Source organism: Pocillopora verrucosa, chromosome 8, assembly GCF_036669915.1.
Source record: "Pocillopora verrucosa isolate sample1 chromosome 8, ASM3666991v2, whole genome shotgun sequence".
NCBI lineage: Eukaryota > Metazoa > Cnidaria > Anthozoa > Scleractinia > Pocilloporidae > Pocillopora > Pocillopora verrucosa.
The window spans coordinates 13,634,892-13,705,100 of NC_089319.1; the positions used below are offsets into that span (position 1 = coordinate 13,634,892).

At 37.2% G+C, this 70,209-nt stretch overlaps 6 protein-coding genes and 1 non-coding gene across 12 annotated transcripts; 4 read left to right on the forward strand and 3 right to left on the reverse strand.

The window, feature by feature from the left end:
- Positions 1-7,938: 7,938 nt before the first annotated feature.
- Trnal-cag (transfer RNA leucine (anticodon CAG)) lies at positions 7,939-8,022 on the reverse strand. Its single transcript has one exon. It is a non-coding gene; the product is annotated as a tRNA-Leu (tRNA).
- A 95-nt stretch (positions 8,023-8,117) lies between these two features.
- Positions 8,118-12,195, forward strand: LOC131798607 (FGFR1 oncogene partner 2 homolog). The gene is made up of 4 exons (XM_059116300.2): positions 8,118-8,293; positions 8,821-9,006; positions 11,323-11,385; positions 11,823-12,195. The coding sequence occupies exons 1-4, from the start codon at positions 8,171-8,173 to the stop codon at positions 12,060-12,062; spliced, it is 612 nt and encodes a 203-aa protein (XP_058972283.1). The 5' UTR covers positions 8,118-8,170; the 3' UTR covers positions 12,063-12,195.
- Positions 12,196-12,340: 145 nt separating this feature from the next.
- On the forward strand, positions 12,341-17,646 carry LOC131798606 (glutathione hydrolase-like YwrD proenzyme). Of its 2 annotated transcripts, XM_059116298.2 has the most exons (4): positions 12,341-13,259; positions 14,044-14,330; positions 14,853-15,209; positions 15,809-17,646. In XM_059116298.2, the coding sequence occupies exons 2-4, from the start codon at positions 14,054-14,056 to the stop codon at positions 16,990-16,992; spliced, it is 1,818 nt and encodes a 605-aa protein (XP_058972281.2). In that variant the 5' UTR covers positions 12,341-13,259; positions 14,044-14,053; the 3' UTR covers positions 16,993-17,646. The 2 variants fall into 2 exon arrangements, with proteins under 2 accessions (XP_058972281.2, XP_066027066.1); XM_066170969.1 differs by lacking the exon at positions 12,341-13,259 and having other exon boundaries at positions 13,501-14,330.
- A 22-nt stretch (positions 17,647-17,668) lies between these two features.
- On the reverse strand, positions 17,669-22,421 carry LOC131798621 (skeletal aspartic acid-rich protein 2). The gene is made up of 4 exons (XM_059116317.2): positions 22,309-22,421; positions 19,912-20,591; positions 19,184-19,462; positions 17,669-18,366 (listed from the first exon to the last, which is right to left on the reverse strand). Exons 1-4 carry the CDS (start codon positions 22,379-22,381, stop codon positions 18,118-18,120), a joined length of 1,281 nt encoding a protein of 426 aa, XP_058972300.2. The 5' UTR covers positions 22,382-22,421; the 3' UTR covers positions 17,669-18,117.
- A 3,101-nt stretch (positions 22,422-25,522) lies between these two features.
- On the forward strand, positions 25,523-26,956 carry LOC131798616 (DNA-directed RNA polymerase I subunit RPA43). The gene is made up of 2 exons (XM_059116311.2): positions 25,523-26,071; positions 26,714-26,956. Exons 1-2 carry the CDS (start codon positions 25,524-25,526, stop codon positions 26,910-26,912), a joined length of 747 nt encoding a protein of 248 aa, XP_058972294.2. The 5' UTR covers position 25,523; the 3' UTR covers positions 26,913-26,956.
- Positions 26,957-28,837: 1,881 nt separating this feature from the next.
- LOC131798540 (twinkle mtDNA helicase) lies at positions 28,838-41,121 on the forward strand. Its single transcript, XM_059116193.2, has 17 exons — positions 28,838-29,485; positions 30,670-30,837; positions 31,759-31,812; positions 31,982-32,124; positions 32,522-32,576; positions 32,769-32,870; positions 33,298-33,419; positions 33,976-34,024; positions 34,281-34,352; positions 34,577-34,633; positions 34,730-34,864; positions 37,545-37,618; positions 37,904-38,018; positions 38,116-38,195; positions 38,732-38,837; positions 39,402-39,521; positions 40,352-41,121. Exons 1-17 carry the CDS (start codon positions 29,033-29,035, stop codon positions 40,889-40,891), a joined length of 2,445 nt encoding a protein of 814 aa, XP_058972176.2. The 5' UTR covers positions 28,838-29,032; the 3' UTR covers positions 40,892-41,121.
- A 342-nt stretch (positions 41,122-41,463) lies between these two features.
- LOC131798539 (glutamine-rich protein 2) lies at positions 41,464-56,528 on the reverse strand. Of its 5 annotated transcripts, XM_059116189.2 has the most exons (24): positions 56,455-56,528; positions 55,679-56,268; positions 54,109-54,201; positions 53,248-53,302; positions 53,049-53,095; positions 51,685-51,972; positions 50,580-50,637; positions 49,029-49,105; positions 48,415-48,495; positions 47,945-48,016; positions 47,481-47,573; positions 47,057-47,164; positions 46,608-46,661; positions 45,837-45,959; positions 45,563-45,637; positions 45,201-45,311; positions 44,885-44,978; positions 44,726-44,801; positions 44,533-44,592; positions 44,213-44,314; positions 43,232-43,330; positions 42,988-43,038; positions 42,779-42,866; positions 41,464-42,328 (listed from the first exon to the last, which is right to left on the reverse strand). In XM_059116189.2, exons 2-24 carry the CDS (start codon positions 56,168-56,170, stop codon positions 42,161-42,163), a joined length of 2,565 nt encoding a protein of 854 aa, XP_058972172.2. In that variant the 5' UTR covers positions 56,171-56,268; positions 56,455-56,528; the 3' UTR covers positions 41,464-42,160. The 5 variants fall into 5 exon arrangements, with proteins under 5 accessions (XP_058972172.2, XP_058972171.2, XP_058972173.2 ...); XM_059116188.2 differs by lacking the exon at positions 56,455-56,528 and having other exon boundaries at positions 55,679-56,389; XM_059116190.2 differs by lacking the exon at positions 56,455-56,528 and having other exon boundaries at positions 41,464-42,325; positions 55,679-56,387.
- Between the last annotated feature and the right edge of the window lie 13,681 nt (positions 56,529-70,209).

A 70,209-nucleotide genomic window follows, 5' to 3' on the forward strand; every position in this document is an offset into this window, starting at 1 on the left:
TCGTGATCTTTCTTCACTGCTCGAGATTGATCGCTATATGCAACAGGAAAGTAATTTCATCAGTCGATTGACATCATTCAACAATAACACATTCAACAATAACATAACTGTGATCTCTCAAGCAAAGAACACAACCTGTTTAATTGATGACACATTTAATTTGTTTTAGGCTGTTTTAATTTGAGATTAAAACCTTTTGAAGCAGTAAATTGTTCTTTACCATTTCCAGTGTTATGAAAAATAACGAGAAGAAATTTTAACCCAGCCATATGAATTTTCGTGCCTAACGAGACTGGTGAGGTCATCAATTTATATTACCCCCAACCAATTTCGGCAAGAGTGAGAGAGAAATCAAATGCATTCCCTACAACGAGGAAAAATATATCAGCTTCAGCAAAAAAAATGTAGTTCTCACATTTACGGACAAAGAAGGAAAAGAAATAGAAGTCAAGAATAACATTCGTTTCATCCATAGCATGAAGTTCATGGCCTCTCCACCCTGTAAATTGGTCTCTTACTTTAGTCGTAATAAATTGAAGGAAACCATGAATGTCTTTGATATGAGGAATTGCGTAAGTGTGAAATTGGTCAACAACCGCAAAAAAGAACGGAAACTTGCAGCCGAACTAAACTTTGAGCATTTTACAATATTCGATGACAACCTTGTTGAAATCCAGATGAAGATGACACCACTTGTATTCGATAAAGCTGTCTATTGTGGAATGAGCATCCTCAATATCAGCAAGACTCAAGAAGCTAGAATTGCTCTCGGCTACGCCTCGAGCGACTCTTAACGCATCTTTCATGCTCTCCAAACCTCCTGCGTGCTTCATATCTCGATGAACGCACGCTGATGTATGAACCAATTGTTAATGAGAGTCTCAGTAAAGAGAGTCAAATGGTGATAAATGAAGAAGCATTTTTTTTATTTACAACCTGACTTATATATTTAAAAAAATTCCATTCGAACTAATCCCTCTAATATTCGTAAGCAACATTTTACTAGATGCATATAAAATGTATGAGAGATGTGAAAATCCATATATCGAAAAAAGTAATCTATGCAAATCTACGTTACGATAGAAGACTCGCGGAAGTTAACCTTCATATCGTCGCCATTTTTAACGGAGATATGGATTAGCCAGAATTTTGCATATCGTGCGGTTGAGTAAGTACTCGACAGTTTGTCTTATTTACTTCTCGCTAAAAATAAAATAGAAATCCTGAAAATATCCCATTCAATGAATTGATAGTTGACCAAACAATTCAGGAAAAACGAGATACTTGGTTAATCTCTTGAGCGGCTCCTTCGTAGGGAAATTCGTCCTTCCTCCTATGTCCAGCATTCATTCACGACAAGACATATGATGACTTCGGAGAGAAGATGATAAAGACATCTCTTTGCTGACTCCACTTCAAGATCAGATCGATGATTGGCTTAATATCATCAGTAAAGTATTCGGGGGAACTAATACACTGATCATTTTCGATGTTTGCGCTGCTTCATGAGATCTGAAACAGACTGCAAATAAATCTCTTGACTTGGCATTTAGTGGCAAGAAATTGCCATCGTTGTTTGGGTTCTCGCACAGCAGATAGCAAGAATCGCAAAACCATTCAGAGAGAACATCGCTGCATTAACTTTATTCTACACACCGTCAGCCAAAGGCATGAACATTATAGTCGAGAGTTAGACAGGTAAGTTGACGAATGCTAACCATAAAAAAATTAACATCCGAGCTAAAGAGTGCTTGGTATTCACATCTTATCTTCTCTCTTCGTTATCCTTATAGCATTGATCTGAAAATTCCATGAAAAATAATTCCATCTCTTTAATAAAATGAAAATAACTGGAAGACTCTGTGATGAATAAAAAATCATCAACGATATAAAGAACATTCTCGAGGTTGAACCTTCAAGTGATTCAGGTCATCGAGAGCAGCTTGCAGTTCTCGTTGCAAATCGTAAAGCGAAGGAAATGATTGGAAAAGATCTTACTCAAGCTCAGGTCAAGAGACTTTTTGAAATCGATGTTAAGAAGAACTGCAAGAGATGTGAAGCTTCGCTGTCTTCAAAGACTTGTAATGCTTTGGTTGATACATTTTTTCAGCTTTCATGCGAAGCATTCACTCATTTTCTTCATTAAAGTAAACTTCCAAAGGATTTAAATGAAAACTTCGTGGCCAGGTGAAAACTCGGAATGATTGCCGGCAGATTTAGTTTAAACTATGAAACATTCTCCTGAAGAGAAAGAATAGCTTGATTAAGAACTTGATAAATAATTTGTGTAAGAACTTAAGCAAGAACTTGATGAGAACTTATGTAAGAACTGGATAAGAACATGAAACTTATATATTCAACCTTAAAAAGGATGGTGAAGAGCTAAAAACTTAAGTACAAGTAGCTCAGTAGGTGACTTCAACTGAAAAAATAAACCGAAAGCATAGACAGACCCTGCAGCAGGCAAAAAAACTTGCCAAAAATAACAGAGGAATGGGAGAGGTGAAAAGAGAAAGCTCGAGCGGAAACTCATGTGGAAACCCAAATGACATTGTTGTGTCTGATCATTGTAGGAAGGATAGTGAAAAGAAGTTTGAAACATCATCATCATTCACACTCAATCAGATACTTTTAGTGGCAAGTACAGTTTTTCCACTGGCTGGATTCTAATGAAAATCTTTGCTCTGAGTCTCCGCCTGAACAGGTGAAAGGTATAATTCGTATTCCTGTCAGTCAGAGACCGACCGTGGGAATAAGACCAGTTGATTTAAAATTCTTATCTTAAATAAAATAACAATTTAGCTAAATACTACACGTGTAAAATCACAAAATGAATGCACATTTAAACTACTTGCCAGATAGACGTGTATTTAGGTATAAAGATGTGCAGATGTGCAGATGTGATTCGACTGAAAATAAATTATTAATACAAATATCTAAGTACAAATATAATCGCCTCCGTTGGGAAGATGTTTGTTTACTAAACAAAAAAGAATTATCAGCCTTAGCTAGCTGTTTTATGGAAAATACTTTCCGGAGGGCAGATATGTTCGTGAACCTACAGAAGCCAGCCACTGTGGAATGATGTTTTCATTAAGATAGAAAATAAATCTGTGTTCTAAAGATCGTGGTACGCGAAAAAATTAACGCTACATTAATGATCTGCTGGATGAATCTGACTTTTTTATGTCACCAGCCGAGTAGGTTAATAAATTTAATCTGATGTGTACCTTCTTCTTTCTAGTTTCATAGAAAGTTCCGTAAACGGTTACCTGCGGTCAAATCTCAAAGTATAGAGAGATTATTTGAAACAGTAAGGGGTGGCTAGTTTCACCCATGACACCCTACGAAAATCATACCACTTCCTTTCATAAAACAATTGGAAAATTGAGACCTTATTCTACAGGTTAAGGAATTCAGATACACTGTAATATGTAAGCATTAATTAATTCAGATTACATATAATTTTCTACCAGGTTTAAAGCCTCAACTCAACTATACTGTCTGTGTATTTTCGGTGGCATCTATGTATTCCAATCCATAATTTTCTTACATTGATGTATTGATTCATTCATCTTCTAAGAAACTAAAAGGACCAAAAAATAGAAAAAAAAATTACTTAGATTTCTTTGATTAACTGGGCAATGGCAATATAGAAAAATGAAAAACCTAGAAAATCCGGCCTGTAAGGATCAAATACTTTGGAATAAATGAAATCATCTGCAATATGTTTTTTCTTTTGCATACATGTATAACACCTTCACAACTGTCTCCAGATTATCCCTCAAGCCCTAGTGATATTTAATTTCAAATTGATTAAAACTGGATTGGCGTTACCGTTTTTTCCTAGGCACAGTTAGCCTAATATCTATTGTAATCAGCTGTAAGTGAATACCATAATTGAATCCAATCGCCTTCAGCCTCCTTGTAAAGGTCTTTCCTTCATACATAACAGGAAAACACAGCAAAAGCCCTGTCGATCACCGATCAAATAATAAACAACTATTCACCAAACCGGAGATGGCTAATGACCGCCTCAATGACCGAGCATGAGGGCCGTACTAAGGAATATTGTGCTAGAATTGATTCCTCTAACACTCGTTTGTGGTTTGGTTGATTCTTCTTTATTTACTTTCCTTCTCAAGTTGTTACAATGGGGACTAGCTTCAATAAATCAGGGAAAACTAGAGTCTCCGCTTATAAAGGTGTCACTGCGGATGACATTTCTAAGCCGTCAATCTTCTTGTGTCGTCATCGTGCCATCTCAACTAGCGAATCACGCTTGACTACGCATTATAGTTCCCACATACTGAGTAAGCACCTTAGGGTTGTCTACGCAGTTACAAAATCAATTTCTTCCCTAATTTTCATATCTTTACGGTTGAGATCGGCCAGAACAGAAACGAGATCGACAATATAAAAATTACAAATAACCTTGGTGTAGAGTATTATTTATACCTGAAGGTGTATCTTAAGAGAAAATCACCTTTAAAGATTGTTACATAACAACATCTTGGTCACAAGAGTTAAAGAAGAAAGGCGCTCACAAGTACCGCCCCCAAATTGCTTCTTGTTGCGAAACAGGAGGGGCATCACCTGTTTACCTCTGGGAACCCGAAGGTGTCGAACGCGACCTATTACCAGGGAGATTTACTCTTCCTGGACTAACAAATTAACTTATTTAAGAACATGGCTTATCACGAGTTCTATATCAACCTCACGATCACAACGAAGAAAACGTGATTAAACTCACTAGGAGAGCGTGGCCAACTCACAAGAAGAACGTGATCAAACTCGACCTTTAAGATAAGACCACCAAGAAGGAGTACGAAGTAATCAACCTGCCCTTTTTATAATTTACTTTAAGTGACTTAGAATAAGATAACATTTCCATTCCTTTTCTTTCCAACACCAATACAGGAAACCCTTACGATATTGTAGATTAACTATAATTGTAATTTTATCGTTTAACAATTGGCCGAAGTAGCAGTACGGACCGAGCGCAACGAAGTCCTTACAGAAACGACCGAGGACCAATATACCCCCGTACAGCTCGAGAAAGCAAGGTTGAAACGTATACCACAATTCAAACTACCTCACATTGATCAGGAGTTTTTCCTCTACCAGATTCAAGTGTCAAACCTTTTCTATGGCAATGGTTGAACGAAGCTCAATTTTTTTTTCGATATCTGCTCCGACTAGTCCTGATAGTCGTGGCTTTGCGAAAAATAAAATAAAAATAGACTTTAATGGCTATCACAATTACATCTGGACCTAGTTGTTTATGTTTTGGGCTAAAAGGAGGGAAAAAAGACTATTATAATTGATTATACAATGTAAAAAATATCATGAGCAGTCAAGTTGGTGAAAAGTTAAAAATAGCTAGTTGGAAAAAAATTACGCCAAAAAGTTATCTTAAAACGTCCTTGTAAAGTGTTCGCAACTTTAATTAATGTTTAGGAATCTCTTGATTAAATGTTTCTTAAACTTCCTTTCATTTGTTATGTTCTTAAGATTGTCACACCCGCATGAAATGTTCGGAGACCCGCCTTTCACCGGCATTTCGCTACAGCCAAAGTATTATTTAAAGAAGATCGTGCATTATAACTTTAGGTATTTTTTGCAAAAATTCTATAATTTGTGAAATAGTCCAGACAATCCCCGATTTTAGGTGGTCGTTAGGGGGTTACCCCAAACCGAGCAGCTGTATTCAAAGATAGGCTTCACGAGTGTACTGAATATTCCGCATTGGAGGTTGAGGTAACCCTTGGCTCTTTTAAGTAAATAAATTCTGGAGTTCAGCTTCCCAATTAAGTATTCTATGTACTTATGCCAGCCGAGGTGATTGTCGATCTTGACACCAAGAGTGTTTCATCGGATTGGCTTCTTCTACGTGGTTGCTATTTAAGAAAAGAATGAAGGTTGGCTGATTCATATGTTTCAGTTTCTGTGGTGTGGCGATGAGTAAGTGGTTTGTTTTGTTTGTGTTAAGAACCATTTGATTTGATGAAAAACAAGTGCCAGCTTTGTTTAGACTGTTTTTCAAATTGTGTTGGATAACGTTGCATCATTGGCATGTACTTCGACGTCCGAAGCTGATAAGCACACAGGCAGATCATTAATGTAAAGTGAAAATAGTACGGGGAGCCAAAATTGATCCTTGTGGGACGCCTTGTGCTAACATAAGTGAGTCAGATAATACTGCAGAAATGGCGCAAGTCTGAGTACGATCGCGCAAGCAAGACTTGAACCACCTCAAGGTTCGTTGGCTGGCATGTTATTTAACAACCTTAGATACCAAAATGGGTGAAAAGCTTTGCTAAGTTCCAAAAGTACCCCGCCCATCGAACTTGCTGTTGTCCTTAGCTTTTAGCCAGTTGTCTGTGAGGCTCAACAGAGCTGCCAGTTTCATAGGAGTGCTTTGGACGATAGGCGGACTGCTTGCTATATAGGCCTTTGTTTGTCAGGTTTTAGGTAGGATGAAGCGACATGTCTTTCAAGAGGTTCAGGGATTATTGGTAGGACCGAGATAGGCTTATGGTTACTCTTATCGTTAGGCGAGTCTTTCTTGTAAACAGATGTTAACCTGGCTTTTTTTTAATTATTCGGAAATGCAGCTATGTTGATACTGGTGTTGTAGATATTGGCTAAGCTTTGGGATATCACTGGTAGTGCCAGTTTTATAATGTTAATTCCAAAACCATCTAGGCCTGTAGCTTTGTTTCCCCCTATACGCTTTATATTCTCTTCTACTTGTCTAGTGGTCGTGAGAGGGATATTAAATTTCGTAGGATCATCAATGCCGGCTTTGATAAAGTCTGAAAGTCTCGCATCTATGTCTGCTTGAATCTTTTCGTCCACTGGAGCAGCAGAATTTACAGAAAGCTGTGCGTTGGTGAAATGATTGTTGAAGGCATTTACTGAGGAAAGTGGTCTGTTATTTGTTGGCCATCCATTTCGATGTAGGAAGGTGACCAAGGAATCAGCTGTGTTGGTGCTGCTTTTTTTTTTAGTGTTTTCTAAAGTTTTTTGGGTTGTTCATGTTTTTCATAATTACGTTTCTCATGTGACTTAGCATTAGCGATCATTTTAACAGCTCGGACTGCTTATACGTAACGCTCGCAAGGATATTTGTTCTGCCAGTTTATCTCTGGCTCGAAGGCTCCATGATAGTGCCATTCACCCAAGGTGGCAACTTTTTCCTTTTCACTCTTTTCTCAACAATAGGTGTGTGTTGGGTCAATTCCCATATGTCCAGCTTGTCATCAACATTTTCGAATATATCGAGCAGCGACCAAGGAGCATTGTTTAGATCGTAAACAGATCTATCTTTGTCAAGATTCTTGAAGCTCTGGTATTTAACGGTGTCATTATGCGATTTGGGTGACTTGGGGACGCGAGCCTTATGTACGAAGCAGATCGGATAATGGTCACTTAGTCCATCTATCGGGACAAGGGTTTCGATGATTCGTTCAGGATGCGTAACAAAGACATGATCTAGCAGCGCAGCCGAACACCGAGTAACCCTTGTGGGAGTCCCGGAATATTTTAGATAGCCCACAGGACCCATTTTTGTTTGACGTTGGGTTGTAGGATGACTCGTCTAGTATTCTTTCGGTATGTGTCCGTCTTATATAAACTATAGTCTGTAGTGAGTTGCCATCACGGCTAATCAGGCAGTCCAGAAAAGGTAGTTTCCTTTTTTCTTCGACTTCTCTGGCTAACTGGATATGGGTGTTTTGTTCGTTCAGTCGGAGTTGGTGTATGCGTCGTTTGTATGTAACCTTTTAAATGGATACGCCTTCAATTTTAAATTTAGTTGGCAAAAGAGACAACACTTTTCACAAGAAGCCAAAATATCTTAGGGAAGGTTCAAGCCTAAATAGAAGAAAATAAAATTTTTACTTTATTCTTGCTAAGAGCAAAATAAAAAATTGCTGTCAGAAGTGGGATTCGAACCCACGCCTACAAGAGTAGACTGCGACCTGAACGCAGCGCCTTAGACCGCTCGGCCATCCTGACCGCCATGCCTTTAACTCGGCAATTAAAAATATTTAAATCTTTTAAAATAAATTACTGCACTGCAATTCAAACTGTCAGCGGTTGTTTTACAGGATTCAAAATGGAGAATCGGCTCTGAAACGATTAGTTTTGTAAGTATTATAGCGAGATGGACCAGTTATTACTGGACGCAAAACGCTTAGCATGTCGTCTTCGTGAGCATAATGGCTCAGCGGATGCACTCATTAGTCAAGCAAATGGTCTTCACTGTAAATTGGATGCAATGAAGCAGGTAGAATTGTCAAATTGAACTTTCCATATCATTATCTAGCAAAACAAATTAAGAACTTGTAGTCATCAAGCTGCAATGTAAATTAGCCCTAACAGTTATATACGTTGTGGTTACTTTTAGTTAGTCTTGCAGAAGGTAAACAGTAACTAAGCTATGACAAATTTCGCCTTAAAATTCGAGACCTTCGCTACGATTCACCACAAACTATAGCATTAGTTATTGAGGGGGTTAAGGAGCAGTTCGGTTACAATGAGTTAGTTTTCACAACCGCCAAATTTGGTGGACATTCACCCAGAACATTTTAAAAAATATTTTGGTCGTAATAAGTAAGCATTGCTACATGTATATTCTAGTCGGTGATCATCTCAGTGAGAAACACCACAAAAGAAGTCATCGAAAATAAGTCCTGAATATCAATTCAGGTTTAAATTCTTTTTAAATCTAGGATCTTACCTTGTTCATAGCTGGTTTACCTTAGTTTGGTTGCTCATTGTGTAGGCTGATGAGTGTTCCATTTTGTGTTTCAGTACCATGACTTGGTCAGTGATCTAAATGAAGTGGCAAATCGCAGGCCACGCAGCACACTTATCTTGGGCAGTCAAGAAGAAAATGCCCGTATAAGGGAATTGCAACAAGAAAATATCGAGCTTCAGACATCAGTAGCAGAATATCAGTCAGCTTTGGAGCTTATCATGGCAAAGTACAGGGATCAGGTTAGTGTCTTAAACAGCATTTCCTTTTGTAGATTGGGGGACCTCAGATGGTTTTCCCAAAGCCTCTAATTACACTTTTTGAAGCCTAGGTGAGTGATGTGAAAGGTAGACAGTACTCTTGGAGTACAGTGTATCGATAAAGACACTATTGGCTATTGTATCCCAAACATATGTCATTTCATATGTGCAAACTCTACAAGATTATACCCGAGTCTCTCAGTCTCAGGAGCAGAGTGACTGTGCCAAGTTCTAATACAATCAGCCAAGTCCCTTTGTTAAAATCAACTTTGAATATCCTTCCTTTGAAAAAAGGAGAAATCATTGAACCTTGTTGTATACCCCCTTTAGGCATTTGAACTATTGAGTAATGGTTAAATCAAATTCCTGGCTCCCAGGCCAAAATTTGCTTTCAAATGCATGCTTCATGCCAGGTTTCATTACTTGTTGAGTTGGCTATCTTCGAGTTCGCTATATGTTTGCTACTAACATGCCAAATTTGCAGCCTCTGATAATTCAGTTTTAATTTCTCTTTAACCATAAACCACAAGCAATATCTGTAATTTATACTCCCAACAACCATTTTTTTAGTAGCCAGGTCAGTTAAACTGATCATATGCAAATTGCCTTTTAGTTTGCTCTCAACCATCTTGTTAATATTCAGGAATGTTGTAAGGTTGCATTTTGCAAGTAAACCTCATTGTAGGGTGGAATATGTATTGGCAAAGTCAACAAAACTGTCAGCTCTTTTATCAGAAATGTCCCACAGTAAAAAGACGTCATCAAGAAATCTATTCCAGACCAAAGGTTAGAGGGGCTAGCAATTAACGGTCATTTTTCTAGGTCTACCATAAAATGGCAGAGAAGGCAACTGGTGTCTTATTTCCCACAGCAACACCAAGTGTTTGTATGAAGAATCTTTCATTGAACTTGAAAGAATTTGCTTTGAGTATGAGCAGCAAAAGTTCCCATAAATCATTTGTGGGAATTGGTAAATTATGCTTATAGTGATCTTCGTATTATGGCAAATATAGTCAATCCCTTCTGTCTGAGGGATGTTTGTGTAGAGGGAGCTCACATCCAGAGTGGCGTGTTTCCAATAAAGGGGATGAAATCGGTAGTGCCTTTTAGATATGGCTCCTGTTTTTGTATGATTGGTTGTAATAGAGAGTCAATGAGGTTTCATTATTTCTTTAAGTTAAGAAGGATTTAGGATTTTATATGATAATAATTGTAATCAAAGTAAGATTTTAGGTGATAATCAATGTTGCATAACAAGCTTTTCAAGTGCTGTGTGTAGTAGCCTAGATTTGGTACCCCTAGATTCAATTTGTTTACATTACTCTGAGTAGAAATCTTTTAAGTGTGCATATAGACTCTGAAATATATAGTTTAATAAAATAAAGAAAGTACTGTAAAATTAATAATTTTGACTATTCTTTACTGGTTTTGTGCTTTCTCTCTCTTGTTAATGCTACTGTTCCATCGTGAGCAATGCTTGGGCCTGATGATAACCATGATAATATGCTTTATCAATAAAGGGCAAAATTACTGAGCGCTGATTGGTTGAGAGAGAGGGCATTTTTTCTTAATCGAGGGCATTTTTAGTAATCAAGAGAGGGCATGATTACCTGTTAATGATTGGCTAATCCGTTGCATAATTTTGCCCTTTATTGATAAACAAGTAATCCCATGAGACCTCGTACTATTAAGGATTAATTGCACTTGAGTTTTCAAAATTTTCCAAATTGCCCTCGTCGCTTTGCAACTCGGGCAATTTTGGAAAATTTTGAAAACTCTCGTGCAATTAATCCTTAATAGTACTTGGCCTCATGTGATTACCTATACAAAACGTGGCACCCATTTCAGCTTGAGTAAGGCAGATTTCTTTAAATCGAGATGTTGATTCTAAAAGATCATGGAAGTAGAATGATAGAATGGTAGGATGAACTAAGTAGCGAATTTGGCATGTAAGTAGTGAACATGTAGCAAACTCGAACATAGCGTACTTGACAAGTAGCAAAACTGGCTGTTACCAAATGCCCCACTAATTTTATAGAACTTAGCTAAGTCAAAGCAGGCAATCTGAAGTAGGCAAGATGGGCCCATTTTGCCGGCTCAGGTAGCCTATCAGAACACTGGATGGATTTCATATTGCCTACAAGCACTACCAGCAATGTAAGAAACAAAGATATGTTGATGTTGAAGTTTATTTTATCATTTATTATATCTCCATTTTCCTCAATTTTCATTATAATTGTGCATTAATATTTATGATGAAAGAAAACCACATGAAGTTTTTGTTTATTTTGCCCAAAGGTTTCTCAACTTATCAAAGCAAATAGACTTGATGCCAGTTGCATGAAACTGAACAATTACAAGGTAGTGTACAATATACCTTTCCATTTAAGGGGTGTAAAAGGGTCAAATATTAACTTTTTGAAGGGTGGATGACAAGTGATGAACAAAGGCTTTTTTTCAGCTTCAAGATGGAACAGTTTGGTTCACCGGAGTTTTTCTTAACTATTCAGGGAAGGTGGAAAAAGTGAGATTTCACATATTTCTCTGAGCTTCAAATATGTTCCAGTCATGAACAATTATTAGAACAAGTATTAGCATTTCATCCAATCCCAAGATACTTAGTCATCTCATTCTTCAATTTGCTTCTAGCCTCAACTCTAGACCATACACTATTTAGCTTGACAATTGGGCACAACAAGTTAGTGATCCAGCACTTTTTGCTAGCATTCCTGGATGATCTATTTTCATAGTTGTATTTTACTGTTATTTGAGCATATGTATTTGTCTTTCTCTTTCAGGAATTACAGGCCAAGACAGAGCAAATATGTGAAATGGCTGCTGTTATGGCACAAGCAATCTACATAGATGATGAAGCTATTCAACAGGAGCAAGAAAAAATGGCTTCTATTGAGTCAGAAAACAGAGGCCTGAGAGAATTGTTAAAGATTAGTGGAATACCATATCCTGAAACAACGGGAAATGAAGAGAAAGCTTTGCCTGATGGCCAGCCAGACGGTCAGGAAACTTCTGCAGATTGATTTATTTTTTATTGTATTGTTGGCTGTGATCTAGGCTTTCAGGTGTTGTAAAAACATATTTAGATTTCCCTTGATTGAAAATACAGATGCACATGTAATATGCAGACTGTGAAAATACAATGAAAGAAATTCAGTAATGGAGTGAAATCTTAGTCTCATGGAGAAGGTAATCATGGAAAAAACTTATTTTTTTCATTTTCTTATGTGATATTATTCCAAAGGTTGAATAATTATTCCCACAATTTATCTCATATACAGGAATATTCCACATAATTTGAGTATATTAAAGAAGACTTTAAAGAACAGAATTAGTGTATTTTAGTCCCATCCCAGGTCAGTGTCTTGGTTCTGACCTCTTCATAGGCCATGGTAACTAGAAAAGTACTGTTTTTTGAGCTGGGGTTAAACTTTGCACCAGGGTTTTAGCGCAGACATTTCCAGAGGAGACAGGCTTTGCACCAAACGTTATGTTGAGCCGGGCAGATTGTTTCACGTACCCGAAGTGAACTAAACTAAAGCGGATCGAATGAGAGAAGTTTTTAGAACATGTTAAATTCGAATGCTGTTATCCAGGATGACATACGGTCCCGAACCGAGCAAGCAGCAACCCGATTAAATCAATTGTGAGTAACGAAAGAAGTCGATAAGAACAGTAAGTCGTCCAAATTAGCATAATTCAGCTCGGCTTACCCCCGACAAACGACCGGTATATGCAATCACCAAGCACCTGATGACAAATTAAGGGATGTATGGCTAGCTTTAGGTCTGCCTACTTACCATTGCCTGTCTTAGGATGATGTCTGGCGTCAATCACTTAAAGAAACTGGATGAAAAGTGGTCGAGATCACTTCAGTGATCCATCATGGACCACGAGAACTAATCATGTCGATGGCGCTCGTTGATCAAAAATTACCTGATCGTCTGTAAGGTGCCTCTTCCATCAAATCATGAATTCGCGTTCATCAAAGTAAAGACGATGTTTTGACGTAGTTTTTATTTCATGGATTAGGTGTAAATGAAAAGAGATGTAAGAAATTTAAAACCATGGTAATTATTTCCTCTCTCGGCGGCCAAAACACTAATTTGAAACGAAAATGGATATAAGATATAATTACAAGCCAAATAATAATTTTCTCTACGACTGGCCTTTAGGTGATTGTGGAACAGTTTAACTTTAACTAACAGCCAGACCAAGTGGTTTGTTAAGTTCATTGTGTTCTAATGAGAACTACTTAACTGTGAACTGTGATTTACTATTCCTTTAAATTCAATCATTCTTTAAAATTGACTCGTGTCTTTACTCCGAATCGCGCCCCCTCCATCCCCCTCCACCTCAATCAGCGACGATAGCATTCAGTCTAGTTTGCCTCAAAACTCATGTACGAATGAGATGAGGTGGTTGAAGTCCAGGGCGCTCCATTAAAGAATCAGTGTAACCGGCTGACATGTAAGCTGGGTAAAAGAATGATCTCGTCGCCATGCAGAAAACTAGTTTTTCCGGTCTCAACAACATTACTGAGACAGTTACATCAGCGTGAGTCATTATCAAATGGCAGGCTAATAGCTAATAGCTCCTAAACAACACGATCTCATGAAGTTATTGCTTCATTTCTGGCACAGTTTTCGAAGTTCCGTCACAGAGTCTTAATTATTTTCCAAATCTATTCTCGAAATTTTCTTGTATTGGAGAGTGAACGAAGCCACGAAAATCATGCAAGCCATTCAATATTGGCTGAGTCGCCCTTTTCGTTGTTTAGTTGATGGCTCAAGTTAAAGAATGAATCAGTAATCGTGTCAATCTCACTCACCAAGATCAATTAGGGAAAGTGTGACCTTAGCATTCATAAATACCCGCCCACTTTATTTGAACATCTGAACAGCGATATACAGTGACACTTCATACTAAATAAACTAAAGCCTTTTAGCTGCGTTCGTAGGTAAATCAGTCAGTAAAAAGGTCTAACCATTCTGTTGTTCTTAGCCGGCTGAAGATGTATCGCATTTTCCTAATTTCTATCGCACTGCTGATGCCTTGGTGGACTCCAGCCTGGGGCATATCACTTTCCCCTGCAAACTGGACACAAGAAGAGTATGATCGCCTGGAAAGAATGTCGCTCAACCGCTATGAGCGACCGAAGCCATTGGCAGTTAGTGAGGGTAGAGGGATTGTGGCTGGGACAACTGAACCTTTCGCCGTGCACTCGGGAATGGACGCGCTCAGGAAGGGTGGGAATGCTATGGATGCTTGTTTGGCAACTGCCCTTGCAGGTATAATAAACGCTTCATGAAAATCCTGGTGGACTTGGTGGGGCATCTTAGGCGAAGAGCCCTCGGGTGAGGAGCTCAATTCAGCCCTCACGTGATTGAGGTTTGACGGAAAAAATCACTTCATTGGCATGAATAACCTTTTCCACAGCATTGCAGGCTTTTTTCATTTAGTGCAGAATTGCGGCAGCTGATAAAATAACTTAGTAGTTAAAGAATTAGCATAAATTATGAAAAACACTCATCACGCTTGTTAAGTTATGACCGTGACATCAACAGCTTCATCGCAAATTTCTTATTACTCTTTGTGTTTTGACTCTGTTTATCTGCGCACTGACCTAATACGCAATTAGACCAAATTATTTCAAGGCAATGTTAGGACACTGCTGTAGTCGCCCATGTTGTTAATCAAAAAAAATAAAATAAGGAAGAACGAATGACTTTACGATTGATGGAAATACTCAGGTCACAGTTCGGGACGTTTATGAGATATCCTTACTTATAAACTACGTTTTGCTTTCCCAGAGGTCACGCTGGCGACTGGTTCGTATGTTTCATATGCTGGTGTCACGCAAATTCTCTATTACGAGAAGTCATCTAATAAGGTGTACAGTATCAATGGCGGCTGGAATACCCCACTGAAAGGAGACCCGTCCCAGATCCCCAAAGTTCACACTTCAGAAGCCAATGGTGCGTCTGTTCTCGTCCCAGGTTTCATTGCGGGTGTAGCTGACGCTGCAGCCAAATTTGCAAAGTTCCCTCTCAGTACTTTGTTCGAGCCCGCGTTGTATTTCGCTGAAAACGGATTTAAGCTGTCCACTGGGATGGCTTCCGCCATCAAAATATACTACAACGACATTACATTGTTGCGAACAAGTGAAGGTATGAAGTGGTATCTGTAAGCTCTACTTAGGATATCGAAAGGCGCGGAGATTAATATACCTCTCAGCTCTAAATGCTTGAGAGCGAGGAGGTCTTTGTAAAGACATTTGTGCAAGTTTAAAGTAATGGAAGTGAGAAACTGAGTGAGTGTAAATAGTCTTAGTTTGAATGAATAAAGCTGCGTGGTATGGAGTTTTGGAAATCTAAAAATGTGGAAGTATGTAATGAGGAAGTGCGAAAGTTTAGAGGGTTTGAAGTTTGGAAGGGAGTCTGGAAAGTGGGTAATATTAACGGTGAGGTTTCGGAAATGTGGGAGTAAAAGTGTGGAGGTCTGGAAGAATGGGTCCATCCAACTCATGTATTAAACTTTCTTAGAGATAACGTTGAATTTATCAGGTAGAAAATACCGTAAAAAATACTGATGCAAACGATCGACTGAAAAATGCGCAGCTGACATAGAGATGAAATACTGTTAGAAAGGTAAAACAGAACTCAACAAAAATTAACAGAAAGATAGATAGATTTAACAGAAGGGCACAATAAAACCTACGACAAAGATGAAAAAGAAGTAAACATCCTCAATAATTGAATTCCTTTAGGTGAAAAGATTTTTACCAATCCTGAGACTGGGAAGCCATACGCCTCTAACGAACTTTTCAAACAACCAGAAGTAGCCGAATTTATACGAAGTGTGTCTGAGAATCCAAAGGAGTTCTTCTACAATGGAACGTGGGCCGAGCAGATGACGTCTCTGATTAAAGAGGCTAAGGGATTTATTGCCCTAAATGATATGCACCGCTATCAAACGCAATGGGAAGAGCCCTTCAATACGTCGTATCACGAATACAATGTGTGTACGTCTGGAAATGACTGGGGCGGAATTGAACTAATTGAAAAGCTGAATCTAATGGAAATGGCAGAAATCGGCCAGAAACCTGGGTCCAGTTACATTACAAATGCGACCGAATTTTTCCGACTCGCCTCGATCTCTCGCTTTAGTTTCTTTGTTTCTGCTTTCTTGCATTCAAACCCTTCTGGCTTATCGATCTTGAAAAAGAACTTTGACCTTGATTTCTCCAATCGCCTCTCGAAAGGGTCTGCGGAAGCCATTTGGGAGAGGATCGGTTCTCCTGAAAAGATGAGAGACGTCAATACCATAATTAAAAGACTGCTTGGTGGAGAGGAGAACATAAGAGACTTTATACATGGCTCAGATTCTATAGTCGCAGCCGACAAGGATGGCAATGTTTGTTCCATGATTCACACTATCAACAGTGAAATGTGGGGAACAGGTCTTTTTGTGCAGGGAATTGCTTTACCGCATTCAGCTGCGATATTTAAGTCCTTCGTCAAGCAGACAACTCCCGGGGGAAGGCTTCCAGCGGGCCTTCAACCTGCTATAGCATTCAAGGGTGGCGAGGCAACCGGAAGCCAGCGGCCAGTCATGGCACTGTCGGTTGTGGGAGAATCGTATCCCGTTGTGGTTCCACAGTACTTTACCAACCTCTTGGATAGCGGTATGAATCCTAAAGAAGCCATGGAGTCCCCTACTTTTCTTTTGCCGAGCTTCTCAGATTTTTTCCAGGCGGTTCCTATAGAAGAGTTCTCAGTTGCTAACAACGTGTTACAGGAAGTACGTAAGATGGGACAAAACGTGACCGAGCTGGAATATATGAAGGCGTTTGGACCAATAGGATTAGGAGTGGCGCTCACGATAGATGACAATGGGGTCATGTTTGGGTGCACTCACCCCCTGAGGAGAGGATTGTCAGAGGGCGTTTAAACTCGAATAAAGTCTTTTTCTCCTATAGACTAACACTGCAGTTAAGAAACATTTTGTGTGTGACTTTACGCCGAGATAAAACGAGGAGTCTAGACAAGAAGGGTGAACTAATTTGAGTTGAAAGGGTATCAGAGTGGCTCTTAAGTACTAATTCAAGCTGAAACACGATGAAAGAGTCCGTGGCAGTCTGTTTCAGCGCATTACTTTGCCGCGACCGGCAACAGTTATTAGTTTTTGCCTCCCTACCCATCGACTGTTTTTCTCGTTTATTCAGGAATGTAGGTGATAATTTCAAAAAATAAAAATTTCAGGATAACACATATGATTAAAAAGAGATAAAATATGACACGACTGAGATCATCTCCGCAAGAATGATATCGCAATTTTTGTATGGTCTCAAAATAAAAGTATATCCGACAGTCAACGGTTAAAAATAAGCTTTTGGGGGGTAGACAGTTAAATTTCTCTGACCATCATTGTCTGAAAAAAAAATCACCTTAAGAGGTCGCTCAAGAAGGTCCCAGAACTGCGACACAGATCGCCGACAACGTCGTGGACTCTGAGCTGATATCATCGACAACAATCACGTTCATGTTTGTGGGCCTTCTCTAAGACTAGTACACTTTTTCTTTGAGATAAACTTTATTGTTATAATAACATCTAGTTTGTCAGGAAAGCTCGACTAGATAAATCAGAAAAAAACATGTTTCTTTTGAAAATCGAGATCCTCTCGTCGTAATGGCAAAGAACATCTGACAAAGAGATTTCATGCTGCCATTTCAGTCAGATATCAAAAAGGAAAAAATGGATTTGCTTTGAATCTTGCATTGTAAAATTGCCAGCCGCACGCTCAATGTTTCGATTTCAGCCGTAAGTTTTCGGCACTTTACGGAATGCGAGTCTTGCGAGGAGAAACAGCACAGCTATTATCCTCTTATAAAATTCAACATCAGTCTCTGTTTTGAAGACGATGAAAATCTTTACAGCTCGAGATTAGCCCTAAAAAGAATGCTATGCGCAACTATTTTCGATACAGATCCATGTATCAACTTTTCAATTTAGATATACACTTAAAAACACAACGTTTAATTGGCCTTAATCAGGTGAGTTGTTCTGTTCCATATTCTAGAACTGAGCTGTAAAAATAGCTACAAATAGAAGCAAAACAGTAACAGCAATATTGAATTGTGACCAAGAAGCAGCACTCTCGACAATGACTTCCTTTAGCACCTTGCCAACGTTCACACTTGGATCAATCAGCACGTGTCTCTTAAACTTCGGGATGCGAAACACGAATTTCTTCTCATTGTCATCTGACTCAAATTTGGGAAATCCTTGTGGCATAGCAGTGTACTCATCATCGTCAATTATGACCTTAGAAAAGGGAAGACAGATTAGAAATCGATTTAAAAGAAATTAATAACTGAGTAATTGTTATTCTTATCTAAGCTTATATAAGCTTATAATATGAAGACGCCTAAGACTTACTACAAGGAAATTGTTAATAATTACTCTTATATCACTTTTTTTTTTGGCTTAACATTCCGAAAATGGTGAGCGCTCATAAAACATTAGAGTATAAGTCCTGTCGGATGCAAGAAAGAAGTATATTCAGTTGATCGTTTTATTATCCGGAATATCTACGCCTCCAATGACATCACATCGAATTAGGCATAGAAGGAAATGTTTTCTCACTGAGGCAATAAATTGACTGGGGTGTGAATTTCTTTACCAACTTAAGTTAAACTTAAGTTAATTTGAAATAAATCGATTCGTGATTTATATTGTTCTTAGTCGTCGAGGGGAAAAGAAAGCTTGCAATTAACGGCAAAGTTGAAACGTAAATCGCTTGGTGAAGCCTACACTTCGAGGCGAAATGTGATCACTTGAGTCGGTCTCACCCGTCAACTAAGATCATATGTTGATACTAACTTAGCCCCCTTCCCCAAACCAATGTTATATTATCACAGGAATCAAAGCTCGTCGGCATAGGGGGAAAGGGAGTAAAAAAGAGGGTATTAGCGATAAAATTGGTTGGCTATCTCAGAATATTGCCATTTCGTTGATTAGGTGTCAACAATTTTGCTACTAATTGTAGTTCAAAATTTCTCATGTCAGAAAAAATCAGCCAAGATGCATGAGTCGTTTTAATCTCTTGAAATACATTTATGTCTAAGTTCGCTTGACCTACCCCTTTATTTAGCAGCATTTCCGAGTCTCCACCAACGTCGTATATGATAGGGCAGTCATCATCGTCATCGTCATCTTCATCTTCATCCTTATCATCGTCATCGTCATCATCATCGTCATCTTTAGAGTTGCAGATTTTTTTTTTGCGGTCATCCTCGTCCACCTCTTTCGGAGATCCCTTGCTCTTTATTTTAAGGCTAACATCGAGATATTTTCCTACTTTGCCCTCACTGCAGTCTCCAAGTGAATCGTCTTTATCACAGAAATCCCAGTTACTGATCTGTTTATATTAGACACATATGAGCAATTTATCATAACCACTTCATTTTTTTATCATTTTCTTTTTCACTGATACTCGTTGAAGGAATACATATCTCTCTAGGAAGTTATTATAGCTAAACGGATACACGCACATACACACACCCTAACACAACGACTGAAATCACAAGCTGGGGATGATATGTAAAAGCAATAGATCCACTTGAAGCTGGAAATAATTACGATAGAGGTTTAAACTTCCATTGCTTATCAAATTTGTTTCAGATCTTAGTCTTACCATCTCTAGCTCTATGGTTTCTCCTGCACTGATAAATTACAGATTTTCCTACCGTAAAACAATAGTTCAGAAAATTTAAATTATAGAAATGGTAAAAAATGGCCACGTTGATAGAACCATAAGTTTTATTATAACAGAAATCATACGCAGCTCTGTTGGCTGCATTTACTCACCTTAATATTGAACTTGACAGTTCCACTTTGTACGGCAAAAGTCTCATTACCAAATTTGACACTCCCAGGTTCATGAAACAAGTACACTATGATTTCAAGTGAAGCCTTTTGATCATCAAAATAAGTTGACAAGTTCACAGTAGTGACGCGGATTCCATTGAGCGTAGACTTCTTATTTACTTTCCCAAAAGTGAACTTCACATCATCAAAGGAATCCACGGAATGTTTGTCATCGACATCATTGTCATCTGCATCTTTTTCTTCGATTTCATCGAGTTCAAAAGTTAACAAGCTTTCGTTGTTGTCGTTAAAATCCTCGTCATCGTCATCATCATCATCATCGTCATCATCTTCATCATCTTTATCATCGTCTGTGTCATCTTTACCGTCGGACCCGTCCTTATCATCTCGACTATCTTTGCCGTCTCTATTATCTTTGTCGTCCTTGCTGTCCGAGTCATCCTTGTCGTCTTTGTCTGTGCCATCTCTGTCGTCTTTGTCATCATTATCCTTGTCATCTTTATCATCATCGTCGTCTTTTTCATTTCGTACAACCATTATTTTTCCTGACCGACCAAGTATTCTGGCCGACACGTTACTGCCACGAATTGTTATCTTTTCATCATTATCGTCATGTTTGTTCCCTCCTTCGTCAGCAAAACACACGATCAGGAACAAAGCTGTGGAGAATGAAAGGTTTCCACCGCCAAAAATATTTTAGAAGACAATGATAAGCAAAGTAATTATTACAGTTGGAGGTACACTGAACAGCAACCCTCCATCAGACATATCTGAAGTTTAATTAAACCTTGAAAAAAAAAGGTTCCTTGAAATAAGGCTATATGCAAATGAAACACCTACCTAGTTTTGCAAACTTAACCCATTAAGTCTCATTTGTATGACGTGTGTAATGTGAACAAAGCTTGCTGTCGTATGCAAATTAGTATTTGATCTTGTCCGAAAGGCGAAACTGAAATACGCGCAGTACGTCATCCGCGTGCGATGACATTCCTAAGAATCTTTTCAAAACTCAGAATATGTTAGCGACTATGCACGCGTTAAGTTCCTGTCTATTTTCCATCCTCTGGCCTTGCATCACCTGATAATGTATCGACTGAAGACTCATATGAATTGCTATCCTTCTAAGTCTGTCAATATTTTCTATTTCTCTGAGTCTTTGATTGCCGCAAATTATACGAAGCCGAGAGGAAAATACGACTTAATGACGGAAATATGATATTCTAATTCATAAAAGTCGACCATATTTCGACTGGCGAAATGTTAAAGTCCTTCAAAGGTTACCACGGGAACTCTTATGATCAGAGCCCAGTAACTCATGTAATCCTGGGAAAAGTAATTGTTGTCACGAAACGAACAGTAAATACATGTACCCCTTAAAACTGTGTTGACGTTGAGACCTCAGAAATGGATACCAAGACAGACGATGTCATCACTGTCTGTGAAGTAAGGCATATTTTAAGCAGATGATGATATCGTTTCAGTCCTCCTAGCCTTAGATTAAGATATTACTAAATCTGTTTATAATAAAATGTTGGCCACAAGAGGTAAGTCAAATGACTCCTAATATTGATCATTAAGGACTTAAAACGTCAGCGTTGATAAAGGCCACAACAGGAGCAAAATATGTTCAGTGTTTTCTTCGAGGATAAAGCCTGAATGCCTGATTTATTCAAAATATCATTTAATGTCATTAAAGAAATCAGCAATAGATACCAATTAGCGACGGGTGTAACTGCGAAAAACTTAGAAGTATATATACAGATCATTAAAGCTAAAAGACATTAGGAATTGAAATCACTTTAAATAAGTGAGAAAAAAAAACCAACTGTTTGAAACAGCAGGACATTTGCCACGAAGCAGCAACTTTACAATCATTGAGGTAGACCTGAGCCAACAACAACAAAATTAAAGAGAAAAAATTACTAAATTGGGAAAATCAAACCGTGATTGAAAAGTGTTGTTACTGAATTACAATTATCTTCTATTTCTGGACCGAATCACTTTATCCGCGTCACATTGATGACTTTGAAATAGCAGGGAGGTCTAGCACGATCTTTACAGCAAACGGCAAACATGAACTTCTCACCGTCTACTTTCAGCCGTGTGTAAACTTAAGTGAGACAATTTCAATCAATTATGTGACAGTTGGTATCTCGAGTCCAGTTTTACTGTTTAAGTAAACGTCGTCAGTTGTTAACTTCGCTAAACAAGTGGCGATTTGACGTTGAAATGTAATCATTGTCCTTGAATACAAGAGTTCTCTACCCCAGCTACTGAAGTAGTTTATAAAACAAAAAGGATACCCTTCGAAAAAGACTCTTAGATCAGTGTGCGTATGTGTACTGCATGGTCCTGAGACTGTCATAGTTCACTTACCAAAGGAGAGAAGAAGAAACCCGCTGCGAAAACGCTGAGTGAAGATCATTATTGTCCTACGATGTGAGTTCATGAAGTGACGGAGCTACTGGTACACACCTTATATAGCACCAGATAGAAATAATTAATTACGTTTGATAATACACAATTAGAACCGATATTAGACTATATGTGATCTTTTTTAGGCTTAACAGTATTAATTTGTTCGATGTATTTATGAATCGAAGTTTGTTGTTTGCGTCGCTAAGCAATTTCAAGAGAAAAACTTCCTCCCTATTGTGGTTATTTCGACCCCCAATTTAAAAATTCATTCCATGCAACATATTCTCTCGAATATTACCTTTACTCTCAATGACTTTTGTTGAGATAAAAACTGACTTTCCAGAAATAAGCTTAAACATGACTTGATCGGTTGTGTAAAGAATGCAATTCATTATAACTTGAGCAAAAAAGTATTTCTGTGTATGGTTAATTCATTGTAGTTTACTGCTGTTGTTTTTTTTAGGTATTTTTTGCCCATTTTGTGCAATGACAATTTTGATGAACAACAAAAGGTTGCCAAGGGTCTGTTTGGCTCATGTAATCGGACGAAAACACCACGATTAAAATCCTTTTCTCGCGTAGATAAATTCAGGAATTTTTTTTATTTACGTAAACGAGGGAATAAACGTAAAGTGTTCTATAAGAGCGGTGAAAGTGGTACAGATCCTTATCAAAGAAAATTCAATTACGTTCAACCCAGACTTTCTCTCAATCGCATGACAAAAAGTACAGTGATACTGTTCGTGTTTTCACAAAGCCGATATACATGCTTCCTGAGTAAGGACCCACGGTTAGTCACAGTCAAGAGAGGCTAATCCTCTCTTGGCACAGTTTATCGGGAAAAGGGGAAAATAGGAAACAAGCTTTTCCTGTGATGTTTTTAACTCTAAGGATAACTGAAATTTTCATTTTACAACCAGGTTAATGTTATTTAGAATTATCAAACGTTTCGTTATGAAAGATGTTTAGGTTGTCATAGTTATTCTCACAAGACTAACACAGCGTGATAATTTTAAGAGGCATTGTTAACATCAGTCGTAAAGTAAGGGCAGAGATACTAAGGACACTATGGCTGGGAGAAAAAATGAGTTGATGACCGCGGGGTTCATATGGATATGAGTTGCTCAGCTCATGGTTTCGTAATTAGCATGGCTCCATTGCTCAAATTACTGAGGATCCACTTTAAAAAAAGATTACATCGTGGTAGTGAGTGACTGAGTTTGTTCCCAGATTAAATTTGTTCTAATTTTAAGATTAATGGCGATGTTTTATTCAGTTTCCTTTTAAGGCTGCCAGTATATTGAGTACTCAATCGCTTTACACTTATTTTCTCTTCACAGGTGGTTTGCATGGCCTCGGACGAGTAAAAAATCAAAGCTGTTTTCTCTCGGGTTGCTACAGTGACATTTGATTTGTATTCGCTAAGTTATCATGCTAGTTGTCAGGTTTTCGACGAATTATCAGGAAGTACAACCCTGTACAACCTTTGAAATAAGTAAATAATTTTGCATTATCAGCAAAATCATAAGAAAGACTGAAATGCAGTATTCTTGTGATGAGTGTTTCAAAAAGATCGTTTCACGGCGAGTCTGCTATACGTCTATCGATATGGGGCAAATATCAAAAAAGGTTTAAAAATTTCAGGACAGCTTGTACTTCGGCCCTTTTTGGAAAAAACAGTACCCAGAATTTCAAATATAGTGTTGTCAGTTATTTCTATTCATCCCAATATTAACAATCCGTTCCACTATTTTTCTTCCGTTTCCATTGAGTCCACGTTGTTGTCAAACTGACTGTAAATAAGGCACTGAGCTGCCAGGATAGAATAATAAACCAATTATATTCTTATGTTGTAACAACTGAGTATATTAAAATCAGTCCATTGTCATAGAAGAAGAGTCGAAGTTGTTATACTGGCTGGGTGTGATAAAAATATCTATCCACAGTAATATTTTACTCCTCTATTAGTTTCCTCTCGAAGCTGAAGAGGCCGACAGCTGGACTAATATCTTTCCATTTCATCAGCAAAAATACAGGCTTGAGATTTAAGTGTGCCTGACGTGAGAGGTCTAAAAGGGAAAACTAACTAAAAAAAACCGTGTAGAAACTAACCAATCGCCCTCTTCCTGTGTAGGAATAATACAAATCTCTGATCGATGTTGCCAGGGACTGACTTCATTGCCGATATCCGCTATCAAGCTTTTCTGTGAGACATTCGGCAAATAGTATTTTCCGGTACATATAGGATTTTCCGGTATATGTAGAATTTTCCTTTGGCCGGCAAATTTTTAATGCACGGCATATTCTTTCATCAACGAATTAAATATTTTCAGTTTGACACTAGTTTCCCAATAGATGGAACCGCTAATTAGGCAAATAGAGAGATGAGTTAAACATTCTTGTTTGCTTGGTCTTCAGAAATTCAGCTATACTTTCATTGGAAGAAGGAAGAACTCTATAGAAACTCCCCGATATCAGCTGCTATCGTTTGGGCTCAATTACCTCTAGGAGATGATTAAAAAGCACTGTGACATAAATTATCGTACAACTAAGGTTCTTTCCACAAAAATTCAAATGCTAAGAAAAATAGTGAAAAAAAGGAATCATGAAAATCTTGAATGTACCAAAACTGGAAAAGATAAATACTACAATGACCCCAAAAAATAATAAATTAGATAGAAAAAAGGATATGAACAATTAAAACTAGCAAGAACAACACCAGAAATTTCACGAATTTCATTCTCATCAAACTGGTGTCGATCGGATATAATATTTTCCAAGAAAAGACAATAAGCCTTCCTATTATTACCACTACTAATTAAAGTAATAACATCACTAAAGATCATAATAGCAATACTTCTTTACTTCTATTATAGGTTTCATATAGCTGGTCTTCTTTATCGAAGCCGCCAGACTAGTTCTCGGCCTTACCATGATTACTGAGAAGGTTAAAGTAAGGAGTAGAAGGAGCTTATTATCAAAGAAAGAGCGTTCAAATGCGAAAGTCACATGTAAATCAAAGTTACACTTAGCCATCGTTAAAAATGGTAGAGGAATGCATTTCAGAGTACCTCCCAAAACACTAACCATTTTACCCTTCACGACCGCTGAACTGTAGATTTCCGCAAGTTACTAGAATAGTTTCCAGGCTTCCCAGAGTAGGTAGTTTCAAAATGGCGTCTCCTTCGAAGCATGTGCCTTACGAATTTTCTCTTAAGGAAGCAAAAAGAAAGTGCTCTGAAACAAATTCTTGCTTTGTGAAGGAACAAACAACAGAACATATTGTACTACATCCACGATACCTCGGTTGTGTGAGGAAAGGAGTTCAGGAACATTTAAAAAGTAAGCTGATGAGGCATTCGGACATTCTGAACGGTGTGCCTGTAAATTATGAAGCTTTTAAAATTGAGCAAAGAACTGGCTCCATTCTAGAAGAATCACCCTATATTCATTTTGACGTAAAAGTAAATATCATCTTGTTTAAGCCGACGATCGGAAGTACGCTTGTGGGAACCGTAAACAAACTTGGCGTTGATTACGTTGGATGTTTGGTTCACAATTGTTTTAACGCTTCGATCGCGAAATCAAACTTTAAAAATGGATTACTTTTTGATAGCCTGGACATTGGATCTGAATTTTTATTTAAAGTTATTGGAACAGAAGCCGTGAATGGCGTTTTAGCGATAATAGGTGAAGTGAAGGAACAAAAAGTCAACAAAAGGTGAATATTTCATACTGTAGCTGAATGTAAGCTCACATGTGTAAGCATACTATGTAAAAGAGACCACATTTTTTCTTTTAAAATCTGGTGGGGAAAATGGTAATAATATTACACCTCATTAAAACTGGGCCTCAAAAGCTTCAATCTGTTCTGTTTTAAATGGTTGAACAATCTAAAACCAAGACAAGGATTCTGGAAGCATATGGATTGCTATCAGTGCTGAGTGTTGACAACTAGTTGCAGCTTGTTGATAGTTGTCTGATAGCCAGTCATATTTTTTCATTGTGAGCTACCAGTGCAGAATTCATACTTGCTAGCTTTTTCTTTATCCCTCTCCTTGTGTCTTTGGCTGAGGCTGAGGATTAAAGCTGCATCCAGTAATTATTCTTTACTAGTTTCAGTTGACTTGGACAAATATTAGTCTCTAGCCTTTAAACATGATTTCTCTACTAACACCTCTGAGGCTGTTAAAATCATGCAGCTATTGTATTTCTTTTCAAGTTAATATTAAGTATGATCACAAACAAGTAGCTTAAATTTTGTGCTTGCATAAGCTTGATATAAATAGAATTGTGTATTGCAAGATACATCATCAATATTTTCCATTGTCATGATTGTGTAACTTTCCTCTCTTGGTTACAGGAAAAGGAAACACAAAGATATAGAAAGATATGAACAACGGTCTAGTGATGAAACTGATCAGCCTGAAAGAGTGACTGAACTATCCCCTGAGAGACTGAATCAGAACAGTTTAAACATAACGGATGGAAATACAAAAGTCAAGAAAAAGAAGAATAAAGTCAAACATTCAAGAGGAAAGGAGGGGGCCAAAACTTTTTAAATATAAATTTGTGATTTATTTTTTAAAATAAACATTTGGAGTAACTTTTGTCCTCATTTTGTGTTTAAGAACAGCAGCAGAATCCTACATTGACTTGCTTAAGAGGCTTGCCCTCTTGAGGCTAGTCACTTTGATACCTCCCCATTTTGTTATTTGCCATTATCCAGCGATCTTCTTCGAACCAGATTGATCAGTAATATATATTTATAGGAGGGTAATAATGTGTCAGAACAGACTGACCAGAGTTATGAAAACAAAAACTTACGCTTTTCTTAAGGAGTCTTCCCTTGTTTTCATACACATTCCTTAAAAGCAGGTGACATTAGTAAGAAATGGAAGGATGAGAGGATATGTCTCTTTTAAAACAAGAAATAGTATTTTGGAAGTGGGAGAAATTCTTGTATTCCATCAATTATTATTTTATAATTTTATGTAACATTAAGATTATGAGCTCAAGATATTCCATCTTGTGATATGAGGCAAGACAAGGCCCTAATTCAGCATTATAAATCCACAACCTGCTTTAAACTGAACACTAAGACAGGTTCGTGCTTTTAATTCTTTTTGTTTACAACCACACGCTGTCACCTACTCACTCTACCCATAAGCACTATTGCAATCCATGAAATATTTTTGTTGGCATGTGACTGGTCTAAATAAGATTTAATCAAATACTGGGTAATATCCAAGGATACACCCAAGTTGTATTCCCCAATTTTCAAACCCTATGTCTACTATGTTAGAAGTCTTTAAAATTTAATTCAAGATGGGAGAGCATTTAGCTTTTGTTGCAGAAGAAAAGACTAATTGTTTGTTCATAATGTCATACCAGAGAACACTGACAATTAAACAGCCCATGCAGCATACAGTAACTTGTGTGTTACCATTTTTCCCATCAAATGCAAAAATATTTGCATAGACAATCATAATTTTGAGAGCAATTTGGAATAAATGAGCATGAGTAAATTTTTTCAGACAAACAAAATTTTTGTAATTTGTGGTCTATAAAAAAATTGTGCTCATTTATTCCGAATTGCACAAGAAAAATCATGTGATTATGTATCAATAATATACATGAAAAATAAAAGATAGTTTATCATAATTATGCCAAAGCAAAGCTCACACATCAAGTGTAAAAATAATTTATTAAAACCCTGCAAGTGACATTATGCATTTAGTCAAAACAACCCTGCACGATCAAAACAATAATATACAATGATATTTTCACATCTTTAAGGTGCAAAAAAGGTCAAAGTTGGCTAAACAGTTCAAGGAATTGTTCAGTCTGGTTTGTTACTTCTTTGCACTGAATTAACCCTCTTCTGCAATGAATTGCCTAAAAACTGCATTTATCTTAACCAATTAGAACTGAGTAATTTTTCATGTACCATTTGGCACAAAAGTGTGCTCATATATTTGTCCTTGGACACTGTCTGGTCTTCGAAGCTTACAGTTTTCCTCGAGCTTCGCCCTCCTGGAACTGTTCGGATCTCGCAAGAGATAATGTCCACGAGCAATCATCTGGGCATGTTTTTGCACCAAATAGAGGCTACTGTTTATATAGATAGCAAGTTGCGTTGCCAGTCAGATAGTAGTATTTGGGATAGATAGTAGATTAGTACCAATTATTGATAGGGCACCCTGGCTGCCTAGGTCCGATTGATGACAAGTAAGTGTCCTTCGGGTTTTGGTGTGCACGAGGAGCACCTAAGGACATAGACTGGTGCGTGTACTTGCTATACCCTACCCTGAAGAGTGAAACATAACATGTCACTCGCTCTTTCCGTCGCAGCATAATTCATGGTGTGCACCTAAACTTTGATGAGATTATCGAACGGTAAGTTTGCAGAGCTTGCTAGACTTTTGATCTGTATATAGAGTTTTTCAAAGACATCCTTTGTGCGCAAGGAAGGGCTTATTAACATGTCGAACTGCAAGGGAGATGAGTGATCACGGTTACCTGCATGCGATGCGACCACAACCCCTCCCACCCATAGTATAACTTATCTCCCGCACCCACAGTCGAAAAGCTGACCGCCTGGATGTTTCAGGCGATAGATCCGGCTAATAACTAATTGTTGTATCCTGAAGCATGATCATGACTATGCTTTAAAAAAAAAATGGTCCAAAGTTTAAACCGGGTGGCGTGGTTTTTTTCATGGCACAAATTAGCGAAAAATTGGCGAAGTTCGTGGAATTCATGCCGAACTTGTTGCACGTGGTTAGTTTCTCAGCAAAAAATCGAATCCCAACGATTTACTTCAAGCACCACAATATGTGTTGATGCTGGGACGACGTTTGCATCACAGATCAGAAAAAGAATCATTCATACGCTACCTGGAGATTTTGGTGAACAGTTACCAAGCCTAAAGCAGATCGAGCATTTTCTGACAAGTCGTAAACTCACGTTCGAACGCGGTCATACTTCACTCATAGGAAATTGTCCACTATGTGCTAGCAAAGCTCAGAGTATAGAGGAGAAGGGCAATGCACGAACACTTTATATTAATAAGACTACTGGAAGTCATTTTTGCAAAAACTGTGGATTATCGGGAACCTGGAGTCAATTTAAGGTAAAAATTTAGACAGTGAAAATTACAGTCTGCAATGTTTATAAAATAACCGACATACTACGAGCGCCCTGATTGGTCAAAAACCTGTCGTTTATTGCACCGGTAACCCATAGAAAGTTGAAACATATTTTGTTTCAATTTTATTTAATAAAAGCGATAGACCACACTTTCTATCAGTTTACTAGCATAATAACCCATTTGGCCTGTTGGGGGAACACAAGAAAAGTTTGCAAATCACTCCTCGGGTTCAAATAATATGGTCAGCACAGGTGCCTAACACATGTAAAAAGGTGAGGTAATTGCCTGAGGTGGCTTAAAAGTGTTTCTTTCTGCAGTTCAAACCATAGAATCATAGTTTTCAAAATTTGATTCAGCGGAAAGAGCGGTAGTATTGCAATGTTTCCTCCATATATCAAGGGATATGCTGACTTACATGCACCTGGCCCACCCTCTGAAAGTTCATGATCATGCTCATCTGTTGAACAAGTGAATTGAGGACTATTTCCAGTAATAATAAATTATGGAAATGATGGAGAGGACTCAGCCATTATTGCACAGGTAAACACGATCTTGCACAGGTAAACACAATCTTGCACAGGTAAACACGATCTTGCACAGGTAAACATGATCTTGCACAGGAAAATATGAAAACATGATTGGGAGACAAGGAATACTGAGGGAGACTTCATATCTACATGTATTTAATTCTGAACCTTCCTAATGACATCTGCAGTATTTATAGTGGGAAGATCTGTGATTTGAGTTTCATTTTGCTTTCATAATATTAGATTTGGGGCTGGGGTGATATTGTGCAGAGAAATAAGATACTAGTAACTCTTACAGATTCACAAAAATCAAAACCTGACAAAACCAATTTCAATTTTGTTGTTCAGTTACATGTTTATTGTGTAGTAAAATAATCTGGGAGAGGATTTGAAGAGCCAAAAAAAGGAGTTCTGTCAGTGGCAGTGACAGATTTGGAATCTCTATTTTAGCAGCTGAATTATTATAATAATGACAAGTTGTCAAACATCAACCACTGTCACCAAAAGTAATTTTTTTTCTCAACTACCCTACCTCGGAGATTCACCAGTGATCATACTACATGATCAACTTTTGCTCTCAGGTCTGTCTAACCATTCAAGTTGAAATTGTGTATTTAGACCTGTTTTTTATCAATGTAGAAGATACATGAAGGAAACATTTCTCAAGAGGCAAATAAATTCTCTTCAAATGGCAATCATATTGAAAGCAGTTCAGATTTAGCCAGACAAATATGGGAAAAGTCTACTTCACTGACTCAGTGTGATCATGAGATGTGGGAAAAGTTTATTAATCATTTCTCAGTCAAGGTAAAACAGTGTTTTACTCTCCAGTGTTTCCAAATAATGTAATTAAAAATATCATATTTAACCATTACATCCTAATGTATCCTAATCTTTGATGACAATTCAACAAAATCTGTGGAAGTCATCATCATCAGAGTCAAGAGACAATTTGTCTGTCAGGTCAGTGTTAAAAGCCTGGTTGGTGAGAACTGATTAGTCAGAAGTGCCCTGATGTTGTTAGCAGTAAGACTAAAGTTGTGTTTAACCTCCTCTTTAAGCTTCTTTCAACCAGGGATTTCTGAAAGCTGGGTTGCAAACTGATGTCAACAACTTCTAGCACCATATGAGCAACTTATATACAGCTAAAACACAATAGATTAGGAAAATAGAAGGACATAACTTTACTGACACAATGAAACTGACCTGTCCTAACCAATTTCTTCTACCTGAATCTTGCATACGTGTACAACCAGTAATATCACAGCAAAACTGACCAATCAGTTTCCATGAACCAGACCTATAACACTTTACCAAAAACAGTTCCTTGATAATTTTTAGTGATTGAGAAATAGATTTCATTTTAGCAGCTCACCAACAAGAATCATTGCTTTACTTAAACAACTCCTTACTAGACTCAGAGGATTATTTCTGCTATTTTTTTTTTTGAGATGGCAGTCACCACTTAATGTTGCTACTGATAAAATACTTTTTCATGACTGCTCCCACTTACACAATTAGACTACATGATCAACCAGCTCTTACTCTTGGGTTCAGCTCATTATTATTGTATTTTTTTTTTTCCTGGTCAAAAGATGGTGAAAACATTTGGTTTCCTCTGTGTGAATCAGCCTGCTTGTTTATAAGAACTGTGTTTAATTTTTGCTCTGTCCTTGAATAGCCTGAATAATATTCTGCTGAGTTCACTTTGTATCCTGCTATTTATAGGAATTAAGAAGGGATGTATTGGAGAAATTTCAAGTCAGATTTGTTGAACATGAGGTGAATATGTTTAATAATTACTTTGAGTGATTTTAGTGGTTAAAATGATGATAATGATATTTGAAATTGACCAAAATTGTAATATACTTACCACTCAAAGTTGTTGTTGTCTAGTTCCTTCAGAGTTGAAGGTAAATTTTTTTTTGTATTTTATTCTATTCTCATATAGTTCAAGGAGCAAAATGGGAGGTCAAGAAAATATGAGTGTATATTATTCCCATGGTATGATGTCAGCAAGGAAACTGTTCGGGGCATTAAGCTGGTGAGGCTGGGGTCTGACTCATCTGACTCCTGCATTGCTATTGAACCACGGTAAGAAAGTGACATGTACCTGTATGTTGATCACTTTAGGGTTAAGTCAAAATATGGATGATTCAACTTCTACTGGAAAGCTAGTAAATGTTGAAGAGCTGTTACTCCTAAATGCATATTATAATTTGAGCCAACGCAAAAATAACCCCCATTCCTTGCACAAACATATTACATGCATCCTTATGTAAAGGGAGGTACTGTAACAGTAGAATGTTTCACAAGAACTCAATACTTTGACCCACACTTAAAGACTTACTGATCATATATGAAGGCTTTTATTTGAATCTGATAATATTTAATATGTGTAATGTACGTATTCAATTAGCACAGTCTAACTTTAGTTAGATGCATTATTTTGTTTTTTATTAAGCAATTTTTTTTACATTTTGATCTCCAGGCAGGGCTTTTTGGGACTATTTGGTTGGAATACTGTAGATTCTGAAAAAAAGGAGGTTGGTTACCCATATGTATATCTGGTGAATGTCATACATTTACCAAGGAACTCAAGGTGCTTGTACTGTATGTAGGTCATTGTGAAAGCAGCTTGGTTGATTAATACACTCTCTTGGCTGATTGCTATATCAATCCACAGGCTCTAATTGTTGTAGTCAAAGTAAATTGTATTTCACTTTGGTCAATTTTAGGTTGTTTTGACTTCCAACGAGTTTGATGCTATTGCTGTGAGTCAATCAACTATTTATCCAGCCATTTCCCTTCCAATGGGAACAAACTCCCTTCCTCTTGAGGTTTGCTGCATATGCTTTATGTATCAGTTCTTGCACTTTCATATAATGTACATGTTAATTGTCATCTCTAAAATTTTGTTTCAGTTTTAAAGCCAATTTGTACTGTTTGGTGAACTATTTTAGTCAGAAATTTCAAAGGGAAGTAAATAAGTGCTTCTATCAGTGGTGAAAAGGATTCCTCATTAAGTCTCTTATTATTTGATATACAAAAAAATTCTTGTTTCAGTTAATCTTCCAGTATCACTTAATTATGTATTACTTATTATGACCCAGGTTTATGGTGTAACCAGAAACTGAATTTTCTAGTGTTTGGAGATTACAGTAAGAGTTGCTAAAATAGAAAGAGCCTTTCGTAAATGCAAGTGGTATGCTACATGTACAAATAATTTTGCTCGTTGCATGCTGATGTGAATGTTTGTGTCTTTAGGTTCTACCACAACTTGAACAATTTGAGAAGATTGTTCTTTGGTTTGGAAATGATGTTTTCTCTCGGCATGCAGCCAATCAGTTTTCAAAGAAGTTAAACTTGAAAAGGTGTTTCCTAGTCAGGTACTTGTTCCTGTTTGAGAGAAAAGAAATTGGTGTTTTAGAAAGAACAATCCAAAATTTACAGAAAGTTCACAGCAATTTGCTTCTCCATGTTACTGTTCCTCCCTCACCAGTAAAGATAGTTAACTCAATAATCCATCTGTCATCCCCTCTTTGATATTTGATAAATTTGCATTATGTTTTGGTTCAGTTGTTAGATCACTTTTATATCTTATTACTTTCATGCCACAAATAAACACGCAGGAGTAATTTTTTGGGACTTGTGACCATAAATACCTTTTAAAAAAATAACTCTGTTGATCTTCAGGGCAACCAGTTGTTGAAAGTGAACTAAGAATAAATTGAAAGTTTGAAATAGTATTTTAACTTTCAAATAGTCAAACTTGTAATTATTGCACACCCTCCATATGAATTACTCAGCTTGATGGTCTCAGCTATGTATAAATTTGTCTTAACAAAACCACTCTCAAGCAGACTATTTATCTGGTTCCATTAAGATGTTTAAACAATTCACTTTGTCGAAAAAATTGCGTTGAGTTGTTTAATTTCCTTGCAGGCCAAATGATGACAAATCTCCAGCAAATGCCTTAGATGCTTTAAATTTGGTATGTTGAAGTTGAGGCAGATTGTATGTGCACAGTGTATATTCACTCATTTTTGTGTAGATTATCCATTACTTGGTCTCTCTGCCATTTTTCATGTGGGAATCTATTACTTTAAGAAATCTTAACATCTTTTCATAGGTTGATAATAGTTTTTATATATCTATAGGTATTTACATAATTTGCATACACGATGCTTCAAATTGCAAGGGTCATACTTTTGTTTAACCCTGATGTTATCTTTTTTCTTTCTTTTTAGGGTTATGATCTCACATCATTAATTTCTGCTGCTCAACCAATCAGCCATGAAAAAATCACTACTTTCCACCAGGTCTGTCTTGGGTAGATATAATTTTAGCAAATATTCCTTTGATACCAGTCCTTTAGTTTTAAGGTGTAAAGTAAAGTTATTAGTAGTGGTCAGTACTGTAATTCTACAAGTAATTCTACTAGTAATTCTTCATACAGGTAATGCGTATTTTCAATCTTTTCAAAGTTGTTTTTTTACCATCTTAAATGCCCTGCATATGGGCTCTTTCAATATTTTGTTTTTAGCTGAGGAGTGAAGTTTTTGATCAGTTTGTTAATGCTGAGCAAGTCGCCGGAGTGAAGGTTTGTAGCTTTCTTTGCATTTTAAGTTACAGTCGGTAGTTCTGTTGAATACTTGAAAAGTGGATGATAAAGAATATTTCATTAATTTATTTATAGTGGAAGAGATTTCCAAAATTAAACAACATTCTGAAAGGTCTACGGCGAGGAGAAGTGACAGTGTTTACAGGGCCCACTGGAGCAGGAAAAACAACTTTATTAAGTGAAATGTCACTTGATCTCTGTATGCAGGGGGTGAGTTTAACAACGAACAATACTCTCAAACAACAAGTTGGCGTGAGCCAACTAAATAAACATGTAAGGTAGTTATTTTGTACAGATACAAGCCTAAAATACATACAAAAAGAAAAGAAAACTAAACGTGTGCCAGATAGTATCGTAACAGTCGGAGAACAAGCAATATAGTAGGATATGGCCGAGTTCTTGTTCTTGTTGTTGTTTTTATGGACCGCAACGAAGTCGAGGAAGTCGAAGTCGAGAAAACGCTAAAAAAAAGAATTAAGACTAGTAATTAGCCATCTTGACCGGATAAGCTTGGTCAATAAAAGATTTATTATAAAGCAGAAAGATTTCGCTTTATTAGGAATCAATAATGCCTTTTGTTTCGAGAGCCAGGAAAGAAAGCCTACTGTATTTTTTAGCACAGTAAACCAAGGACAGTCGTTTATGTCTTCATTACCTTGGCTATCTTCAGCTTTTTTTTTTTTTTTTTTACTCCTTTACCGACATTGTCCAAAAAATTACGAACTTTGTAAGTCTGTTGTATGGGTTTTTTTTCCTACGGGGGATCAAAGCGTGCAATCCCAAGCGGGCGAGAAGGGCCCATCTCCTCGGGTAGCCAATCAGAACAAAGGAGTCGCTTCATACTACCCAAGAGCATGGAAAATATTTAAGCAAATACAATAGCAAATACAATTTTAATATGATATCAGTTTTTGGAAATTGAGGTACGAAATATACGCACAGATGTCAACACGAGAACATTGAATCTATCTCTGTAGAACAAAGATAGATTCAATTTGGTACAATTTGCAACGACATTTCGATCCTATATGGGGCGTTACAATATTATGAAATGGAGACTAAACAAACACAAAGATCTACAAGTTAAATCGAAAGTAAAATACCAATTGTGCAGTATTTTTTAAAATTTTTTTTTATCAGGAGGGTAGATCTTCGTGCTGGAAATAACGTCGTAAAATCTATTAACTTACATATTGGGCGTGTACCGCTGACCACGTATTGATTGAAGAAAAGTGACGATGAGTAAAATACAAAAGGTCAATTACGTAGGTAAAATGTGAGCGCGTTTGACTGGAAGTCTATTCTGTATTGATAACTTCGAAAAGACTGGTTTACCTACCGAAATAACCTTGCTTCGCCACCTCAGGCCCTCCTTGAGACAAGACAGTCTACAAAACGCATGGTTGTCTACGACGATAAGCTTTCTCGTAACGTTTGCTTTTTCGATTTAAATTGGTCCTGAAGATCCCTCTGTTTGCTCAAGGCGTTTTACTCACTAAATAAGGATTTCCGACAGATCTTACGACTAAATATCAACATGGTTACGCATTCTTTTCATATTTATATTACGCGATGATCGCTTACATCATGTAGCTTGTCACGTGGGGTAAACTTCACAGAAACCACAACAGCATTACGTCATTTTTCGTCCTATATGAAGCACCTTGCACGAGCGGTAAGAGATTGCGACGTGTATAGTTGCTACGCACGAGACACAAAGACCAACAGTGCTCGGGACACTAACAAGAAAAACCAAAAGTGTGCGAGATGCAAACGAAACAATCGAACACCACGGAAGTCCTCAAAGTACGCCAGCAAAAAAGGAACAATCAAACAGCAAGATAAACCAAAAGTCCGCAACGCACTAACGTTACAACCGGACAGCAAAAAAAACCAATAGTGCGCGAGATACTAAGGTGAAAATCGGACAGAAAGAAAAACCAAATGTGCTCTAGACACTAACGTAACGATCGTACAACAAGGAAAACCAAAAGTGCGCGAGATACTGACGCAACCGTGGGAAATCAGGGAAAACTAAAAGGGCGCGAGATACTAACGTAACAATCGGAAACGAAAAAAAAACAAAAATGTGCATGATAATAACGTAACAATAGAGTCACAAGAAAAAAAAAACGAAAGTGCGCAAGATGTCAACGTAACAATCGGATAAAAAGAAATTCCCAAAAGTGCGCCAGGTACAGACGTAACAGTCAAACAGCAAGAAAAACCAAAAGTGCCCGAGATTCTGACGTGACCATCGGATTGGAAGGGAAACCAAAACTGCGCGAAATGCTAACATTACAATTGGACAACAAGGGAAATCAAAGTGCGCGGGACACTAACTTAGAGAACCATAAGGGCGCGAGATACTAACGTAACAATCGGACAACAAGGAAATCCAATAGTGCGTCAGATACTAAAATAACAATCAGACAACATAGGAAACCAACAGTTCTCGAGACACTAACCTTAAAATTAAGACATAAAGGAAAACCAAAGGTGCGTTAGATGCTAACGTGTCAATTTAACAACAAGGGAAATAAAAAAATACAGTTAGATAACAGTTCATGACATAAGTGGAGTACAGCTGCCTGTGAACGATCGTAGCTCGACTTGATTACTCAGCGACAAGCGTTTGATGGAGAGCGATCAAAGAGGCACTGGTTGTGTCATTTTATTACTAATTAAATGCTGTATTATTTAAGTACTTAATGCTTACATACCATGAAGGACACAAACATGTATGTAGAGAACTATCAAACATAGATGTCATCGTCATTAATACTGGCATCATCATCATATTTAACGCAGGTTACCCTTCATCACGCTCGGATGTTGGGGTAATTTAACATGTTTTCTCTTTGTTTTGAGTGTCGTTTTTCAATACCAGGTGAACACGCTTTGGGGAAGTTTTGAGATTCGTAATGTACGCCTTGTGAAAATGATGATGTGTCAGTATTCGGGGTAAGTTGAAAGGATATGGTTCACGTTTGTTTAGTATAAAACAATCAAACCTCATTAGGTCACAACTGAATATCATAACGATGTTAAAATGTCGATGTCTTAAGAAAATGATTAAGTGGGATAAAATGATTTCGTTTAATCTATTTTAGTCGGTACATTTCGTTGGTTGTAAGTCCACTTTTACAAACCACATGCACATGAAGCTGTAAATAAGTGAAATAGAGACAGCTGAAGTAAGTAATGACTATGGTAATAGAACTTTTCGTGCATTTATTTTGTATTCAGATTGAATTTAGAGAGAAACGTTGAGCAGTTTCATTACTGGGCAGACAAGTTTGAGATGTTACCAATGTACTTCATGTGTTTCTACGGAGCTCAGAACATTAACACTGTCATCGAAGTAAGTAATGTTTATTATAAATATTTCAAGTAGTCAATTATCAGCAGTGTATTTTACTTTGAAGATGATTATAACCGATTATTTTCTGGTTTGTTAGACCATGAGTCATGCTGCTTATGTGTATGACATCGAACACGTCATCGTCGACAATCTACAGTTTATGACCTCATATCTAAGGTATATTGGACGTAAATCTGTATGTCTCTAGTATTAAACATGGAAATGTACTCAATAACCCTCCCTGATTTCCTTTGACCCCACCCAAATTAAGGCAAACAAATAACACAATTCAAGTGTTACATGTTTACAAACTCGGCTCAACCGGCAAGAAGCACAACAGTTGACGATTGACTCTTATGGTGCAGAAGTCGACCTTGCTACTAATGAATCACGAATCTGAAGCGCTTATGCTCACACACACAGGACTCCAAATTACACAAAATGACACACTATACAATATCACCATATTTTGTGTTTTCCTTGGTTGCTTAAAATTCTCGATTAGAGAATGCCGACAAATATCAAAATTGAAAGGCAACGTGTGGCTAAGGATGCCGCGAAGAAATTAACAAAAATTACCGGTCACAGAACTTCAGGCTAAGAATTTTACGTTAGTTGAACTATAACTCTTGCAGTGTTAATATGATGGATAAAGTTACCATTACTCGTTGCCAGTTAAACCTTTTTCTTTTTTTTTTGTTATTTCCTATTAGCCGTGGGGACGACCGATTTTCGGCTCAGAATCACGTGATCTCAGCACTGAGGAATTTTGCTAGCACCAGGAATGTACATGTCACTTTGGTCATCCATCCAAGAAAGGTTTGCTATGCACTGACGCGGTCCAAACATGTTCATAGGCACACCTGGTTTCTCCTTGAATTTGGCTGGTGGGACTTAGACTTTTCCTCCCATGTTCCCCCCAAAAAAGTGAAGAAGAAATTGACTGTACTCTGAAATGAAACAGTCATAAATTGCATTGCCATTTTTTAATTCATAGCAGAATGAAAATGCATTCATAGATGGTGATTAAGAGTTGTGATTGAAATTCCTTAACGTCAAGTGTCAAGTAGTGTCAAATGGCCCAGGAATACAAGTCCTCGCTGTAGGGTTTTTTTGTTATCACGGTGCTACAGTGTACATGTATAGCATGTATAGCATCCTTCTTTTCAAATGTTTTCAAGGATATGCTTCGCTTAATTGTTTGGGTAGATGCTTGACTTTGTGGCAAAATTCCTTTTGCTTGTTTTTTGACAAACAGCAACACAGATTGTTACATTGTTACTTTAGATGTAAATACAACTTTTAGTTATACTAATTGTTATACTAATTGTTTTAAAATATGTTCATCATAAAGTTTACAAACATCCACACTGTCGTCCATAGGAAAATGATGATGTTGAACTGCAAACAGCGTCCATCTTCGGTACAGCAAAAGCCAGTCAAGAAGCAGACAATGTGGTCATTCTTCAGAGCAAGAAAGGAGCAGCTAATAAATATCTTCAGGTTAACGTTGTACAAGTGAATTTATCATCTTCATAAAAATTGTATGTCAGAGGAACAAAGAAAAACGTTATGAATGTCAACGTAGACGTGTCAATGTAGACGTTCGTAGTGTTCAGTTGTTGTTGTTGTTGTTTTTCATGCATGAAGTGCATATTGAACAAAGTCAATATATAATAATATAATATTTTTATAATATTATAATATGTGCTCCGTTTGGTCCTCAGTTATCATCAGCCGTGTTACCACTAATGGCGGCTGGCTTTTACTGGTGTCATAACAAAATTTTCGTTTGCAGAGCAGTTACAATTACGTGACCAGTGGTAGTACTTGTTGTTCGTGTTTTTAAACAAGGCTTCCTTTTACCCAAGTATATGTCAGATTTTCAACTTTTAGGCTCAAATTCGTCAAGATAACACACTAGGGTCCAAGGTAACTTGGTGTGGAGTGCACAAATGATGTATAATTTCTTTCGTCCCCTTAATGTTATTAGCTCATAGTGGAATACATCTACATTCCTTAACTCTTTTTAGTCTCATTATCCTTAATGATACTTTTCTCACGGAAAACAGACAGTATTTCCAGTATTAAGTTTCTCTATATACCTATAACCTTTTTTCCCTCGCGGTAAACCAATAATGTCTTGAAAATAAAATTGTAATCGCAAGCCACTTTCTCTCGTAGCTCAGCACATCGTCGTTTGTTTGTGGGTGAACAGTAAGGATGTGATACTTGTACTAAACTTCACCTATGGCAGACAAACCGTTTAACTAGAGAATCGCTGTTATATTTTACAGATGTCTGATATTTCTCTCGTTTTTCATTTTCTAAAGGTTACGAAAAATCGCTTTGATGGTGTACTGGGCCGCGTTCCTTTGGACTTTGTCAGAGAATCTCTATCAATGTCAGGATTTGGTAAAACATTCTCATCAATGAACACCAGTGACAGAAATGGAAGGCTTCCTGAAAAGCTTAACGCAACTAGAGTGACGGCAGACGTGAATATTGTGAAGTTTTCAGCGCCAAGAATTATTGGGGCGCAGAGATCAGCACAACAAAATGGAGTGTCACCAAAGACGGTTTCTTCTACGCCTGCTAAGGAGAATAAAGACGTAGTAGCGTCGGATGAAGTTACAAGAAATGTGAATTACATAAGCAAGATCAACGGTGAATCAAATCACAATGAAACAGTTATGGAAAGCGACAACACTTCTGATAAAATCTCGGAAGAAAAAAAGGAAAGTGTAAAAAAAGCAGTCAAAAAGATTCTAAGCGGCACCCGCTTGTACACTAAAGCCGTCAATGGTCCACGAAACAGTACTAGTGTGGGTAAATCTTCGTGGAGGCGAGTTGTAACCCAATCCAGCGAGTAACCCGGAATTTGCGTAACAGTTAAACCTGCATTAGGCGTCTATCCTCGGGAAAGAGCCAGATGATCGCTGACTAAGTTTGGAGAGATATGTGGCAGAAGAAGACAAAAAAATTAATAAATAAAGTCGATCACACAATTTACATTAGTTAAGTGTGGTCTTGATGCAGTGAAGCTATGTTCAAAATCACTTTGACAGTCATTCAACATCAAGTAAAAAAATTAGTTATGGTCGTCGCATTGCCTATGAATGTGTAACACCGGTATTTGAACCAGTGGTGCTTGGTGAAACTGGGTAATTTGATATTATCAACTGAGTTAATAACGCTAATTGGCTACCGTAAAGCTGACGCTTCGAGCGTTAGCCCTTCGTACTTAGTAAAACGCTGACTTTGCCTTTTACTTTTTTAAAAGAAAGTTTCGTATTTTTTATCTCTTATTGAAAAAAATCAGTCGGTAAGAGGCTTTCACAGGGAAATAATATCTAGGTTTCAGACCCTTCAACGACCCCTTTAACGATAGAACCCTCAGATTAAGCAGTTGTAAAATAAACCATAGAACCACAAAACACTGAGCCTATTACGAAATTTCAGTATTGACAGGTTTATTCAGTACAATCACATGATTGATTACTGTGCTTGACGTGGTTTGTCGGTTTTCACTTTGCCCTGACAAGAGAAGAATCTGGTCAGAGAAGAATCGAGTCAGAGAAGAATCGAAAGAAGACAACTGAAATTCGGTTGAATTTCGGTTGAATTCAGGACTTTCAGGAGATGGGATAGCGTACTTTTGAAATTCTTTTTTTTTTTTTTAGTCGGTGCTTCTTTATTTACATCATATTTAAAAACGCAACTTCATTGAGATTTAAACAATAATCACGTGTGTTTGGATTGAGTGCGAATATTGTCCATGCAGCATCTTCTCATGCTGACTACCCAATACAAATAACTTATTAACTACTACGTATGTCTTTTGATGAAAGGGAAAAGAACTGCTTTAACGCTCGTCACTATTCTTTCAGCTGAGAACAGATCCGTTCCGCAATACGCAATGTAATTCACTTTGTTATAAATAGATCTATAACAATACATACAGATGGTCGAATACCATTTCTTTTTTCTTTGTTGTTGAAGACTTAATCAAAATTTTCATAAAATCAAAAAGCCGATCACGTAGACAGGCTAAGACTTGGTTTCTGTGTACAAATCCTCCGTCCCGTCTTCGAATTAAATATCGCAATTTATATTAATAACATAGATTTTCCATCTTGTTTTCACGGTACAACAACCCTCGCAGGCTCCACCTCCTCCTCCTTTTGGTTCCTTGGTGAAGTTGGCACCGCAGCAGACCGAGGACGCCTAGTAATTGGACTGCCATTGCGAGGAGGCTGGGGACTAGAAGCTCTTTTCGCCGACATGGCTCTTGGAGACTTAGGGTTCTGCTGAGAGGAAAAAGTACTGAGCACAGAGCTTTCTCGAAATGTTTCCTTAGTATCTATGCGTTATCACTGACAGGTGGTTAAATCTGATTGGCTGGCGGCATTAGCTTGGTTGTTTTTATTAGCTGTTGAGCTGTTTGACCAGCACGTTTACAAGCTGTTTATGAGAGAAAAAAAAAACTAAAACAAGTCAAATCGGACAGTTGGTCTTGCAAGAGCCAATTAACCTACAATAAAGGGTTGATTGGTGGCAGTCAGGTCAAGTACAATTGATCAAGTACAATTAACCACCAAACTGGAGACAACAAAAGTTTCATTCATTGGCATATGAGAAAAGAGAAACCCATCCTTTCTGACCACGCTAGGTTATTTCGTTTGATTATCAGAAGAAAGAAAATTATTGATCAGTTAACCTTTTCTACAGAACTTTTTATGACAACAAAATTCACAAACCGGTGGCAACTCAGCCACTCCAACCATGTTTCCATCAAAACGTCCTTTGTAGATATGTCCATCCTGACCAATCAGCTCTGTTTCATCCCTTAAAATGAAGAACAAGACGTTCAACCTTGTTGATTCGCACTGCAAACACAAAATACTAAACAGAAATAATCACTTTAAGATGGATCAAAATATGCTTCTTTGAAAAGCATTTCTCTTACCTCGGAGGAATTGGAACTGGTGTGTCATCTTCCCTGTAGTAATAGTATTGGCTGAAAGCAATAACAATTAAAAACCGGTTTTCTTTTGTCTTAAACCGACACAACTTTATTCTACCCCACGCCATTTTGTTTTGAGCAGCTTACATAACAACTGACGAAATGGACACTGATATAAATAAACTTTGAATACAAATCCATAACAACAATTCAAGATGCACCAGAAGGGAGCTCGTAAGAAACTCACTTGAATCTGGCCGTCCTTCTGTGTGGAAAGGTCACTGTATGACTTCCTCCACATGCTCGAGCTGTTGTTGTGGCTACTTCTTGCTCGTAAGTGTACCCACTGTGTACAAATATTGGTGTTACAGTTACAAAACCAACTAAATACTTTGCTGGTTAATGAAACGCATTTACGGAGTGAATGATAGATTGGAATGGACTTGTAGTGTTTTTAATAATATGTTAACTTTACCAATTCATGTAATCCAGGGAGGGGCCAAGGGTTTGTCAGTCTGTGACTTTAAAGTGTTTACCCTCGCTAAATAAAGTACGTCTTTTAGTGACGAGAAAACTACATGATCGAGCAGTCAAACAGCGCTACAACACCTTCCCCCCATCTCTTAAGATTCAGTAGATGGCTCCTAAATAAAAAGACAAGGCCCCTAACTATCATAGGATTACAATTCGCCTGATAAAAAAAGAAGCAGTCGTCTTGTATCATTTCAATGTATAACACTATTTGGTTGAAATACAAAGCAATGTCCTGGTTTCGAGAATGTAAAAGTTGATTGTTAAAACTATTTTGATGATGAAGCAATGAGATGAGTCTAAATTTGTCTATCGAGCCAAAGGTGTTGAATGACAGATTTCAAGTTTACGTTAAAAGATTCGCTACAATTGTGGATAAAGTACGGATATCAGTCATTCTGCACAAATTTGAGTCCATAAATACCGCATACATTCAAATGGATTCACTTGGTCAACCAGTAAACCCGCCAAATTATCGAACCACATTGGAAGGCTTGCCACTGTTGTTTTACAAGTTGTGCAGTCTCCTTCCCTCAAAATAAAGGAAACGGTCACCTAAAAATTTTCACCTTTTCGACGAAAAACTGCAGGTTCACCTTCTGTGGCAATCACAAAACAACTGCACTTCCATCCAACCACATGTTATCCTCAGTGTCGCTAAGCAAACTTTATTTACCACACCGATATGTGTACTTACCCTCGATGCATCTGACGTATCTGATCAAGTTCAAAAGTAGTGTAAGGGCGGCCTGAACGGGATGGAGGAAGACCAGGAGTCTGGGGAAGAGCTGGATTGGGGCTAAAGGTAAAAGCAGCTTTAGTTAGAAATAAAACCGGTAACAGTGGGACGAACATAGAAAGGTTAGCCCCTCATGGTCTACATACCCTCGTCACTTTCAAGTGCAGGTAAGTGTTACAAACCAACTGACTATTTCATATTACTTTTTTCGGATTTACCTCTCACTCTTATTAACTAACGAAAATAATTCAAATAGCATAAAACAAACGGTCACTTACTGGCCAGGTATCATGTCAACTGGTCTGTCACAGGAAATACAGTGAAATCTAAGCAAAGCCCTGTAGAACAAAGTCATCGTGAGTAAAACCAATCCGAACATATCAAATAATGCATACGGGTAGGATATTATAATTGTTGACTTAGAATTTTGGTGAAAAATTATGCCATGGACTCTGAACTACAGTAACTTACTTGCGGAATCCAGCAGCTGGATCATCGGATAAAGGTAAATCAACGTGTTTACACTTCATGTTTTTAATCTTCTTTTCTAAGAAAATAGAGGAGGAATAAAACATTTCAGTTGAGAACAGATAAAATATTCTGTGACTGCACGGGGAAGTCACTTATTACCGAAGTAATCCTTCAGTGGATCCAGCTCCAATCTATCAAGTTTCTGATCAATGTCGCCTGCAAGTCGAGCCAAGGCATCGCTTAATGATGATTCCTGCAAAATGTAAGATACTCAGTAATGAAAATACTCCAAAGTTCCCCAATAATATACTGCTATATCCCGAGGTTTCAAAATTTTTTTAAGATTTGTTTGATGGTATTTCCAGACCATATCTAGGTTTTCACTTATAAGCAGTGAACTGGAAACGATAAATGGCGAGTCAAAGAACAAGTTGAATCTTAGGTGGTACAGAAATTTGTGTCTTGTAGAACCCACCTGTCCATCTAATCTATGTAAAAGCTCCTGCATTGACTGTTCCAAACCACCTATACTCTGGTCAAATTTGCTCCGACTAATCAAGTTATCCAATGCACGTTTATCAGCTTTCTGTAAAAGTATATTCAAAACCTTAGTTGAATATCTAGTAACACATAACATCCTTATTTTCATCAACAACGGTAACTGAACGCTAGCTGGAAAATCATGTATAAGTTAAAAACTGAATAATAATGTTAAGTAATTTTTTAGAGTTGCTGCTCCACGCTCTGGTAAGTAAAACCTCCCTGAAAGAGACGCCTGTTGCCACACAATTCAACAAACAATTAACAAACTGATATCACGAGAAAGGGTCTTCATACCACATCCATTTCCATTGCAACCTGTTCTTTGTCAGCTTTGACCTCTTGCAGTCTGTCAGCATACGTGTACAAGGCCTGTTAAATACAAACATCAGTATATAGAGTTTAAACTTGACAGGGAGAGGAAAGTAAAACAGAGAAGCGTTGAGAGATACCACTGATACTCTACTGATGAACCTCAGACACTCCAAGTCCGGTTAAAAAGTTTATTAAAATAACTAAACATGTTCCTTTTTTTTCTTAAGTCCATGGCGTTGGGGTTGCTGCAACTCACGTCAATATGTTTCTGTTTCCTGTTATGTTCCTCTATAAGTTCTTTAGTTGTACTGTTTAGTTTTTCCTGTTCTCCTTGTAGTTCAGTAAGCATGCTCCTTAAAGCACTGAGCGCATCACCATCCTGCAAAGCACACACACACAAAGAAATTAAGAAAAGCAGGAGTCAGACAAGCCAAGTGGACCATACAACTGAAATACGCAACTAAATTATTATTGCTCCCTCTTCATAGGATAACTGTACATGGCATTTTAACCTCCAGCCTTTTCTCAAGATTCCTTGACTGAGAGAGTACATGGATCTACAACTTACCCCATAAAACAACACAAAGAAACCAGTCAACGTTTACAACCGGACCTCTGCACGCTAGAGTTGTTAGTGACGACAACATCTCATTCAAAGCCGGAATTGACCTCAAGATGCAACTGACCTTACCTCAAGATGAACATCCTTTTGGCAAATAAGCAGAGTTCGTATGGATAAAATAAGTGAGAGGAATGGGGGAACCATGGTCGGCTGCACAATAATACTTCGTTTGGCAAGTGTATAGACTAGTGCGTTTTAACGACTAAACATTTTCTGCTCTTAATCTTTACACTCATTACGAATTTAAAGTAAGAAAAGTTGAAAAGAAAACCATATCCCCTTTAATAAATGTCACGTATTGTACGGTAGTTTACTTATTGGCTATTCTGTGTTTGCTGTTAAACGCTTTAAACTTAGTTTCTACTGTTTATTTTAGTTTGTGTTTGTGTGTGGTAGAGCTGTTACCTTTCCTTTCCCAGAGGACGCACTATTAGGTATTGTTTCTCTCATCTTCTTGTACTTTAACAACAAAATTCAATGCAGATTTTAATTTGCTGTCCTACATCTTACGAAAAATCTTATCAATTATTTTATACCAATACAAAAATATGTGTATTTACCCTTTCAGTATTAGCGTTTTTAATTTGTTAACCTTATCCCAACTTAGCAAGGAGCCTAGATACGAGAAAATTTCAAGTAAATTCCAAGGTGTCTTATCTTGAATATGAGCATCATGATCTGTTCCGAAGGTTTGTAAAGTCAATGAATTCAAAATGTTAGAGGCTGATAAATAGCTGTATTCCTTTAGGTACGAAGGTTCATATCTATCATTTCTTCAAGATTTCTTTAAATATCAGTTTTTAAACAACCGAAGAGTTTTTCAGGAGGATGTTTTAAGATGTTTTTACACCAACCTTTTCTAACTGGTTGTTAAGAAGGCGGAGACCATCTCTTAAAGTTCTGATTTCGCGTTCGGTATCTTCTTTTAGACGATCTTCAATACGTTGCAGTCTTGACGGTAACTTTTTTTAAGAATGGCATATACAATTTTTAATTTCAGAGACAATTAATAAGGTTTATCACGTTTTTTACATAAGTAAATATTACGGGGAGGCTTCAACAAGCCACTAAACATCACTTCAGTTTCTAGTTCTCGTCGTTATCTTTGAATTGTTTAAACCATTATGGCTTTACGATCACACTCTTATCTCTTACATTATTAACAAACCTAGGACCTCCTTCTCAGATATTTAATTCAAAAGAGGAGAAGGATATTAAGTTTCATGTTATAATTATTCATGACAGGCTTCTATTACATTAAAATAAAGAACAATTTACCTGATCGTTAAACTCTTTCATTTGAGTGATTGTCTTTTCCAAGTATTTAAGCTTATTAAGTTGGTCCAATAAATCATCAGGGATCATTTGAAGCTTAAACATTCGGTAACACAACATGGTTATTTCACAGACATATAATACCATGATAATGCTGTACACGTTGTTCAGGATAAACTCTTTTATCTTAGTAAAGAAACCAGAGGATGTGAAAAAAGTCATTTAAATATTCTAATAACACAACTATTTAAGGAATAGACCCCACTTTAACCGGTTTATTGGCCCGCTGACCTATTTGCAATTTAACCACCACTTGACTTCTTTTTGCCTCTTAATAATCTGGGAGACAACGCGAGATCGATTCCAAATTTTGCCAAGCAAGTGTCCACTTTCAAATAGAGTATTCACTGGTGCATTGTATTAAATTTGTTTGTTGGATACTATTAAGCACTAATTTACTTCATTACCTTTTCGTTGTGGTAGCTCAGCATATCAGACACTTTCTTTAGACTCTGGAGCTGTTCTTTCATGCTTTCAATCTTGTAAAATTTTATAAGATGTCAATACAAGTCTGTTTTGTAATTTTAAAAGAATGTGATTCCATGTTTACAGCACAGTGGCACAAAACATTCTGAAAACTTTTTTCTTGGAAATTTAGGCAAAAAATATTTTATATGGCTGCAAAGATAGAACCAATACTTTCCGAGCAACTGCTATCATATTTCACTTTTCACCAAATTTTGGTTGGTCTCTAAGGTTAACAGTGTCATTTATAGTAGTATACCAGATTAAAATCAATTGAATCATGAAAAATACTTATTTCAACATTTAGCATATGAGGAGTTAACTCCTGAAGTCACAACATTATATATTACATCATTTATTTTGTTTACAGAGTGAAGTCAGTTGATATTAGATTAGAAGCCTCTCATTTCACCTGTTGCTTGTTATCATTGAGTAATGACAGTCCTTCCCTCAGAGATGCTAATTGGGATTCCAGGTCAGCTGGAATGGTTTTCTTAAAATAATTGTCAGTTTCAATGGGTAAGAAAACACATAATAGTCAAACCTCAGTTGTTTGATTAACAAACTGCCATACTTGGCAGAGAAAAAGCTGTATTTATGCCCACATCAGGAAGATGAAAAACATACTGTTTTTCAATAATATGCCTAGGCAATAGAGAGTTACCTGATTTAAACTGATTAGCTATATGATTATATCAAAATACAGTTTACACTGTATCACTTTTAATTAAAAAAAAAAAAACAGATCAGCTGAAACTCATAGTTGACCTTGTTTTACATTCCTGTTTAAAGTTTAAATTTATCTCCTTTATCATGATCATGTTGACGTTTACAATGGAAAACAGAGTACAACAATAACACACACAAAAAAGAAAACATCAACAACTGCTGCAACAGCCACAAAGTTTAAGGAAATGACCCTCAAGGGAAATCTTATCTTCCCTTCAAGTAAAAGCTTCTCGATGCATTGGATTTCCAGCATTTAATAATTTACCCAGCCCTTGGTCAAACTACAGGCAAATTTACCTCCTCTTTCCATTTATTTATAGCATCAAGTCCATCTTTCAACAGCTTCAGTTGATCCAGAATATCATCTGGAACATCTAGGGTTAAGGAGAAAAACAAACATTACCTGATCGAACTAATGGGTGTCAAAAGCAGCTACGTTAAAATCTTTATAATTGTTTTTAGGGGTAATTCAAAGTTGAATACTTCCCCTAAACAAAAGTATGTGGTGTAATCCAGATAAAACTTTCCTTCATTTGATATATTAAAGTTCCTAAGGCAACCAGATGGAAATATAAGTTTTGGATATCCTATAGGTAAAGGGCTATACCAAAACTTTTTTCCATAATGGCCAGAAACCAGTAACACTACTGGTTTTGCTGTTATTCCTTACATTTGGGGTGTTACAGAACCCATCAAGAGAATTTTGAATAGCTACAACGTTAAAGTTGCTCAAAAACCTTTTCAGACTGTAGGGCATATTTTTGCTAAAGCTAAGGGTCCTGTCACAAAAGAACAATGGACCAACACTGTTTATTCTATTCCATGCAATGACTGTGATCACAAGTATATCAGACTGACCAAACATCGGTTTGGTACACATTTGAAAGAGCATCAAAAAGTGGTCTTCTTTTGCAAAAAAGAAAATTCAGCTTCGTTGCAGCACACATGCCTAACTAACCATACAATTGCATGGGATAAGTCTTAAATTATCACCACTAATTGACATAACCACCAGTGCCTTTGTTTAGAAGCCTGGCATATCAACTCCCTCCAAACTACTTTAAATCATGATGATGGAAGCTTACTACCTGACACCTATTTACACATCGTCAGGAAAAAAGGCAGCATATTAGTGAGCAATATAAAAGGACCTCTTGTTGCAGCAATTAGATCACACCTGATAAAGACACTAGAAAGGAGTGGGTTGGGGTTGGATCTATGAGTTGTAACTTCTCAGTGATATTCATTAAATCTTTAAACCAGAGTAGCATCAAACCATGTCTAATTTTTCTATGCCTCCTAAGAAGAACTTGGCATTTCTACTATTGTCATCAAATTGAAAAAAATTTAACTTAAACTTTATATACACCACCATATCACATCTCATCTGGCAACATGGCCATGTGGTTTTGCAGGTTGCTAAGTTGTTTTCAGACTGACAACAATTATCATGAAAAAATTCAGGACATAGTTGAAGGCATATTTTAGATGGTTGGGTTACCTGGTGGAATCTCAAACCACAATAAGTTGTAATGTTTTACACACACTACTTAATGGTTGAGATAAAAATTACATGGTCTTAGGAGCAAAGTATCCCTTTAAAAATAGTTTGTCAGGGTACACAATTACCAACAGCAAGGATATACCAAACACAAACAAAGATTGCATTAGAAAAATAATCACACCATGTCAAATGACAAAATCTAAGAACTGCAGCTGAATTTTGTAAAATGTACAAAACAGATAGTAGCTCTTTGATTTGTTCTTGGGTTGCTTTTACATGACTGTAATCTATCCGACGCTGTACATGTATCCTGCTGGCTATCAGAGATTGCTGGCCAATCTTACCAGGTCTTTTTCTCAGTTCATCCAAATCCTCAAGGTTAGCCTTTTTAGGCATTTGTTCCTACAAAGAAGTTTTACAAATTAACAAAATGACTGCAAAGACACATGCATGCTTAAGTTTATTTTGGTTATATGTATGTAGTGAAACATGTGTCAAGCACAGCACTATCTACTATATCTACCTGGTAAGTAGATACCTTTACCAAAAGGACACCAAAGACAGTCTCAATGTCATTCCTCCAGATACAATGTACTCATTGTAAAATGAACCTTAATTCAGCTGTTACAAAAATTTGGCACCTTTGTGAACCAAAACCTGTATCATAAATGGACACTTAAAGAGGTTTTACCATATGTCTTTCATAGTCACTTTATATTGTTTTCATTTTTGATATGACAACTGATCCACTCAACAGGTCTTAACAATTTGCTGAACATGTTGAATTCTTTCTGGCATGGAATAATCAAACTAGTTCAGATACAGTACATCACCGTATGCATGCATACAGTGATGTATCTGATCAGGTATTTTGAGGGCATTTACATCTACTTTAGTGGTAGCAAAATAAGAACTAGGTTGATAAATAATCAAACATATGATAAATCAAAGAAGTCAATTTTATAGTTTAGAAACGCTTCCCAACAGTGGGAAATTATTTAAGACAAAATGCTGAAGCTCAAATTCAAGGAAGTGGGTGGTTGACTCAATGTCTGAACTTTTGTGGTTTGTTAACATCAAAAGTCAGGTGATACTACACATGAAATCTAATACTGAAAAAATGAGTTGGTTCCTCACACTTTTTCAACAGGTTAACGGAGAGCCTGACCACCAAATGGATGAAAATTTCTTCAGGAGGGTTCAATAAACACCAGGTACTATTACAACATAGATTGCCTAATGGAAAAGTTATTAAAACCCTTGTTTATCGCACACAGGTGTAATAATAAATAATGACCTTGTACATCTTAAGATAACAAATAAATTATCAAGTGTAAAAATCAATTAAAATCATTTTAATCAGGATGTTACACCTATCTAACTAACATATGCTACATGTACAGTGTATGACTGTCTAAAATCTTTATAAAAGAACATTTTCTAATATACCTCTAGAACATCCACTTGTTCAATAAGAACTTCATGTTTATCCATTAGCTCCCCTATTTGCCTTAATGCTTCCAGTGCCTCAGGGGAAGGGTGAGGAGGACTGGGCGTTCTTGGTGGTGGTGGAGTGGGGGTTCTTGGTTTAGGGGTTGAAGCTCTGGACTTTGCAGATGGAGTGCGACTCCTCCTTGCATTTAAGGCTTCTTCAAGCTGTGGCCATTTGACATAAATATCCAGATTGTTGAGATCATCCATGGTGGGAAGTCCATCTACCTGTTTCTTCAGGTGTTGCTGAAAGCCAAATGTTCTCGTGAACAAATATGGTAGGTAATATATGTTAAAGCACTGTATTTACACTATTGCATTGCAAGGGTACACTGCATAGAAAGGGAATGAATAACTGTGTATGTCACAATTTATTGATCATAAAGAAAAATCTAAGAGTCTAAATTACAAGGACCAAATTAATAATTTCCTTTGGGTAACTTCTAAAAATAGAATTTAAGTTCACACTATACATAGTTTTTTTTAAATGTAAATAAATGTATGAATAAATAGACAACTAAAAACAGGTCTAACAAAGTGGGTGTACTGAAACATTGTTGATGCTATTCTATTAATGCTGCTTCAAAGAGTGATAGAATTAGCTACCAGCACATGCTGTAGCAGTTTGAAACAAACTCATCTACATCAGCATTTTAAGTTGAGAAACATTGTCATAAAACGTATTAATTTTGTAAATACTTTGGGAAAATTTTGACAATGATGCAGGACAATTTGAGACCATCCCTTAATTGTTATGTGACATTGATTGAATGATTTGTATTCAGTTTTATTGTTGGCTCACTAATATACATAGTTTCAATACGCCATTTCACAGTTGTGTACTTAGTTGCCACATCTTTGAGTTGGAGTGAGGCTGAAGGTGACCATGTTGTGATAGAGACCAGTATCTAGTTACCATGATAACAACATAATTTGCATTTGAAAAGCAGCAAGGTTTGTATCATAACAGGGTCAACCTTAGTCTCACTCCTGTTCAAAGGTTTAGCAACCAAGCACACAACTTTAAAACAAACTATTATTCAGATTCTTGATTACCAATACTATTCAGCCCTGAGTCCCCACAAGTTCAGATAATCAAAGTTTGACAGTAGGTAAAATACTTAGGTTTAATCCCATTGCATTTAAGCACTTGAAGATTAGGTACATGCACTTACATGTAGTATATTACTTGATTTTGACTTTCTTTTGATAATGGTTTGTACTAAGTACAGAGAATAATGTAAGATAAGTGGACTGTTAATTGTCCCAAAACTGTCCTGCTATGAAACAGGGTGATCATTCTTAAATGTGGGTTTCCTTACCATCTCCTTTAGCAAATCTTCCATTTTCTTTCTTTCTTCAGAGTTGTCTGCAAAATGCAGTAAGAAACAAAACATGAATCATTAAATTAAAAATTTCTGATGACCTTCTACTAAAGTAGAATAATTTTATAAAAGGATAAAAGTTAACAGTCAGAAAGACTAAGAAATATGAAAAACATCTGGTGAATATTTTCCTTACCTACACTCTCCAATGCTGAAATTCTTTCACTTAAACTTGAATTCAGTTTCTCCAACTACACTCAAAAATGGCCAAAAAAAATGTCACAAATAAGGGTTTGTTAGCTTTCTGATGAGAAACCTATTGGGTAAATGAGTGCTTGATTAGCTAAATCCAAAGGCAATTTACTTAACAGATAGAAAAATGATTCCACATTTAATGCACCAAAAACAAAAACAAATTTTAAAGAAACAAGTTACATGATTGTACGTTTTAACTCACATGACAAATTAACTTACTAAAGGAGAGCCAACTTACATTTTACCTCCATTTTTAAATTGCAAGCATTAAATACCAAAATTGAACAGCATACATGTACATGTTGTGGTTTGAATAGCTGATTTTCAAGTCAAAATTATTTCACACTACCTGTAGTTTTTTTTTTGTTTTTCCTTTGTTCTAGTTAAATCACCATCATCAAATAATTTACCAGCTCGAAATCATACTACGAGTAATCTGGAATCAATTTCAACTACAACATATACACAGTGCATATTTAATAGTGAAGCCTTAATTTGTATATAAAGAAGTGTATAAAAAATACTCACATCTGGAATGTAATACATAGCTGGCCTCATTAGTTTCAAAAAACAACCTGAGCCAGTACAGTTATTCAATTCAGAGTCAATGTCAGGGAAAACTAACTGAAAACAAGGCAGTCATTGTATATTCCAATGTACAGCCATTTAGGGGACTCTCAGGTACTCAAGTCAAGCCTCTCCATTGCTGAGTTTGAAATAATTATCATACATTCAAGGTTCCAATTAGAGTAACATTGTGTCAGTTAAAACATTACTGTCAAACAAAAAAATCCAATCATACCTCTGTAAACTTATTCTTTAAATCATCAATTTCTGCTGCAGTTTCCTTGACTTCACTCACTTCTTTCATCATAGTGTCTAAAAGGCTGGTAAGCTATCAAAGAAATGTTTATTTGTTCAGGTTGTGTCTATGATTAGTTGCAGTTTATGATAAAAAATAAATAAATAAAAGCTTCAACATAATAGAATAATCAATTAATAATAGTTAGTGTTTACATAAGAAGGGGTGTTAATAAGTGAGTAAAGTAAAGTATCAAAAGAACATATTACATAATGGCACCATGAATAGAAAATATACCCCAGAGTCAAAAATTTAGCCTGAGAATTTGTGTTACAGCCATAGAACTTTCCAATAATGGATGGGTTTAAGGATGCAAAAGAACATATTACATAATGGCACCATTAATAGAAAATATACCCCAAAAGAGCACCCTTTTGAAAAAATTAGCTTGACTGTGTTCCACAGTTCATGAAACAGTACAACAATTTTTACTCAAGACATAAAAAAGAAAAAGAAATCAACTTTTCAGTGTTTATTAGTGTTCCTTCCCTGTGAATCTTAAAAACTGGTTAACATGAAATGAAAACTTAGACATACTATGTTTACATCTTGTCACATTTGTTTTGGTTTCCTTCCAACACTCCTTAATACTTTGGAATTTCAGAGGGCCACTGAATTACTATAATGCAGTCCATTCATCTTTTCAGTCAATCCTTATATTATTGATGTTATTGACAATAATCTCTGTCACTAATTCTATTGTAATAATGTAGAACTGGAAACTGCTCACTATTTTTATGGACCTAATTGCCCATGATTCATATTTTTTTCACATTCACCTGATTGAAAACCACAGCTAAAATTATAAACAGTAGATAATATTACAATAACAACATGAATAATAATAGAAGCTTTAATATAATGAGAAGCAGATAGGACCAAATGTTTGAAAAGAATTAATACTTTTCAGTTTTGTAAATAAAAAGTTCAATATAAAACCCTCTCTTCAACCCTTGCTAAAGTAACAAACCTCAATTAACCACTCCACTTAACTGAATACATTTTGTGATAACAAATGAAAAACAACTGTATCACTTTAAAAAACTACGTATTAATTCTTAGGAGTTTCAGAGTTTCAATTATGATAACATTACATACAAATGCATTTCAATTTCCATTCTCCGAGAAAAGTACGGTTAATGATCGTTTCGTATTTTCACATTAAGATCGATCAGAAGAAACATTTTCCTTAATTTTACTTGCAAAGACTACACGATCTTGTTTAATTATTAACCCCAGTAAAGTTTGCATTATCAATTATAAATGATTCTATGTGTACGAATGGTTATGTAAACAAATCATTTCTAACTTGATCAGGTGACTACGCCACATCTTTAGTACACTTATCCGACTTGGAAAAAGTTCACTTCAAGGAGTTCGCGTGATTATATTAAGAGTAATAAAATTGATTTGTGGAATAACAAAACACTTAAGAGTAGTTCGGAAACCCTTAATTACTGATAGATTTCACAGTTCAAAGCCCAAACTGTAAGTCAATATTGCCACTCACCTTTTCAATGCCAGTTTCGGTGGCACCAAGTCTTCTGTTTATGTTTATAAACTGCCACATATCACCGACGGGCGTTCTACCTTCCTTCTTTTGCTTAGAACGTTGAAGAATTTCGGTGTCACTTGGCAAATCGTCCAATACGTCCAACCTTTTTTCGATACTTGCTACTTTAGACTCCAAATTACTCTGAAATGGTGGAGATGATACGGCAACAGGGAAAGGTGTTTTATCGGTATTTCCTCTCTCTCCAGTAGAGCGTTCGACATCTTCGCCTTTTTCTCCACTTTGAAAACTTTCTTGATTGGTTTTAAGCAGTGCAAATGCCGCTTTAAAATGCCCATTATCTACGATATCTTTCGCTTTCTTTTCAATACCTAAATGATTGAGAATCTCTCGTATTACTCCATGAAGAATGTTGAAGTTTACTGCTCCGAGTTCGGGAGTGCCCAAGGAGAGATTCAGCAGTTGATCCAATTCCACTCTTATCGCCATGGCATCAGTAGTATTTCAGATGTGGTGCACGCCAGAAGTGGCTAATCATAACGTGTGGATGAATAGTTTACGAGCGCCATAATACCGTGCTCAGGTTGCTACAGGCAACGCAAAGAATAAAACGTAATTTTAAATATTCATAACAAACATGGCGGAACCGAGACGAAAAATCCCATCGACCAATCAGCCTCAGTATTTGTTCTAGATGATTCAACACTGGAATCTTGACTCTGGAACTTTTGACCCACCATCCCTCCCGCCCGCTTTCTCAAAGAAATACTTACTGGATCCATGCCTATGCTTATCCTTGTGCTTGAGTGCCAGTGAGGACCTGGTCTTCTTCGCAGCGGTTCTTTGGGATGTCACGCAACGCTTCCCTTCCCTTACAGAGAGCGTTGCGTGACATACTAAAGAACGACTGAGAAAGAGACTAATAGTCTAGAAGCCAGGACTAGAAAATTGAGGTTTCGCATAACCCACAAGATAGAGAAGGTTTGATAGTAGATTTTGATAAAAGAAGACCTACCGTTTAACTCTAGGTAGTTTGTAAAGTCAAATTATGATTCAGGTTTTGCGTTAAGAGGGCGTTTTCGTGGACAAACCACTGTTAAAATGAGGCTGACTTTTGAAACGGGGCTGCCCTTTTGACTATGTTTTTCACGACTAAACTACTTACGAAAAATCAGTTTCATAACAGGAAGTTTGCTTACTCTCTAAATCCATGAATCATGTAACGTTACTGGTAACGTGACTCCGAATATGCAAAAAAAACTTATAAGAAAGTACTAATACTACAGTGCTACTTTCATTTACAAACATTTGCCTATCATCTCAAGGGAGGAACGAACATTTTGGGTAAAAAAAAGATAAAGTTGCACTAAATCATAATGTAAAAAAACAAGAATTGCTTTTTAAAACAAAGTTTAAATAGTTTTTAAGAGTAATCTTCTCGGCGTGAAAACAAGGCTGGATAGTGAGTGAACGCTTTTCGCTTTGTTACACCACGAGGTAATTATTGAGAATTATGAAACTGCATGGTAAATCATCAGAGGTTTATCCTTCTTGTTTTGATAGTTTTGAAAAAAAGAGAATTTCCATATCTACATTCGTCGAGTTAATTTTTTTTAAGGAAAAGGATAAATTACTTTAGTAACAACCTGGGACTATACTCATACTTTTGCATTTTGAGTTACATCGCGATGAGTCTCAGACATCTTATTACAATTACTTCATGAAGCAAGTTATAACTTTTGAAAGCTGCCACTTTGGAACACTGTAAATCTATCAAGGCGGAAACTTAAAGTTTCATAGTTCAGTCATCACAGTCAGAATCACTGACATCATCTTCCTCCCATTGTATTCCGTGTGGATTGTAGCATATTTCCTCTGCCATACAAGTGCAGGCCTCGGTGCGGGAAAGACCGATATTAGCGCAGGAACGGTGAGTTCATTACTCAGACTGAGATTGAACTGTTGTTGTCACATCCGGTGAGAGCATGAAAGACAGGTAAAGCGGCAAGGACGCTGTCTCCAAGCTTCTGGGAAACATCATGAATTGGTACAAAACGCATTTGATCTTTTACGCCGGTGTAATGCTCGCAAAGTGGACTGCACTCAAAACTAGAACGTCTGTTTCAGATGATTGGGCTCGCAACATACTTAGCATGAAACAACATCCGGGTATCTGCTTCTTCGTGATTGGATGTAAGATCTACAACATTACCTTGGGAATCTCTCGTGATACCCAGACATCGCCTTCCATCCTTGAATCCTCCTCAGATAATCAGCTTGGTGTTCTCCAGGAATCTTCTTTTGCCAAGACTGCTCATGGCCTTTGATATAAGGTAACACGGGTTCTCCTTATTATGGGGATGTTAATGTACTTGGCCTAATGCTGGGGTAATGACGTCCAAGGTCCACCAATGCGTACTTCCAGCGCACTTGATGTGCCTCTCCTTGATCGCTCACCAACTTCGAGCATACTGGTTGAAAACGACGTGAATGCAGTTACACTTGCGGGTGGACAGGAGCGAAGAAAAGATGCTGTAATACTTTGCAGACAACGTAGTAACACCACCAGACCTCGTCATCTGTACAACGGCCATTCCATCCATAATGTATTCTGTGTTCTCAAGAGGTGCCTGAGGGACGGCATTGACTACCTTCCCTATGATGTTAGCTAATTTTGGACAACATTCGACAATTGAGGGTCCCATCTTGGTGGGCGAGTGCACATAGAATGGGTGAAAATTCATAGGTCATAACTTCCATAGGATTTATTTGACACTTACTGGCAACAATTAGTCCCAGTCGGCACTGACTGTAGCGATCCTTCACTTTCGCTTTCTTCGTCATCGAACAATAGGTTTTAATCTTTCGCTTAGAAATAGGGTCCCAGAAACTAGCATCATTGGTATTCAATGGCTCCTCTATAAATGCTGTCATCTGCTCTTCCCTTTTTCTTCGACAAGCGAGAAGACATTCTGTGTTATAAATTCTGTGTTCTTGTTATAAAACAACGCCGGTAACAACATTTAAAGGGGACTGTACTTCTTCTAGATTAAAGGGGTCACTAATCAGACCTGATGAAAAACAACTCGTCAGCTTCCTTACATCCTCTTCGTCTCGCTGTACACTATGTGGAGTAGCCTCCTTATTACTAGTCTGATCGCTGTACATCTCTTTTGAAGATGTTGTAACTTATGCACATTCGGGAGCGGTAAGAAACCACCTTTCGAGGGCAGCTTGGCTTTAGGAGATTCCTACTATGCCCCCCTTTGACTTCGAATCCACGTTCTACGTGATAGATTACTCGAGAGCCATATCTATGGCGACTTGTGAGAAAGGCTGACAAGTGCGGTTTATGGCAAAGTTTCCTGCGGCAAACTCTTCGTACACTTTGGGGTACAGGGACCTTAGTTGACGCATGTCTGCAATATACACTGGTAGCCACCGCGCGGAGTTCTGTCTGTCCATCGAAATAAAATGCGGGGACTCTGTTCTAGCTTGCGATTTAAAATACCCAAACAGCGTGGTTAACTCATGCATCACCTTCCAGTTGCGCTACTCTCTCAGGCACGTTGCTTTTCTTCGTAACGCAGTTAACTCTTAACTAAGTTAACTCTTCAGAATATGAATGTCCTTGGCAAGGAAAGGTTCCAGACAGGTACTGCATATTCCAAGATCTGAGATACAAGAGACATACACAACATGGAAAAAACCTTTTGTGTAAGAGCACTTTGTTCGCAGTCGTGCTAACGTGATTTCCCCGTGAGAGATCCTTTACTAATATCGTTACACTGAGATCCGTGAAGGTGTCCACATCCTTCAGAGATTTACTTAAAGTATAATCGGTTGTAGAGTTATCTCTTAAATGAGTGATGCGCATAGATTCACACTTTTCTGCATTAACACGTAGTTGCCATTTACGAGCCCATTCCATGATACTGGTTAGGTCCACTTTGGGGAACTGAGGATCCATGATGGGGTCAATTATATCTCTGTAAAATCTTATACAGAGCTGGATCATAAGATCTTATTTGCGTACGTGTCAAGATATGCATTTAGTTGATGACATCTGGAAAAGGCTGCAGTTAAGGAGATATAATGAAAAATGGCACGTCTTGGAGACGGATATTGGTCTTCATTAGCATACACGTAGGAAATTTCCTTCTTCGGTGATATGCGAATAGTCGAATGATGTCCAAAATTGATGGGTAAATGGAGCATTTTGGTGAAATGTCAGATCTCACTCACATAGGACCTCAGATAGGACCTCACTAGCATACATCTTCAAAAATCCCTTTTCAATAGAATTGTTAAAACGTTTACCTGAGATGATGTAACATGTATTGGACATCACTGGCACACCTCCTTAGAAATCCTTAAAATGATGTACATTTGGAAAAGTCCATGTTTTGTAGTGGTATCCACTGACATATCTTTACATTTGAGCAATTTGGGGAGAATACTGGACTTCTACAAATAAAACTCCCCTTTTGGCGGAGGCTTGGAAATATCCACGTTTTCGGCAACATGCCGTGAAATACCGTTACGTTTGGAGCAATTCGGAGACATATTGAACCTTATTCGCATACAGATATCAAAATAAAGCTTCTTCGATAGGCTAGAAGTCCATTCTTTTTTTTATGTTTGGTAAACTGATTGAATTTTTGAAGGGCTCAGTGACATACAGCATCTCGTACACATACATGAAATTGCCTTTTCCGATAATATGCTGCACTGAACGATCCAAACTTTGTTTCTTTTCTTCGTATTTTAGGTTTGACTTTTGAAGAAACGAACTTTTAAGCGCGACAGATATTTTTGTTGGTCATAAAGAACACTTTAATGGTTTCGTTCATTTTGTTCTCGTCTTTCGCGAACTACTTATGTGATCGATAAGATGCACAGATAAGGCCGTAGGATATATTTCGCAAACTAAAATGAAAATACTAAAAATAATAGTGGAATTATTAACAATTATTCACCGAAGTGGAGATGAATATTACTTGCTGTTCACGTCCGAGCTTGCCAGTCAGCGCGCACGAAATGCGCTATTTACAGGTGTGGTATAGACTAATAAATAATAGTGGAATAATAAATCCCTTACTCGATGGTTTAACGTCTGAAACGAGAGAATAATTGTATTTTTTCTGAGCCCCAAAAGGGAAAGGAAAAGTACTACGTATCTCACAAAATATCCGCGCGTATTATACGCTCTATTATCTGTAGGCAAAAATTTTAGCACGCTCATTGCTTACGTAAAATTGGTTAAAACTCGCACCGTTTCTTGCATTTGCATCCAATTCCACTCGCCTTGGAGTTTCCGTTTCTACTGAAATGAAACAACAAACACCCGTTCACGATTGGTTTACAAGCACTTGTACTAAAATTCACATCTACAGGTGTCAGTTTGAGAATCCTGGACACGTTGCACAAGCGTTATTAGTGATTACGAGTCAAATTCCTGTTTCGCAAATTAAGACTCTCACTTTCAGTTTCGCAAATTACAGATTAGAGATTTTCATTTCGCAACTTACAGATTTTGGGTTCACTTCGCAAATTAGAGATTTTCATTTCGCTTCGCTTCATTTCGTTTCGTTTCGTTTCGTAAATTAAAGTAAGCCCTCAACATCTGTTCACACCTTGACCACCTTCAAAACGGCTACAAAAAGCTGAATGAACGGGTTTTGACTAGCAAAATGAGGACGGTACTTGTGGTTATAAGTACAATGCCCAGTTACTAAGTCTCCATAAGGTCCTTTAAAACTAAAATTATCTCTTCTTCTGTTAGGGTGTTTCGTTTAAAAAAAAGCTTCTGCTTCTTGTAGATCGGGTAAATTCTTTCCTTTCTCCGCCGCCATTTTGAATAAAATTGGTCTTGAACCTAGAGTTCAAATATTTTCGAAAAACCTCGGTCACTTGTGATGAAGGTCTTTACTTTATTTTGTTCTAAGAATGATCAATACAGGCATTCGACAAAATCAATAGAAATGATTAATATAATCATTTTTGGATGGTTCACTTATGTCATGTCAGACATTACTCAAGGTCATTTAAGGTCATTCCTTGATTTAGTGATTACGGTCCACGCGCTACGCTGCACGAATTCTTTCAATGTGGTGGTGACGTAGCCAAAAAGGGTGCCGTATATTCCTTATGATATGGTTCAATTAAACCCCAGAAGGACTGAAAAGAGAGCCTGTTAGAGGAAAAGTCTTCTAGCGGAAGCAGAAGCGTTTCTTACTTCTCAAGAGTAGAAAAGAAAACCGAAAGCGAAGCCAGCAAAGCCAAGAGTATGGCAGTTCTGGAAGAATCCCATAACCGGCCAGAGGACCAATCGTTTATAGTATTATACTAGAAAAACACGTAAAATTCCCACAGGTACGCGTAAATCAAGTACCAGACAGGTCGCTTTTATATATAAGGAGCTGATCTTCATGTATTCCGCTCATATGAGGTTTTTCTCGGCAATTTTTTTAGCTTTTGGGAGGTAAATCAGCTCCCAAATGGCTCACTAGACGATACAGCTTCTGAAGAAAATCCTTATGAAACGCGTGCAAATACATGAATAACTTGAAGGGTGCGTTTTTGGCACTCCAAATTAGATCATGCAAGGCAAAGTGTGAACATTAAAATTACAATTGAAATTTCTACACTTGACGAGAAATAATTGTGGTTTGGTATTTTTTAACTCCTTTTGTTCATTTTTTACATTAGGCTTTAAGCTTCTGATAAATGTAGTAATTCCGTATGGCACTTCAGTGTATTAAAATGATTATGAATATTGTGTAAACTAATTGAATTGAATTGACTTTACTTTGTAAAATCTTCAGTTCGTTTACCTGTAGTATCATTTTCAAAGAAAAAAAAAACAAATTATGGCACAAGTAGCTCTATCCTTTGAGAAAAACTTGTTTATTTTAAAATTCACTGAACACAAACTAAAAAAAACATTAGAGAACAGATCTCCTTCAGCACCATTTCTGGAATAGTTACCTTTATATTATTATTATTCACATATTGTTTCATTATGTTGACGTTGTTTAGGTATTGTAAAATAAGTCCTGATAAGGAATGTTTGTGAAGCAATTGTGATCTTAAAGCCTCAATATCATCCTTATTGATCAATGAAAAACTCTCAGACATAGAGAGACGTAGACAGACAGTAAGAACGGGTTTAGAAGTGAATGTCATGTATTTTGCAATTTCTACAGGTAGATTTAGATGACCTTCATCTGGAGAGCATTTAGTCGCCCTTTTTCAGTAATTAGGATATAAAAGTGTCCTACCACCCCAATACATTCCCAAAGGCAGCAACTGTACCACCTGCAGTCGAGCGAAAGGATGAATTGGGTGTTACCAGTGTAGAAAAAATACTCTGTTTTTGCTGCAGTTGTGTTTAAAATTGTCACCAGGTCAAACCTTTTTATAACAGAAAGATATTAAGGGTTTATCCTAGGCAATAGTACCAATCATTTCTGTTGACAGTAGTGGTGACCTTATTGCAAAAGGTATGTTAAAAGTGCACCGCACCCAAAATTATTGTTTTCACTCATCACTGAACTTTGCATCTGTGAAAATATTATAAAATCATAAAGCTATTTATCACAGTTTCAACTGACACTTTTATGCATCAAAGAATAATGAAAATGAGCCAAAATCAAGGTACAATGTATTGAGGACCCTAAGTCAATTCCTGGGTTGAGGTCACAAACTCATTTTCACGATAATAAATCACTATCACTTCAAGTAAACAGGTGAATGGTTCTTTTTTATTCTTAGGTAAATTACTACTGACAGCAGACTATGTGCAATAAATGTAGTTCACAGAGTACAGACATTCTGCTGCCCCATTAAATGAGACTTATCCTTGCGGTAAATAGAATGAAAGTTACGACTCGATTTAGTTTTCTTTCCTTTAACACGTTTGATTTTTGAAATAGTAGTGTTTTGACAATAAAAATAAACACGACGTTTCGACCGAACTTCGGTTATTTCCAAGTGAATACTAAGAATGTCACAATGAATATATATATGCGTGAAAGAAGTGTAAAATTTTTTGGAAAATAGGAACATACAAAGAGAAGAAATAATTAATGATAATGATAATGATAAACCAAATTCACCATCTTCTATTACACGTAGCTGTGATTGTTCCTTAAACCTTGCAAGATTGTTCCCACAGTATTGTCTTTACTGCAATCGGAAAGCTACTTCTTTAATTTTTTTATTTTAGGAAAACAAGGGTCATGCTATGGAGTATTAAGGAGGAAAGTTTATTCTGGCCAATGAAAAAGTTGATGGTCATTTCACCAACATTTACAAGAATGCCACTCAGTCTGTAAAGCAAAGCAGTGATGTTTCAATTTACTTCGCTTTTTTTCGAATTATGGTGTAGTTTTTGTTTAACTTTTTCAATGATTTTTTTAAAATTTTGCTTTAAATGAGAAACTAATGAGCAGCACTGCACGAACTGAAATAGTAAAAACTTGTTTTATTCTCTTAAGCGTATTGTCTGACGATGGCAGACTTCGTCAGGGAATTTTTACAATGTCTATTTTCGACCTTTACACACAGGCAAGCGGAAAGTATTCGTGAGGTGTGACCAAAGTGTTGTACATGCGAGACATTTATTGGACATAACATACGACTACGTGATGTGTTTGGGGATCACACATTTAGTACTGAATAAGTTATATCCTTTTCTTGCCTTTGTTCGTGTTCTTTTTCTTCTATTCCTTTTTTCCTTTCTTTTTTTAACCGAATTTCCAATGAAATTGAAATTGCAAGGTGTCATATATTTAAGACTTGGGCAAGGGGAAAGCAGGGAACTTAAACACTTCGTCAATTCTCACGTCGCCTAAGATCTCAATGTGAGTTAATAAAAGAACCACATACTTATAAGATCAAGCTTAATCTTTAGTCTTTGACTACACACAAAACGATCAGATGGTGAAACAGGAAAACAACAAGGTGACCGATTCAAAGAACTCCTTTGCGACGTAGAAAGAATTAACAAAGACGTATCCAAACCATTCGCTAGACAATTCAATCTCCCAAATCATTCTAAGCAGCATATGGCAGATTGTGGCCTTTCCCTACATTTAGGCAGTTCGGAAACTGCAAATTCTAGAACAAAAATGTACGTTTCGAATCGGCACTCCTAATCCCCGAACGCTTTTCAGTAAATGAGTTTATTTTTGGTTTTCACGTTACCATGTTCTCACCAAAAGCGAAGCTCTATTTCCTGCTCTGACAAGGGGGTTAACGCTCGAAACGTCGGCTTTAAAACTCTAAACGGTGGCCAATTTACGTTATCAACTCAGTTGATGATACCAAATTAACTTTACCAGCGGATCAAAACAAACTAATCACGACCTACTTAAGCCACTTGAGTCTTCTAGCCAATAACGTCACGGCAAAAGTGATCAATCAGTTCATACGAACCGGACCTAGAACATTCGAATGACAACAACTGATGATGACTTCCGCTCAGGTTGTCGAAATGTCAGTCATCACTAACGACGACATTCCTTCTCAGGACTACACTCACTCGGAAGATCAGAGTACACTATAACATACCCTAGTACAGTTTGTTACGATTTGTACCATAACGGGTGCCATTATTGGTCCCTTATGTCTTTATGTTTCTCAAGGTAAGGTCGACCTTGAAAAGACCAAATTCATTGAAAATTCATATTCGTGTCAGACTAAGCATTGCTTTTTCATTTACAGTTTTCAAGAGAAAGATTTTGGAAAATGTTGAAACGAGCACGAGTTCTTTACGAGTGGTATTTTCGAACTGAATTTTGAAAAAGTACATATGATAGTAACATTACATTTGGACAAGAAGGAATACAAAAAGTGCACGTGATATAACAGTAAATATTGGACAGGAACGAAAACAAAAGGCGCACAAGATAAAAACGAAACAATTGGACAAGCAGGAAAACAAAAAGTGCACGAGATACTTACGTAACAGTCGGACAAGAAAACATAAACCCACGAGATAGTAACTTAACGATTGGACAATCGGGTAAACAAAAAGTGCACGAGATACTAACGTTGCAATCGGACAAAAAGGAAAAGAAAAAGCGCACGAGATACCAACGTGACAATTGGGCGAGCAGGGAAAGAAAAAGTCCGCATGATACTTACGTAATAGTCGAACAAGACGGAATATGAAAAAATTAACGAGATACTGATGTAACAATCAGACACAAATTAAAAGGGCACAAGATACTGGCGTAAAAATCGGACACAAAGGAAAACGAAAAGAGAGAGACACTTAAGAAGCCATCGCACACCAAGGGAATAAAATTACACGAGATATAAACGAAATTTGCACATGATATTCACGTAACAATCAGACAACAAGGAAAACTAAAAGTGTAAAAGATACTAATGTAAAAATCGGACAATGAACAAAACTGAAATTGCACAAGTTACTAACGTATCGATAGAACAACAAGAACACTAAATAAATTCGAGATACTTATGTTACAATCGACCACCAAACAATACTAAACGTGCGCGATCCGAAAACCAGAGCCTTATCACTGATGCGCTCATTCTTTGAAGAACGCAAAGGAAGAACTAAATTAGGAACTGCGGTTAGTGAATGGAAAGAAATAAAACTGGGCTGTCCCCAAGGATCCAATTTGGGCCCGTTACTCTGGAATATCTACCAGAATGACCTCTTTCACCCGAGTCGTGCGTCAAGTCTATCAATGTACGACGACGACCATCAGCTTTATTACGCGCATAGTAATGTCAAGGACTTAATGGACACAATTAGGAGCGAAGGGGATCAAATGTCATGGTGGTTCCAGGAAAATCACTTGGTGGGAAACACAAGCAAATACCAAGCCATGGCAATCGGCAAGAAACACGAGCCTTCCCTAACATCTGTCGACATCGATGGCCATACTATCAATACTACTTAAAGAACTTAAATAACTGGGCGTCACCATCGACAAAGAGCTACACTTCTGTAAACAAATTTCCATAATTTGCAAAAAAGTAAGCAAATTAATAGGCGTTCTAATGAGATTCAAAAAAAACTCATCCCTACTGAGGCAAAACTGCGAATTTATAAAACAGCGATATCACCGCATCTGACCGATTGTAACCTTGTCTGGCACTTTTGTAAAGCAACGGAAAAAAAGAAACTAGAACGAGTAATTGAAAGGGGACTTAGGGCGGTTTTTTGTGAATGGAACCTCGCAAACGTGCCAATTCGTTCCCTCTATACAACATGCGACTGCAAAATATCGCCATTTTCATGTACAAAGTCAAGCACAGGCTGTTGCCTTGAAACATAGTAGATTTATTCAGGGGCACTCCAGCTGGGTACAACCTCAGGAACTCAGATTTTCATATCTCCAGAATCTATTCTGTCCACTATGGCAAACATTCCCTTAGATATCTCGGATCATATTTGTGGTCAAAACTTGGACATAGCGAGAGACAAATACGAACTTTGACATCATTCGTCTCAAACATCCACAGAAAAGACCTCGCGAATCTAGTTTCAAATTACGTCTCTACAGGGAATTGTAGAATTTTAGACATATTTAAAGTTTGTATATAGTTGTATAGGTAGAAATTATTATATTTCAGTCCGTATTTTAAATTATAAATGGAATTCTAGATATGTATATATATTGTAACAAGTGATAGCTAATTTTAACTTAACTTAATTTATTTGTAATTTTATTGGGAGTGTCCCCGGTTAGTCGGCCTCCGGGCTGACTAGAAGTTTTAGACACTTAAATAAAGTTTATCGATTGATTTGATTGAAGTAAGACTAAAAGTGTGAGAGATACTAACGCAACAATCGGACAACAAGTAAAACAAAACGAGTGCGAGATGCTAACTTCTCGAACTCATTAATTATCCATGTCGTTGTTACCAACCTAAAACACCTCATTCTGGTCAGGTGGATGAGTTTAGAAACCCAATGAAAAACGAGTTGAAAACCACAAGGGCTTGAAAAAGATTTCAAACCCATGAGTAAAATGTTTCCTTGTTTACATATTCATAACGCAAGACCGACACATGAATCTGTGCACCGAGAACTCGTCGAAAGATAGAAAACCCACAAAGAATATAGAGGTAACCCTAAATAAAGCTGGATTATCAAAATATCAGAATAAATAATGACAAGTGCTACATAAAGCAACACCACTGCGCCTTTTGTCCGAAGCATCGGGAGGATTAAAATCCAACTTCTCTTTCTTTTCCTCGATGAAACGACGTATTCCACACACAATATGGTGTAACGTTTGGGTGGATATCTTTCCCTTGACGGTTTGGCAACTTCTTGGATAAACTTTGTTAGCCAATATTTAAGGCTTAAAGCATCCATTTGGACTAACAGAACTTCCAAGGACTGAGCTTTGTGCAAATCATAGTGTTTAAAGAGACCTCCTGGTTCCAACGTTGCTACTTTGGGAAATCGGGCTCTTCGCCAATCTTCAAAAATCCCAGTCGCCCATTTGCTTTTATTTTGGGTAGACTTCGGAATGGCGCTGGCCACACAATTTTCCTCTTCTTCACTATTTTTGGATGTCTAAGCAAGATGCTTGCTCAGAAGTCACGAACAGTTCAGTAACAATATGGCATTGATTGTGGCATTGAATGCAAAAGAAAAATATCGCAGACTAACAAGCAGCAAGTAGGTGACAGGTTCACATTCCACGTCTCAAACAAAATATTTGAATTCAGAAAACTTATTAAAATGATAATTTCTACTAATTCTCTTTGTTGGAGAAGTAATTTCAAAACCTCTTGCTTCGGATTTCATCAGGTTTCCAAACGCTCGAAAACTAGAAAGCCGTTCGGCCCGCGGCCTCGTGGTTTCAAATGTTTACTCGCGTTTTGAAACCTTATCGACCCTCGCACTCTTTTTCAAAATAGTACGTGAAAAATCAGACACCAAGTAGAATCATGTCTGCAAGATTGTAACGTAACAATAGGACAGGAACTACTTTTGCTTATGCAAAAATCATACATGGTCTGCCAAATCTAAAAATTATTTTTGTCGCTTTTCAAAAAGTTTCGCCACTGGATGGTTTTCCAACCGGGTTCAAACTCTCAACTGAATTTTATAATACATTTTTTATTCTATAAAAACGAGTCTTCATCTCGTTCTGGTCATGATTTTGTAGAAGAAACTTGCAATGATACCCCACCTCTTTCAGAGCGCATTAAAATCAAGAGAAAAATAACGTTTTTCCTCTTCCAGCTCCGTGATAATAAGACTAGTTTAACATAACTCGATTGACTCGTGTAGTTATGTATACTGAATTTGCTGAAATCGACCAAATACAGGACTTGGTCAGTTCAAATATTTTATTGATGCAGTACTGAGATAGTTTGATATTAAATTCATCCATTTTTTTTTGGGGGGGTGGGGGGGTGAGGGGTGGGGGAAATAAGAGTTTTGGAAACAAAAGTTGCAAAGTTTGCCACATGATACTCTTTGTCTTTCATATTCCTGTAATTTGATTGGTTGCTCTAAACAAGCCTTGAAATCTGATTGGTTGTTTTGTTTTTAGTGGCCTGCTTATTGGCTGGGAAAAAGATGCGATTTAAAGCAAAAATTGGTGCGATTCGTGAATAAATCGCACCAATTAGAGTCAATCAGATTACAGGGACCACCAGTGATTTCAAAATGGGTGTAATGAAAAGAGAAAATAAACAAAACAATTAAACTAGAGGAATTGGAATATAAAGGGACGTGTGCATCAAGTGTGAAAGATGGCAAGCTTCGCAGAGACTTCCAGACAGCAACATTTTGTCGATGTCGAGCATACGCCCCATGGTGCCAAGCCTAATCAAGTTCATGTCAATATTGGACCACCCATCAGTTGATGAGGGTTACACGTGAAGAGCCACGAGCCTCAAGGAGCATGGCACACAAGCTAAACTCGAAATGGTGCGAAAGAAAAATTCCCTCTGGTACCATAATGGCACAGCAAAAAAATGAGATAAATGCTTTTTGTGATACTATTGCGATATTCTTACGTTGTTCGCAATCAATGTCTCTTTGTCAATCGTCTTTCATCTAATCAACCAAGGTAAGCAAGATACAGCCTGCGCACGAGCTAACTCAGAATGCCCCACACTAAGAGTCCCTGCGTTTCTGCTGCGTGAAGCAACCAGGACTATGGATAACGCCCTAGATGGGAGGTAATTCTGTCAGAGCTAAGAATTTCCCTGCATCTAGTATAAGAAATCTTACCACTTCTCAGGGTATAGCTAGAATTACTAGGATGAAAAGTTAGAGGTCTAAATAAAGGAAGATTACTATTGCTGTCAATCCCAGAAAGGTTCAAATACCTTCTTAAGACACCGACAGGACAGTACTTAGATGTGGAAGCGCTAATACAGACATAATTCCCTTCCCTATAAATATCGGTTTTGCTTCGAGGCAAGAAAATCCTTATATAATCATTATGAAACTCATTCGATTCGATAATATTTCTGCAAAAATCGCTATCCAATGGGTTACAATCAAGACTAGGAAC

Bases quoted from the DNA above. Each gene is read 5' to 3' on its own strand.
- LOC131798607 (XM_059116300.2), top strand. From the start codon at position 8,171: ATGGACCAGTTATTACTGGACGCAAAACGCTTAGCATGTCGTCTTCGT. The intron at 9,007-11,322 runs GTTAGTGTCTTA...TTTTGCCCAAAG, and splicing joins TGGCAAAGTACAGGGATCAG to GTTTCTCAACTTATCAAAGC. The intron at 11,386-11,822 runs GTAGTGTACAAT...TTTCTCTTTCAG, and splicing joins TGAAACTGAACAATTACAAG to GAATTACAGGCCAAGACAGA.
- LOC131798606 (XM_059116298.2), top strand. From the start codon at position 14,054: ATGTATCGCATTTTCCTAATTTCTATCGCACTGCTGATGCCTTGGTGG. The intron at 14,331-14,852 runs GTATAATAAACG...TTGCTTTCCCAG, and splicing joins TTTGGCAACTGCCCTTGCAG to AGGTCACGCTGGCGACTGGT. The intron at 15,210-15,808 runs GTATGAAGTGGT...GAATTCCTTTAG, and splicing joins ATTGTTGCGAACAAGTGAAG to GTGAAAAGATTTTTACCAAT.
- LOC131798621 (XM_059116317.2), bottom strand. From the start codon at position 22,381: ATGAACTCACATCGTAGGACAATAATGATCTTCACTCAGCGTTTTCGC. The intron at 20,592-22,308 runs GTAAGTGAACTA...CATTCTCCACAG, and splicing joins GTTTCTTCTTCTCTCCTTTG to CTTTGTTCCTGATCGTGTGT. The intron at 19,463-19,911 runs GTGAGTAAATGC...TAATATAAACAG, and splicing joins CTGTCAAGTTCAATATTAAG to ATCAGTAACTGGGATTTCTG.
- LOC131798616 (XM_059116311.2), top strand. From the start codon at position 25,524: ATGGCGTCTCCTTCGAAGCATGTGCCTTACGAATTTTCTCTTAAGGAA. The intron at 26,072-26,713 runs GTGAATATTTCA...TCTTGGTTACAG, and splicing joins GAACAAAAAGTCAACAAAAG to GAAAAGGAAACACAAAGATA.
- LOC131798540 (XM_059116193.2), top strand. From the start codon at position 29,033: ATGGTCCAAAGTTTAAACCGGGTGGCGTGGTTTTTTTCATGGCACAAA. The intron at 33,420-33,975 runs GTACTTGTTCCT...ATTTCCTTGCAG, and splicing joins AAAAGGTGTTTCCTAGTCAG to GCCAAATGATGACAAATCTC. The intron at 34,865-37,544 runs GTGAGTTTAACA...TTTCAATACCAG, and splicing joins TTGATCTCTGTATGCAGGGG to GTGAACACGCTTTGGGGAAG.
- LOC131798539 (XM_059116189.2), bottom strand. From the start codon at position 56,170: ATGGCGATAAGAGTGGAATTGGATCAACTGCTGAATCTCTCCTTGGGC. The intron at 49,106-50,579 runs GTAAGATTGGCC...CCTTAACCCTAG, and splicing joins TGAACTGAGAAAAAGACCTG to ATGTTCCAGATGATATTCTG. The intron at 48,496-49,028 runs GTAAATTTGCCT...AATTATTTTAAG, and splicing joins TAAATAAATGGAAAGAGGAG to AAAACCATTCCAGCTGACCT.